Source organism: Microtus oregoni, unplaced genomic scaffold (assembly GCF_018167655.1).
Source record: "Microtus oregoni isolate MIOR12 unplaced genomic scaffold, Mior012 000029F_ref0000214, whole genome shotgun sequence".
In the NCBI taxonomy this organism is placed as follows: domain Eukaryota; kingdom Metazoa; phylum Chordata; class Mammalia; order Rodentia; family Cricetidae; genus Microtus; species Microtus oregoni.
Window position 1 is genome coordinate 25,430,315 of NW_024543088.1, and position 70,701 is coordinate 25,501,015.

Below are 70,701 nucleotides of genomic sequence, written 5' to 3' on the forward strand. Positions count from 1 at the left end.
GTAAAGCCACCAGTTGCCAATCCCGAAGATCAGGCTTGATCCCCAGGACCCACATGGTAGAAGCAGAGAAACAATTCTCGTATACTGTCCCCTGACTGACACACAAGTTGCTATAGTACTTGTACACCCAAATACGTAAACACCCAAAGTAAATACGCACAAAATAAACTGGAGGCTGGAGCCCTGACTCAGCAGGGAAGAGAGCTTACTACTCTTGCAGAGGATGGCTTTGGGGTTCCCAGCACCCACAGGATGGCTTACAATTCCAGCTCCAAGGAGTCTGATGCCTCACTGGCCTCTGCAAGAACCTACGTGCATACACTGCCTCCCCCACATATCATTAAAATAAGTCTTAAAGGAGACTAATAAATCAAATGTAATTCATAATAGCCAATCAATCAGTACAGTTTCTGAAGATGCCAGTTACGGCAGGCCACACTGTGTATCAGCATTCAAGAGGCGGAGGCAGAAGGATCTTAGTCCAAAGCAAGGATGCTCTGAATAATGGCACCCTCTTTCAAACAAACACACAAGAAAAAAAACCCTGAAAACCATGAGGAAGAATATAAATTCCCCAACCAAAGTGAGTTGGTATCCCAATGAGGTCGACAGTGCTCGGCATCTAGCTATCGGTGGAGACTGGCTGGCTTGTGTGCCTGGGACTGGATTAGAAAGGTTGCTGCTGCAGCTGCTCTGCTCTGTGAGCTAGACTAGGAAACCAGGGAGTTCCTAACGATCTTTAAAGATTTAGTATTTTATTTATTTCATGTGCATGCGTGTGTGCCTGCATGTATCTTTACCATGTGCATGCCCGACGCCTGCAGAAGTCAGGAGAGAGTGCCAGAGCTCCCAAAACTAGTTACAGATGGTTGTGAGCCTTCTGTCGGCTGGGAGCCAAGCCCTGGTCCTCTGGAAGAGCAACCGGTGCTCTTAATAAATGAACTTGTGAGACCAAAACAAGAAAAATACACCATTCAGGATAAGGGTTCTGTTGGCAACTAAGACTATTAAGAATGGGTCCTTGCTTGTCCTGTGTGGATTAAGCTTTCTGTTTGCAGTTAAAGAATAGGCTTCTGTTTGTCCCACGTTAAGACCTTGCAAGTTAAGGTTGCCTTTTGCAGTTAATAATAAGTTCCTATTTCTTTTTTAAAAAATATTTATTTATTTATTATGTGTACAATATTCTGTCTGTGTGTATGTCTGCAGGCCAGAAGAGGGCACCAGACCCCATTACAGATGGTTGTGAGCCACCATGTGGTTGCTGGGAATTGAACTCATGACCTTTGGAAGAGCAGGCAATGCTCTTAACCTCTGAGCCATCTCTCCAGCCCAAGTTCTTATTTCTTACATCTAATGTATGTAAACCGCAAACATATTTTTCAACCTGCAATAAACTCACAACCCAATTCTGTAGATCCTTACCCTTATTCATTATATTTTTCTAACAATGTGTGATGGCCACACACATACATACACACACACACACACACACACAGTGAAAGGATTATCACTCCTATAAGAAGGTTGGCTGGTGCTGCTCTCTCAAATCCTGACTTAGGGTAAGACAGCTGGCTGGCCAGCGCTGAGTGCACCCCCAAATAGCTGACTCAACTAGACAGTTGTGGACATGGTCTTTACACCTTGCAATTCTGAGGTTTAACATTCTCCAGGTATAAAACCTCCCTCCCTCACCTCCCCCCCCCTCTCTCTCTCTCTCTCTCTCTCTCTCTCTCTCTCTCTCGTGCGCGCGCACACGCGCGCACGTGCACACCTAGACTGACCTTGAACTCACAGATCCACCTACCTACCTGAGTGTTGCGAGTAAAGGTTTGCACCTCAGCCGGGCGGTGGTGGCGCACGCCTTTAATCCCAGCACTCTGGGAGGCAGAGGTAGGCGGATCTCTGGGAGTTCGAGGCCAGCCTGGTCTACAGAGCTAGTTCCAGGACAGGCTCCAAAGCCACAGAGAAACCCTGTCTCGAAAAACCAAAAAAAAAAAAAAAAAAAAAAAAAAAGGTTTGCACCTCTACCAGGCTCCTAAAACCTTTTCAATGTGTACCTCCCCCAATCAGCAGGAGTGGCATTATAAGATTATAAGAAAGATGTTGGAAATGCAAGATGGCTCAGCGGTTAAGAGCACTGTCTACTCTTTTTTTTTTTTTCCGAGACAGGGTTTCTCTGTTGGTTTTTTTTTGGAGCCTGTCCTGGAACTAGCTCTTGTAGACCAGGCTGGTCTCGAACTCACAGAGATCTGCCTGCCTCTGCCTCCCAAGTGCTGGGATTAAAGGCATGCGCCACCACCGCCCGGCTGTCTACTCTCTCCAAGGTCCTGAGTTCAACTCTCAGCAACCACATGGCAGCTCACAACTGTCTAACTCCAGCTCCAGGATATCTGACCCTCTCATACAGACCTACACGTAGGCAAAACACCAATGCACATAAAATAAAAAATTAATCATTTAAATAAAGAAATCCAAATTCCCCTGAAATCCATGTTCGTCAGAATTTGGGGGCAGGGTGAAGGTTAAAAATCTTTTAAATTGCCAGTGTGGTGCCATATTAGGTGAGCCTGGTTTACAAGACACGTTCCTGGAGAGGAGAGGCACAGGCTACAATATAATGAATATATAGGGATTCTGTCTCAAAATATGAACACAAAAAGAAGGGAAGGAAGGAAGGAAGGAAGGAAGGAAGGAAGGAAGGAAGTTGATGAGAAATAAGAGAAGGATTGAAGGAGAAAGACTGGGTGTAGCTGAGAGGCAGAGAGCTGGCCTCTGGGCCATAGTGCTTCCCCTCCTCCCCTGGGAACCAAGGACCTAACAGCTACACTCGCACGTACTCAGTTCCTGAACAATTACCCATATACGTATGTTTTGGTTCGGTCCCCTGGGAAACGGGGTCAAAATGACCTCTTACCTCATCTGATCTGGCAACAGCTCTCCAGTCAATTATTGGTAATAGCCCTTTCTTTTTTTTTATTTAAATGCAAAGAGCCTTTATTGTTACACAAGTTTGCAAACTTGGTCACCCTGTGTCCAAGGTATTGGAGTGATCTGAGAGCCCAGAGTTCAGTTGGGGTTGGGTTTTTGTAGTACCAAAGGTGGGGGTGAGGGATTTCTAAGGTTCAGGAGCCATGATTGGCTGACATTTGTCTAGGAGTGTCCTGTTGAAAAGCCATGGGTGTGTGCTAGCAGGTGATCCTATCTGTAATGATTAGAATGTTAAGAATTTCCTTTGGATGGTCTGTTCCTGGGTGGTGCCTGTGTAGTCTCAGTTTGTGGTCTTTCTTGGAACCAGGGTAAACTACTGAGACTCCGCCTCTAGTGAGCATGTCATGTCCTACCTAAGCAAACAGGTAATAGCCCTTTCGAATAAGCCAATCAGAATAGTCAAAGAACAACCCCCCCTTGCTTCTGTGGCCCCTTTAAAAGTAGACTGTACCAGCTATTCCACGTCTCCTGGCTTCCCAAATGCTGGGGGACCCTGTCATGACAGAATTAATAAAATTCTCATGCTTTTGCATCGGCTGTGGTGTGTGAGGTGGTCTCTAGGGGAGACTCCTTCTCGGTATTTGGACGCTAGAGTCCAACATCTGCAAGAGAAGGGAAAATAGGAGGAAACAGGGACTAGAGAGAGCATAGTGAGAAGAGCAGGGGCAGCGGAAACCCTGTGCTTATAAAGAGAACAAATGGATATCTGGGAGGAGGGAAGCCTAGGGAGGGTAGTATGGACTTTAGAAAGTATAACAAGTACTTGTGAATAGGAACTGAGGGAGCTTGGTGGCCTGCATGGGCCATAGGGGTATTATCAATGAAGCTATATATCCCTTTCGCCAAAGTGATGGGGAAAGCCTTGTTAACCAACAATCTTTAAGAGGTGGAACCTACTGTAGGCATGGCTTTCTGGGATAGGGAGATAAAAACCTATGCACCACCGAGGTGCGCTCTCTGTGTAGCTTCCCCTGTGGTCGAGCGGAGCTTGGATCTTCTGTTCCTGTGGCCTGAGTTTTCCCCTTATAATAAATAAAATATATTTTCTATCTTTAAACTAGCCTGGTTATTTCTATATCTAGATAAATTCAACACCAAGGTAAGGAAATGACTCTTTGTCAAATAACTGGTTTCACAAGTTCCTGAGCAACTTTTATCTAACTTCCACAAATCCTTCTACAGTTGAAATGGGTTCAGACTCAATTGTGTACTTAGACAGCGAGTCTTGCATTTTGGGGAGTGAGGAATGGCCTTTTGACCTGGCAGTGAGCAACTATAGTCTATAATTTTAGCTATAGACTTAGTTGAGGTAGGAGGATCACTTGAGTTCAGGAGTTCAGTAGAGGACTTAGGTAATTGTCTTGAAACAGAGAAAAAGTAACTGCTCTGGACATATTCAGGGTTTTCCTGATATATATATGCCTGTAGTTTTCTTTCGTTGAGACAGGGTTTCTCTGTGTAGCCCTGGCTCTTCTGGAACTCACTCTGTAGACGAGGCTGGCCTTGACTCACAGAGATCTGCCTGTCACTATCTGTAGTAATAAGAGCGGCCGGGCTGCGTCCCTGGCACCTGGCCGCCCCCACAGCTAGCTTTACCCAAAATAATTACACGGAAACTGTATTCTTTTAAACACTGCTTGGCCCTTTAGCTCTAGCCCTTACTGGCTAATTCTGATATCCCGATCAACCCATCTCTAATAATCTGTGAGAACCGGACTTACCGGGAAGATTCTAGCCTAGTCCATCCTGGGTGGGAGCTTCATGGCATGTGTCTGCCAGGGAGCGGGGCATGGCATCTCTCTGAGGCATCTGCTCCCGAGAGGAGAGCTGTGGAGTCTGTGCTCACTTCCTCTTCCTCCCAGCGTTCTGTTCTGTTTACTCCTCCCACCTATCTTCTAACCAATAAAATGGGCCAAGGCAGTTCCTTTATTAGCCAATGACCTTCCTCCATCAACTATCTGAGTGCTAGTGTAAGACTTTAAGACAATCCTGAAGCCATTTTTGACAATTCTGAATCCTCTCAGCCTCTGTGCCATAGTGCTTCTCCTCCTCCCCTGGGAACCAAGGACCTAACAGCTACACTCGCACATACTCAGTTCCTGAACAATTACCCATATACGTATGTTTTGGTTCGGTCCCCTGGAAAACGGGGTCAAAATGACCTCTTACCTCATCTGATCTGGCAACAGCTCTCCAGTCAATTATTGGTAATAGCCCTTTTGAATAAGCCAATCAGAATAGTCAAAGAACAACCCTCCTTGCTTCTGTGGCCCTTTTAAAAGTTGACTGTACCAGCTATTCAAGGTCCCTCGGCTTCTCGAATGCTGGGGGACCCTGTCATGACAGATTAATAAAATCCTCATGCTTTTACATCGGCTGTGTGTATGAGATGGTCTCTGGGGGCGACTCCTTCTCCGTGTTTGGACGCTAGAGTCCAACACTAGGATTAAAGGCCTTATCATACAACAAAAGTATATGCTCTACTATGTTCATAGCAACATTGTTTGTAATAGCCAGAACCTGGAAACAACCTAGATGCCCTTCAATGGAAGAATGGATGAAGAAAGTATGGAATATATACATATTAGAGTACTACTCAGCAGGAAAAAACAAGGACTTGTTGAATTTTGCATGCAAATGGATGGAAATAGAAAACACTATCCTGAGTGAGGTAAGCCAGACCCAAAAAGAGGAGCATGGGATGTACTCACTCATATTTGGTTTCTAGCCATAAACAAAGGACATTGAGCCTATAATTAGTGATCCTAGAGAAGCTAAATAAGGAGAACCAAAAAAAAACCATATAGGCATCCTCCTGAATATTAACCTTCATCAGGCGATGAAAGGAGACAGAGACAGAGACCCACATTGGAGCACCGGACAGAAATCTCAAGGTCCAAATCAGGAGCAGAAGGAGAGAGATCATGAGCAAGGAACTCAGGACCGCAAGGGGTGCACCCACACACTGAGACAATGGGGATGTTCTATTGGGAACTCACCAAGGCCAGCTGGCCTGGGTCTGAAAAAGCCTGGGATAAAACCGGACTCGCTGAACATAGCAGACAATGAGGACTACTGAGAACTCAAGAACAATGGCAATGGGTTTCTGATCCTACTGCACGTACTGGCTTTGTGGGAGCCTAGGCAGTTTGGATGCGCACCTTATTAGACCTGGATGGAGGTGGGGGTTCCTTGGACTTCCCACAGGGCAGGGAATCCTGATTGCTCTTTGGGCTGATGAGGGAGGGGGACTTGATTAGGGGAGGGGGAAGGAAATGGGAGGCGGGAGCGGGGAAGAGACAGAAATCTTTAACACATACATAAATTTATAAAAAAAAAAATAAAGGCAAGCACCAGCACTGCATAGCTTGGTTCTTCTTAATTAAGCTACAAAAGGATTGTGCTAACAAGTCTTATGTCAATTTGACATACAAACTAGAGCTATCTGAAAAGTGGGAACTTTAATTGAGAAAATGCCCCCATAAGAATAAGGTATTTTGCTAGGCGGTGGTGGCGCACGCCTTTAATCCCAGCACTAGGGAGGCAGAAGCAGGCTGATCTCTGTGAGTTCAAGGCCAGCCTGGTCTACAAGAGCTAGTTCCAGGACAGGAACCAAAAGCTACAGAGAAACCCTGTCTCTAAAATCCAAAAAAAAAAGAATAAGGTATTTCCACCAGGTGGTGGTGGCATACACCTTTAATCCCAACACTTGGGAGGCAAAGGCAGGCGAATCTCTGTGAGTTTGAGGCCAGTCCGGTCTACAAGAGCTAGTTCCAGGACAGGCTTCAAAGCTACAGAAAAGCCCTGTCTCAAGAAACCAAAAAAAGAAAAAGAAAAAAAAAAGAAAAGAAAGAAAGAAAAGCAAACAAAAAAAAAAGAGTAAGGTATTTCCTAAATCAGTGATTGATGGTAGAACACCCAGCCTATGGGTACGTGGTGCCATCCCTGGGCTGGTGGTCCTGGATTCTATAAGAAAGCAGGTCAAGGGGCTGAAGAGATGGTCAGTGGTTAAGAGCACTAACTACTCTTCCAGAGGACCCAGGTTCAGTTCCCAGTACCCACATGGCAGCTCACAACTGTCTGTAACTACAGGGGACCCAGAACCCATGGCAAAACACTAATGCACATAAAATTTTAAAAAAATCTTTAAAAAAAAAAGAAAGCAGGTCAAGTTGGGCAGTGGTGGCACATACCTTTAATCCCAGCACTCAGGAAGCAGAGGCAGGTGAATCTCTATGAGTTCAAGGCCAGCCTGGTCTACAAGAGCTAGTTCCAGGACAGGCTCCAAAACTACAGAGAAATCCTGTCTTGAAAAACCAAAAAGAAAAAAAAGAACAAGAAGAAAAAAGCAAGCAGGTCAGGAGGCTGGAGAGATGGTTTAAAGGCTGAGAACATTGGCTGCTCTTCTAGAGGTCCTGAGATCAATTTCCAGCAACCACATGGTGATTCATAACCATCTGTAATAAGATCTGGATCCTCTTCTGGCCTGCAGGAATACATGCAGATGGAACACTCTATACAAAATAAATAATCTTTTAAAAAAATAAGAAAGTAGGTCGAGCAAGACAGTAAGCAGCATGACCTCTGCATCAGCTCCTGCCTGCATGTTCCTGGCCTGCCTGAATTCCTGTCCTGGCTTCTAATGATAGACTATGATCTGAAAATGCAAGCCAAATAAACCCTTTCCTCTCCAACTTGCTTTTAGTCGTGGTGTTTCGTCACAGCAATAGAAACCTTAACTAAGACAGGGACTTTGCCCTTCTCACACATTCATAGAAATGTAAAAAGAAAAATCAAACAAAAAAGAAGAGGGAAACAGGTGGCGAGGCACTCTCCCCACCCACCTGACTTCCGCATTCTTCTTTGGGGCAGAGTATCTTAGCATGTCGTTCTTTTCTTAGGGTTCCAATTCTTTTATGCTTTTGTTATTGTGAAATTTACTCCTTTGTTGTTTCTTGTAGACTCTTCTATTTTCTGAAGTTTATAGACATCAAATCCTATTGTTCCAGGACTTCCTTTGTCCTGATAGAATCCGCTATATCTTGGGTGGAAATTTAGAAAAAAGATCCTAGCAGATGTATCATCTGCTAAAAGTCGGGATAGCACTGTGCTTAGACATATCCATATGTGTGTATGTGTGTGTGTGGGGGGGGGGAGAGACAAAGAACACCACATCGTGTGTGTGGAGATCAGAGGACAATGGTCAGGCATTGATCCTACTTTCTGACTTGGTGAGCCTGACGTCTCTAGTCTGTAGCCATGCTGTACTTTAGAGCAACTGGACTGAGAGCTTCCAGCATCCCCCATATGGGTGCTGAGATTTCACGTTTCCATCTCCTGTAGGGAGTTCACCTACTGAGTTTGTCACAACACTGCCTTGTCCACAGCCCAGTGGATGAGAAAATGAAAAAGAAACTCGTTCTTGGCAACCAGGTCTGCCAGATATACTTAAGGACACTGTTTTGTGGTCTGCTTTTCTTAAAGATAAATCAATACACTTTATTGTTATTGTATACGTGAGTGTGAGTCTTCGTGTGCCATGAAATATGTGTGGAGATCAGAGAATAAGTTTGTGCATTTGGCTCTCTCCTTGGAACATGATGTGGGCTCTTGGATAGAACACAGGCCTGACAAGTGCTTTTATCTGTTGAGCTGTCTCCCACCCCCACACATCCCTCTACCCTCACAGGATGTGATGGTTTCTTGTTATCTTTCTTCTCCTTTTCCATAACAACCCAATGAACACAGTGCCTAGAAGCTGCGTATGTGAAGGGCTTCATAGACCCTTGAAAATGTGTCTCAAATTCTAGTCCAGCCGCCAGGATGGAGAAGAACAAAAATTGAAGGAGGGGAGCATGAAAGAGAAGGGAGAGGCTCCTTACTTCCACATCTAGTTGAAGTTACTTACCTGCTGTGGTATAATCCTTTTGTACACTGTGAAGATGCATTGTTCTCATTGGTTTAATAAAGAGCCAACTGGCCAAAAGGTAGGCAAAAAGAGCTTAGGTGAAAGAGCTTGACTGAGAACTCTGGGAAGAAATGGGGTGGAGTCACTCACCAGCCAGATATAGAGGAAGCAGAAGATGAACATGCCATGCTGAAAAAAGAAACCATCACATGGTAGAGCATAGATAAGAAATATGGGTTAATTTAAGTTGAAAAGCTAGTTATAACAAGCCTAATCTATCAGCTGAGCATTTGTAATTAACCATAAGTCTGCATGTGATTTACTGAGGAGCTGGTGATCCTAAAGAACAACTCTGCTACACTTACCAGCATCATAGCAAATTTTCCAGCACAATTGGGAAGTTTCTGTCCTAATGAGGGTTCCTATTGCTGTGAAGAACACATGACCATAGCAACTCTTAGAAAGGAAAACATTTAATTGGTTCAGAGGTTCAGTCCATTATCATCATGGCAGGACAAGGTGGGATACAGGCAGACATGGTGCTAGAGAAGGGGCTGAGAGTCCTGTATCTTGATCCAGAGGCAGCAAAAGGAGACTGTGGGCCACACTGGGCATAGCTTAAGCATAGGAGACCTTGAAGCCCACTGCCATAGTGACACACTTCCTCTAATATGGCCACGCGTACTCCAGCAAGGCCATACCACTTCTATGGGCCAAGCATTCAAACATAGGAGTCTATGGGGGCCATACCTATTTAAACACCGCATTGTCCAATGTCAGGGGGTGTCCCCAGGCCTCAGTGCATTTGATCAGCACTAATTGGCCTGAGAAAAAGACATGAAGGTGGGAGATGGAAGTGTTGGTGGGGGGCTATCTTGGGGAAGGTGGTGGGGAGCATTTAATCAAGTACATACACGAACAGAGCTTTCAATAGCAAAACAAGCAAAAGATATCACAAAGGAAGGGAGGGAGAGGAGAAAGGAAGGAGAATTCCAGAAGTTACCAACTGCTTGAGGTCTTCTCCCCTTCCAGTCACGAACCTGACACACTTGGGAACCACACACACACACACACACACACACACACACACACATACATACGTACAATAAAAATAAATAAATAATAAAAGTTGGGAAACAGGGCAGTGGTGATGCACACCTTTAATCCTAGCACTTGGGAGGCAGAGGCAGGCGGATCTCTGTGAGTTTGGGGTCAGCCTGGTCTACAGAGTACAGCCAGAACTATACAAGGAAATGCTGTGTTGAAAAATAGCAGCAATAAAGTGCCGTGAATCAAGAGTTAGGTTTTGTTTTGTTTTCGTGGGTGGGTTTTGTTTTGATTTTTTTGCTTCTTTTTTTGGGTTTATTTGTTTTGTTTTTTCGAGACAGGGTTTGCTTTGAAGCTTTGTAGCTTGTCCTATAACTAGCTCTTGTAGACCAGGCTGGCCTCAAACTCACAAAGATCTGCCCGCCTCAGCCTCCCCAGTGTTGGGATTAAAGACCCGTGTCACCTCTGGCTTTGGTTTTGATTTTCAAGAAAGGGTTTCTCTGAGTAGCCCTGGGTCTCCTGTAACTTGTTCTTTACACAAAGAGATCCACCTTCTCTGCCTCCTGAGTCCTAGGATTAAAAGCATACACCACCATGCCCAGCTGAGCTAGGTCATTTTAAATCAAATCTATAGAAGTTTATCTAGAGGGCAGGAGAGCTGACTCAGTGTTTAAGACCATTGTCTGTTCTTCCAAAGGACCCAGACTTGATTCTGAGTTCCCATGGAACAGTTCACAACTGTATCTCCAGATAGCCATGCAAAACACCCGTATTCATAATAAAAATAAAACTTTAAAGTTTAGAATTTAAGTGATTGAATCCATTTCTTATTGCATATATGGTTGTAGATGAGAGAAACCGTGCAGTTGGCTGTGGTGGGCATCTCACATCCCTCCCCGTTCCTCAGGGCAGTACAGATCTGTGCACACGGAGACAGAGAACAACTTGCAGGAGTCAGTTCTTTCCTACCATGTGTGCCCTGGACATTGGGCTCAGGTATCAGGAACCGGCCTTAACTTGGTTTGTTTCTTGTCAGCTTTTCTTAACGTAAATTACCATCTCTGGACTTTTTCCTTTTCTTACATATATATATATGTAAGAAAAGGAAAAAAAAAATATATATATATATATTTGGTTTTTCAAGACAGGGTTTCTCCACTAGCTCTTGTAGCCCAGGCTGGCCCTGAACTCACAGAGATCTGCCTGCCTCTGCCTCTCAAATGCTGGGATTAAAGGTGTGCACCATCACTGCCGGGCTTACTTCTGTATATCTTACTTTCACTTTCACTCCGCGGCTGGCCCTAGAGTCTTCCTCTTGTCTAGCTCCTCTTCCTCTCCTCAGTTTGCCTTGGTTCGCCTTCTATTTATACTCCCTGCCTGCCAACCCATGTCTATCCTTGCTCCTTCCTCCTAGCCAGTCAACTCTTTATTAGGACCATCAGGTGTGTTGTAGTCAGGCAAAGAATGACAGCGTCTCAAAGTTAAACAAAAGCAGCATAAACAAAAGTCACATACCTTAAAATAATAGTCCCCAACAGACCCTAAAGTGCCATTTTCCAACTATGGGTGGAAGTAGTAACAATTGGATGATCTCTAAAACTAAATGAAGAGTTTTGACACTCTAGATTGCTGGAGGAAACAGACTCTGGCCATGTATTTTGCTGCCCTCCTTGTCGTTCCTACTCAGTTGTAAAGCTTTCCTGAAGTGATTGTGTACAAAGTACTGGAGAGCTGACAAAGAATCTGTTGGTCCATTTGACCTAGGAATAAAAGATGCAAAATGTCGTTTCTAAACTTTTGGATCACGTCTCACAGTTCCAAAAACCCTTAGCATCGCTGCTTTTGTCTACTTTTCACGTTAACGGCCTTTGCTCGTGTTTTTATTTTATTTTTTTATTTTATTTATGTAAACTGCTTTTGGGTGGGCTACTCAGTCTAGGGGTTGTAACCCACCCTGCAGTTCAGTTATTCCAGGGTCCCGGAGAGGCACTATCTGTAAGATATGGGCTGAGAGAGAGGAAGGAGGCCATGCTAGGTTTGTCAGAGCGTCCGTTTATTAGAGATGGGGTACAGCTTATATAGGGTAAGGAGTTGGGGGGTGGGCACAGGGGCCTGGGCTCTTGCCGCGTGGTTCACGTTGGTCACGTGGTCCAGGAGGTTACCTTTGGTCAGGTCACGTAGGCCAGGAAGTCACAACTAGGAGTTGACACACCTAGTTCTCTAGATAGTTTGGAATGTGGGGCCGGTTCCGCTAACAGATAGCTCTCCATTAACAGCCAATTTGGGTGTGGGGTAGGCTCTGTCAATAGAACGGTTCCTAACACGATTATGGGTGTGGGGTTCTCTGCAGACTCCCCAGGGTGATGGTTCCTATAATGATTTTAGGAGGACGCGGCTCCTGACATATTTATTTATTTTGGTTTTGTCGAGACAGGGTTTCTCTGTGGCTTTGGAGCCTGTCCTGGAACTAGCTCTGTAGACCAGGCTGGTCTCGCTCGAACTTACAGAGATCCGCCTGCCTCTGCCTCCCGAGTGCAGGATTAAAGGCATGCACCACCATCGCCCGGCTGCTCGTGTTTTTAGAATTCCTTTGAAAGACCCCCACAGTATAGACAAACAGCTAAGCAGCAGCAATGCCAGGCTTAAACTTTGGAGCAACGCAAGTAATTAGAGCAGGGAAGTTCGACTTGAGAACAAGGGCGGAGAAGCCAGGCGAGATATCTGCGGTCAGCCGGTCAGCCATCTGGCCCCAAGCGATAAGGAACCCGCAGCTGGCCTGCTCTAATGAGAACCTCCCGTTTGCTTAAGGAAACAGGATGCCTATAGTCAGCACATGTGCCCAACTTAGAATATCAGTAATTCACAGAAGAGACAACTCCCCCTATGAAAGATCCCAGCTTGGCTGCTGTAACGTCATTTCACAAAGCTTTTGATGAACGACTGTAAGTGCAGAGTAAGGTCAGGGTCCCTGGCTGCAAAACAGGATATTTATATCCATAGATTCGGGCAGGACATCAATTAACAGGATATCTGTTCCCATACATCTGTGCTGGGAGGGGAAAAACCACCTGTGCCCCTTGCCCCATTCCAACTGACCATTAACGATGCATTTGCTTCTGTAATCTGCTCTGCTGCCCTCTTTCCTATAAAAAGACCTTCCCCCAGTCTGCAGGCGCGCTTTGTCTTTCGAGAGACTAAGTCGCCCCAGGTACCTGTGTACTGAATAAAGCCTCTTGCTGTTTGCATCCGAAGAGTGATCTCGCTGTTCCTTGGGAGGGTCTCCTTAGCCTGAAAGACTGCCCACCACTGGGGTCTTTCACCTTTTCTATTGATTTATTCAGGGCTCTCTATGTATTTTAGATACTAGTACAGCTGGTTTGCAAATCTTTACTCCTGTGTAGTTTGTCTTTCTAGATTTACTTTACCAGAATCTTTCAAAGGCAAGGCGTCTCCACACCCGCGGCTGCGCTGCAGCAGTACACTGGGCTGCGGATCTTTGCAGGCTCTAGGGAGGGTCGTGCTTGCTTAGCAGCCACGTGCCGGTGGGGGGGGGGGGGGGGGCTGGGGAGCATTGGTGGAAGGAAGGGCTGACGGAAGCAGGAGGTGGATCCAATGGTAGAGGAAGAACAGAAAAAAAGGCGGCGGGAGGGAAGTTACGACCAGAGGACGCCAGGGGCAAATTCTGAAGCTGAGCTGCTTCCCCCCCCCCCCCCCCCCCCCCCCCCCCCCCCCCCGCAGCTAAGAAAGTGAAGCTTGCTGCAGGCGGCTTCTAGGGGAGCCCACCTCTGTACCCCAGGAGCGCGGGAGGCACCAGCCCAGGGCACTCTGAACTGGTGACCTAGCCACACAGATGTTCCCACCCCAAGACTTCTTCATTGGCTTTCTTTGTAGGGAGCAGTGCGCCCTGTGGGGATCCTGGTGCTGCTTAGACCCCCATCTTGCTGTGGGCCATGTGGCCAGCCTCTAATCCGAGTCAAAGTTCATAGCAGTTGAGTGTGTCTCTGCTGGCTACAGCATAATACTCTCCTTTGGGCCCCTTTCCAGCAAGACGGACCCTTCTAGCCTGGGTGTGCCCCACCTTTGAAAGATAGATGGGAGATAGGAAACAGAAAGCTGCCTTCTTGGGTGTTTTCGGGCCCCAGGCTCAGTTCCCAGTCCCGCTAGCCCCAACTCTTTGCCTTCTTCCAGCTTCCACGCAAACGCAAAGGGCAGGAGAGTTGGAGCACTGGACACATCGGGAAGCATAGCCCCTAGCGCTGCTTTATCTGCCCGGACCAGCACCTTGGGACCATCAGCTATTCTCAGTCTCATTCCTCCACAGCACGTACCACAGTTGTGAGTTCTACTCTGTGTGACCCGAGTTGTACAGTCTTCCTACCTTTGGGGGGGAGGGGGAGGGGAAGAGGGGAGCGAGACAAGCGAAGTTTTAACTTTGAGGATCTGCCCAGGTTATCCCCCCCCCCAACCAACAAACATACAGGCCAATACACACACCCATACACACACCCATCGCCAACACACACACACACACACACACACACACACACTAGCTCAAACTGGTTTTGAATCCTTAGTCCTCCTGCCTCTGTTTCTCTAGGGCTGGGATTACAGGAGACTGACTCAGAACTACATATCAAGTGGAAACTTTGCTCTAATACATAAGAAACTCAGAAAAGGGGGCTGGAGAGATGGCTCAGAGGTTAAGAGCACTGACTGCTCTTCCAGAGGTCCTGAGTTCAATTCCCAGCAACCACATGGTGGCTTACAGCCACCTATAATGAGACCTGGCGCCCCCTTCTGGCTTGCAGGCACACGTGGAAGGAATGCTATACACATAATATAATAAATAAATAAATATTTAAAAAAAAGAAACTCAGAAAAACAAAACAAAAAACCAAAAACATTTTCTTTTCATTATTACTATTTTTTTTTTTTTAGTAGACAAAAATCTCTTCATGTATAACAGTTTGAGGCTATTCCAACTCACTGCGAGTCTGGCCCCTTAAGCAGATGGGAGATCTACACAGCATACGGAATATATTGTCAGAATCATTTAAAATACACCAGGGTTTTTGTTTGTTTTGTTTTGTTTTGTTTTGTTTTGTTTTTCTCTGTGTAGCCCTACCGTCCTGGAACTCGCTTTGTAGACCAGACTGGCCTCGAACTCAGTGATAACAGCTACCTTTGGCTCTGTAGTGCTGGGATTAAAGGGGTGGACCACTAACGCCCAGCTTAGTTTTCTTTCTTTTTCTTTTTGTTTTTAAAGATTTATTTAGGGAGGGAAATGGGAGGAGGGAAGGAGGTGGAAATTTTTAATAAAAGAAAAAGATTTCTTTATTTACTATGTATACAGTGTTCTGTCTGCACGTGTGCCTGCAGGCCAGAAGAGGGCACCAGATCTCATTATGGATGGTTGTGAGCCACCATGTGGTTGCTGGGAATTGAACTCAGGACCTCTGGAGGAGCAGCCAGTGCTCTTAACCACTGAATCATCTCTCCAGCCCTTGTTTTTTTTTTTTTTTTTAAATAGTTGTTGCTGGGGTCACCTTACACACCTGGCTGGCAGAATTGCATTTTCCTTATAGGAGAGACTTGATGATGGTTGCAACCCTGCTTTGCTGCCCTTGAGTTGGTGGTTTGTCTTTAGTATGCAAACCAGGGCTACGATTTTTTTTTTTTTTTTTGGTTTTTCGAGACAGGGTTTCTCTGTAGCTTTGGAGCCTGTCCTGGAACTCCCTTTGTAGACCAGGCTGGCCTCGAACTCCCAGAGATCCACCTGCCTCTGCCTCCCAAGTGCTGGGATTACAGGTGTGTGTCACCACCGCGCGGCAAGGGCTACGTATTTTTTTGTCAAGGGAATGGAATCGAAAGGCTGGTCAACCTTGGTGAAGGGACATTTACACCCTAGCATCTAAATTTCCTTTATCTTTAGCAGGTCTGGTTGGCATACTACTTACCTTGGGGTGTTTCCGAGGCTTTGTCCCTTTACCTAAATCCCACCTGTGTAACTTGCTGATACCTAACCAAATCTAGTAATAAGTTCTATCATATTACTCTTGTTACTTTTGAGTTTTTCTATATCAACATGGTCTATGTAGCCTAGACTAGCCTTGAACATCAGGCCCTCCTGCCTTAGCCTCCTGGCCCCGGAATTCTAGGTGTGTGTCCTTGACTTCTGTGTGATACTTGATTGAATCCCAGTTTCAAAAATGGAGACTGTAGGGCTGGAGAGATGGCTCAGTGGTTAAGAGCATTGCCTGCTCTTCCAAAGGTCCTGAGTTCAATTCCCAGCAACCACATGGTGGCTCACAACCATCTGTAATGAGGTCTGGTGCCCTCTTCTGGCCTGCAGGCATACGTGTAGACAGACTATTGTATACATAATAAATAAATAAAATATTAAAAAAAAATGGAGACTGTATAAAAAAGAATCTATTTTCAATAAAAAGGAAAAACACCTGAACTCAGATTCAAGGTTAATGTGCACCATGAAGTGCCGTGTTTTACTGTTCTTATAGAGAGATAATGGTTTAATCAAGAAAAGTAGTGGTTTGTTTTTGTTTGGTTTTATCTCTCTCTCTCTCTCTCTCTCTCTCTCTTCTTTATTTTTTTCAAGACAGGGTTTCATTATGTAGCCTTGGCTGTTCTGGAACTCACTCTGTCTCACTCTGTATATCAGGCTGTCCTCAAATGCATTGAGATCCACCTTCCTCTGCCTCCTGAGTAAGGGGATTAAAACTGCGCACCAGTCAGGCAGTGGTGGTACAGGTCATTCACCTCACCACTTGGGAGGCAGAGGCTGGCAGATCTTTTTGAGTTCAAGGCCAGCTGGTCTATAGGTGGAGTTCTGGACAGCCAAGGTCACACAGAGAAGCCCTATCTCGAAAAACAAACAACAACAGCAGCAACAACAACAAATGTGTGTTACCATGGCCCAGCATGAAAAAGGCTTCTAATATTTTCCTACCATCATGTTTCAACATGGAAATAACAAACTAATTTCTTTGTCATATTGTGTTAAAGTTCTTGACTTTAAAAATTGCTGGTTGAGGCCGGGCGGTGGTGGCGCACGCCTTTAATCCCAGCACTCGGGAGGCAGAGGCAGGCAGATCTCTGTGAGTTCGAGGCCAGACTGGTCTACAAGAGCTAGTTCCAGGACAGGAACCAAAAGCTACAGAGAAACCCTGTCTCGAAAATCAAAAATAAATAAATAAATAAATAAATAAATAAAAAATTACTGGTTGAGTTCCTAACTCAAGTTTCTTAATACTCATGCAATGGATTTTGCCTTAGTTTTAGAAAAGAATTTCTAACAGTTTCTTAAATGACCCTAAAGATATTCCTGTCATTTTATACTATATATTTATACAAAACAAACTATCAGAAATGATTCTATGGGCTGGAGAGATGGTTCAGTGCTTAAGAGCACTGACTGCTCTTCCAGATGGAACCGGGTTCAATTCCCAGCACCCACATGGCAGCTCACAACAGTCTGAAGATCCAGTTGCAGGGGATCTGACACCATCACACCAATGCACATAAAATAAAGTTAAATAAACCATAAAAAATTTAGAAAAAATGATTCTAAAATCAAATACTGATTAACTATGAAATTTCTGTTAAGCTGTGTCCTGTAATATCAAAAATTCAGTCAAGATTTCTATATGTAAAAAAAAAATAAGTCCATCCATTTTTTATTTTATTAATTCGTTTGTTTATTTCAAGTCAAAGTTTCTCTGTGTAGCTCTGGCTGTTCTAGAACTTGTTCTCTAGACCAGACTGACCTCAAACACAGAGACCCACCTGCTTGTGACTCTAGAGTGCAGGGATGAAAGGCATGCAATGCCACCACCTGACTTTAACTATCTTTATCTTTGACAAAGAAATAAACAAAATTCTTGGTTTGTCGTTTCCGCTTCAGTTAATTTCAAGTGCTATTTTTTGCTTTTTTGAAAGATCGCAAACACTATAAATAGAAGCGAAACAAAATCTTTCCCCAAAATTTAGCCATAATGTTTTTTCTTCTCCCTTTTTGTTTTTATTTCTTTCCTCTTTTTTCCTTTCCTTCCTTCTTTTTTAAGCCAGGGTCTCACTTTGTAGCTAGCCTGGAACTGGCTGTGTAGACCAGACTGATTTTGAAAACAGAGATCTTTATATCTTCATTTCCTGAGCGCTGGGTTAAAGACGGGCACCCACCACCACACCTGGTTTTGCTTTCTTTCTATGTAACATTTTAGATAGTCAATTAAGGGATAGAAGGCCATGCAGGTGAAGATTCCTGGAGTCAAACCTGCGGACCTGAGTTCAATACCCAGAATCCATGTGGAAGGAAGAGAGCACCAACTCCTATAAGTTTTCCTCTGACCTCTACATGTGGGTGTGATGTGACCTGTGGTCTCTTCCTCCTCCTTCATATAGATAAATGTTAAAAATGTAATCTGTTTTATCTACTTAGTTAAAACACTTTAAAATGTTCGTGTGTGTGTGTGTGTGTGTGTGTGTGTGGTGTGCTGTGTGTGGTGTGCTGTGTTGGGGTGCAATGTGTGTGGTGTGTGGTGTGGGATGTAGCGTGTGTGGTGTATGTATGTGGGGTGTGTGGAGTGTGTGTGGTATGTTGTGTTGGGGTACAGTGTGTGTGTGTGGTGTGTGTGGTGTGCTATGTGTGACGTGTATGTTTGTAGTATAGTGTATGTGTGGTGTGTGTGTGGTGTGGTGTGTATAGCGTGTGTGTCATATGGGGGTGTAACATGTGGGGTGTATGTATGTGGGGTGTGTGGAGTGTGTGTGGTATGTATGTTTGTGGTATGTATATGTGTGGTGTGAGTGTGGGGTGTGTGGTGTGTGTTGGTGTAGAGTGTGTATGGTGTATGTATGTGTGGTCTGTCTGTGGCATGTGTGTAGTGTGTGTGTGAAGATGGGCATGGGTGTGGAGGCCAGAGAGAGCTTTCAGGAGACTGTCTGTGCCTTCCACCTTGCTGTGGCCAGGTTTCCTTGTTTCTGCCTGGCTGTGCACTCCAGCAGAGCTGGCTGGTGGGTTGTTTCTGACAATTCTCCTGTCTCAGGAAGTAGAACTGCTGGGATTACAGATGCAAATCACCACATCCAATTTTTAAAGTGGCTTCTGGCAATCAGAACTCAGGTCACCAGGCTTGTGCTGCCAGCTGAGCCAGCTGGGCCCCAGTAGCTTCATCATTAACAATAACACTGAATTGCTGGTAGGTCAGTCTCTTCGATCCTCCTGAGACCTAAAATTCTAACTATGTGAGAAAAGCATCTTATCTCCCAACGTTTACAACTGTTATGTGATTTAGCTACATTGGTAAAGCAGCTGTGGTAGTTTGAATGTAATTGGCCACCATAAGCCCACAGGAAATGGCACTGCAGAAGTGTGGCCTTGTTGGAGTAGTGAGGCCTTGTTGGAGGATATGTGCCACTGTGGGGGTGGGCCTTGAAGTTTCCTATGCTCAAGACACTGCCCAGTGTCTTGGACCACTTCTTGTGGCCTGAAAGAGGTAGGACTCTCAGCTCCTTCTCCAGCACCATGTCTGCCTGCATGCCTCCACATCCTACCATGATGATGACGGACTAAATCTCTGAACTATAAGCCAACCCCAATTGAATATTTTCCTTTGTAAGAGTTGCTGTGATCATGGTGTTTCTTTGGACAATAGAAACTCTAAGAGAGCAGTTATAAACATGAAATTCGAAAGGTGGTTAGTTATTTTAGGGGTGGGCAGTAAGAGAATGGAGAATAACAAATGAGTAATAATTTTTTTTTACCGTTAAAAAAGGGGAGGGGATAATTACAGCTTCAACCTCTGAAATACATCTGTCCTATGCACGGCTCACACGCAATATCATTGTTTTAAGGATGTATGGGTTATAATGGTAAAAAACCTGCAATCCTGATACACAGGAGGCTGATCACTAGTTCAGGTTCACCCTGGGCTGCATGGGGAGATGAAATTCAGGTCATCAGGTTTGGCACAAGCCCCTTTACCCATTGGGCCATTTAGTTGTCACACTATGCTTAGAAGCTATTGCGAAGAACAGGCCAGTGGAGGCTCCCTTCTAAATGACTCTGGGAAACATTGCCTACATGCAAGCAGAATCTGTCCTCTAATCTACTCCAGCAACTGAATGATTAAAAGCAGTAGGTAGGCAGTAGCAGCCGCCATTCTCGTCCAGCATGGGTCTTCCCAGACAAATTACAGATTAAGACAGCTGCAGGTACTGGGCTGTCAGCATACTGAACAGTAAATTTTCGTTAAGTAGTAACTAGGTCTTCAAATATGCATGAATACTATTTTGTGAATCAATTGATTACCAAAATGCTGTTTTATTTTTGCTTGCTTTTTATTTTATGTGTGTGGCTGGCCTGGCACTTGCTATTGTAGGCCAGGCTGGCTTCCAGCTCACAGAGATCTACATGCCTCTGCCTCCTGAGTGCTGGGATTAAGGGTATATGCTATGCAGGGCTCTATTAAATGATGCTTGTTTTCTTTTTAAACAGTGTTTTATTTAGCTCAGGGTGGCCCTGACTCACATTCTAGACCAGGTGGACCTTAAACTTGTGATTCTCCTGGCACAGCCCCCTGAATGAGTGAGATCATGGGCCTGCGGCCTGGGTAACAATCTGTTGTTGTTTTTTTCTGGGATACCTGCTGTGTGAAAAAAAAAATCTGTTTTTTGTTTTGTTTTGTTTTTTGTTTGTTTCTTGAGTCAGACAGGGTTTCTCTGTGTATCTCTGGCTATCCTGAAACTCAGTCTGTAGACCAGGCTGACCTTGAACTCAGAGATTTGCCTGCCTTGGCCTCTCTGGGTGCTGGGAATAAAGGCAGGCACCACCACCACCCAGCTGTTTCTTTTCTTTTTTCTTTTTTAATCATTTGTAGTATTAGTGGTTTCACAAACTCCAAGATTGCTAAGGAGCATTTATAACCAATTTTGAGAAGGCTAATTTTAGACTGTAAGTAGAGACACCTTAAACTGAAAAGGTAAGCATCTTTAATGCAGATTTGCAAAACATTAAAACATATACGTTATTTTCAGCTCACATGTTACTTGATACTATTTATATGGTGAGAATAGAACAAAGCACAGTATTTATTGGAAATACATTACAAGATAGTGATACTTTTATTATCCGTTTATTATTTATATCATTTTATTTAATTAATTAATTAATTTATTTATTTATTTATGGAGACAGGGTTTCTCTGTAGCTTTGGAGCCTGCCCAGGAACTCTCACTTGGTAGATCAGGCTGGTCTTGAACTCATGGAGATCCACCTGTCTCTGCCTGCTGAGTGCTGGAATTAAAGGTGTGTGCCACCACCACCGGTCTGTTTATTTGTATTTTTGAGATTGTGTCTCACTCTTTAGTTTTGGCTGTCCTGGAACTCATTACACAGACCAGGCTGGCCTCAAATTCATTGCGATCCACCTGCCTCTGCCTCCCAAGTGCTGGAATTAAAGGCATGGACCACACCTGATTATGCTTTTTAAATACGAAATTCCTTCCACAGTTGTGTTCTAAAGGCTAACCCCAAGGAAAACATTCAACAGGAAGGTGTGTCGACCTATCCCATCCTCAGTGAAAGTGAGCCTAGACAGTAAGCAATCACATTTCTGATTTAGTGCTTTGAGTTTCTGAGATCAGGCAATTTCCTCCCCCAGCCCGAACTTTCTTTGACTGAGATCATCTACAAGAAGGCCAGTCCATTTCGTCTCTCCCACATACCTCTTCCCTTGAGGCTAGGTCCCTTTATGTGCAGCCCTTGCTGGCCGGGAACCTCCAAGTAACACTTGGAGGGATCCACAAGCCTCTGCGTCCCTAGTCCTGGGTTAAAGGCCTGAGCCACCACACCCGGCCTCTATTTTGTCATCTTGATTGTGTTACAGCTTCTGACTCAATACTTCCACATAAGTAAGCAATTTGTTTTTGAATAAGGAGAGTATCTAGGGCTGGCAAGGTGGATCTGTGGGTAAAGGTACTGGCCTTAGGGCCTGATGACCTGGATTCCATCACCCACTTGTGGGATCCACGTGGTAGAAGAACCAACTCACAAGGGATGTCCTCTGACTTTCACAGGCGCTGAGGTGCATGCAATAAGTAAATAAACAAATGCAATGTAATCATTAAAAAGAATGGTTTTTAGAACCAAATATCTGTAAAGTAGAAAACTGAGCTTCTCCCCACCCCTGTACCTCTGGTAAATCAGCATTTGGTGTTGGTCTTCTGAATTAATGATAAAAAAATTTGAGCTTTCACAATACCGTCTTGAATAGAGAACAGAGCTGTGTTTTAAAACTCAATGATTAAATATCTTCCTATATATATATATTTTTTTTTAGCAAGGGGTGGGAGCTGGAAACCTCTTGGCTTAAGGAGCCACGCAAGTTTATTACGGGCAAAAAGAACTGCATTGCTCTCCATTTCCGTAAAGCGACGTTAGGCGATTAAAATCGGTTTTTGTTTTGTTTTACCAGTAGGAAGGGAATTAACTTTTTAAGTGCTAGGGCTGAACCTGCCGGAAGCACCCTACGTTTCAGTACAAAGAATGACAGGTCCTTTGCAAAAGTTGGTGATGATTTCATCAAACGTTTCTCACATCTGTTAGGTTTAAATTATTAGCATTATTATTATTTTTTTTAACTGAAGCTAAAGGCAACCAGAAGGACCTGAAAATAGAACCGCCACCCAACGGACATCAGTTAAATGACATTACAGGTCTAACTGCGAACTGGATTTCCTAGGACGTGCTGGGCGGCCGACATTTTCCGGGGCAGATCTGGGTGGCTAGGAAAAGGCTGGGCGGAATGCCAGGTAGCCCTTTACCGACCCATTAAACGGCAGTGAGCACGGGCGGAGTAACCGGCATCCGCTCCGGCGCGGAACGTGGCGTCCCGGCCCAGCGGCACGCTGACGCGCAGGCAGCCCGGAGCTGCGTCCTGGAGACGCCGCCCGCCAGCGAACAGCGCCACCGGCTTCCGCCCGGGGCGTCCCCAGCTCCGCCGGTCTCTGCGGCAGGGCCGCGGAAACCCCGTAGGAGCAGGGCGGCCGAGGAGCGCGGCGCGCGGTGGCACTGCTGCAATATTCTTCCGCCGATCGCAAAGAGTCCCAGCCCCGCTCCTGATTCATGGATCTCCGGGAACGCTGTAATACCAAGTAATAATGAAATGTGGATTTTGTCATCGACTCCCTTAGGATTTCAACTGCGGGAAGAAAGCCGAGGACAATTTTTGCAGCTTCTGAAGACAGCTAAGAAAATTCCTCCGCGAGAAAACGGGTTCCGGCCGCGAGCCTATAAAAAACGGGCGGCACCGCGCGGCTGTCTTTTTAGTCGGGCGCTGAGTGGGTTTTCGGATCATGTCTGGTGGCTCCGCGGATTACAACAGGTACGGTGCTCCCGGGGCGGCCGGTGGCCGGTAGTGAAGGTCACTAGCACCCGCAGTTGACGTGGGTGTCTGGTGGCCACACTGCAGCCATGCGGGCTTTTTCTGAGGGACACACACAGTCCCCTGTGTCCTTCGAGAAGCTTCCATCATGGTAGGGTTTCAGATGGTGGGGAGACAGGACGGGTGGGAGAACGGTGTGTTACGGATGCCTTTTCTTAGGAGACATTGTGACATGTTGGCCGGCGCTGCCCCTCCCTATGCGGGACATGGCAAGCGGAGCCGTGGCGCAGTCAGCTGAGGACAGGGTGACCGTGTCCCGGCTTTATTTGCGGCCGGTGGCGCGAGCCGGGGGTTCCAAGGGTTCTGTCAAGGTGGGAGATGGGACGGCTAGAGGACGATGACACCGGGCCGTAAACGGGGTGCCGACGAGCCGTTGGCATGGTCCTGGCTGGGCCTTCACGGCGTCAATCACGCCGGCTTGCGCAGAGTTAGGGGCGGAGCTCGGCGCGCGCAGCACTCGCGAGAGCTGCTTTTCCCAAACGGGAGGGCCTGGTCCTAGGGCAGTAGTGAAGGGGCTTTTTACACATTTTACTAACATTCCCAGCCAGTGGGGAAAGAGAATGGTGCTTAGCCGCAGTGTCACCTTGCTTGGGCATTTTCAGAGTACGCATGCGTGGAGGGTACTGAGGCACAGGGTGGAAATGGAAAGGGCCTTCCGTCTAGATGTCCGTTCGTGGCTTGGAAGGGGTGAGTTGTCTAACTGCAGTGTTCTTGTCAGCAGAGAACATGGCGGCCCAGAGGGAATGGACCCCGATGGTGTCATCGAGGTAAGAAATGGGTGTTGGATGCTAAAGGTTTGAGATGGTAAACTTTTTACATCTTACTCATAGTTTAATCATTAACTTACAGAGCAACTGGAATGAAATCGTTGATAACTTTGATGATATGAACTTAAAGGAGTCGCTTCTACGAGGCATCTATGCTTATGGTTTTGAGAAGCCTTCAGCTATTCAGCAGAGAGCTATAATTCCTTGTATTAAAGGTAAAACTCACTGACACACTAAAAGTTGCTGCATATATATGGACCATAAGTGGGAAAGTAACTTTTGGGGGAAATAACTAGCACCTGTCTGTATTCCTTAAAGTGAAATGATGGCAATCATCTTTCGGGACTGACCTGAAATGAAGAGATTCTCTTGCTGATCACTTTCTTGGGCATAATTTATGTTCCAACTGGAATACATGGTGTTTAGTAGACATGACGATTTGATGTGGGATCGGTAAATGTGTATCCTACTTTTTTTAGGCTATGATGTGATTGCTCAAGCTCAGTCAGGTACTGGCAAGACAGCCACATTTGCTATTTCCATCCTGCAACAGTTGGAGATTGAGTTCAAGGAGACCCAAGCACTAGTATTGGCCCCCACCAGAGAACTGGCTCAACAGGTATTGATAGTGTAGTTCAAAAAACTGCTTGCGTGTTGCATAGGTTTCAGGTTTCACAACTGTGAAGAATTTAAAATTAAAACGTATGGATCGTCCTAGTAATGGCAGCCCCCATTTTAATTATACATGCATGCAGGAAGTTTTTGTTGAAAGCTAAGAAGGAACTGGGTATTGTAGGTTTGTAGGATTGTACCTCAACAGTTGAACCTATAGGTTTACTCAAAGGGTGGAGATTGTATCTGTACCCATTTGAAAACTTGGAATCCAGTTGTGCAACATGAAAACTGCAGTGACATGTTAAACATTTGACTGTCTCAGTAGTTTGTGATGCATCTGTTGCATGCCCTGTTTCAAAGCACTGCTATATTGGCTTTGAAGTAATGCTAATAAAGCTGGAAGTTTTATCCAGGCCAAGGTTGTAAGGCACAGTACACTGGGAGAAAAATGACCAACATTTGCCCTTACAGAATATATTTCACTCTGACCCTACACAGTGGAGAAAGTGCAAATTTTTTTCCTTAGTCCCCAGTTGGTGTTTGAGGTGACAGGATCCCCAGTTTTAACAAGAGGAGGGAACAATAAGTAAAGAGAATTGTAAGCTTGGAATTATAAGTTTTGTGCTATGCATGCATAAAGGCTATTGGCAGAAAAAAATAGTGCGATTATGCCTTGGAGCTTAAGTCTTAAAACTTAACGTTTTCATAGAATGATAATTAAGCTTTTTGGCTTTTAGATCCAAAAGGTAATTTTGGCTCTTGGGGATTATATGGGAGCAACTTGTCATGCCTGCATTGGAGGAACGAATGTCCGAAATGAAATGCAGAAGTTGCAGGCTGAAGCCCCTCATATTGTTGTTGGTACACCAGGGAGAGTGTTTGATATGCTCAACAGAAGATACCTTTGTAAGTATTCTATAGGTTTTTTTTTATTACTAAAAATGGCTAAAGGAATCTTGAAATACAGTATGACTTTTTTGATTAACAGCTCCAAAATGGATCAAAATGTTTGTTTTGGATGAAGCAGATGAAATGTTGAGTCGAGGGTTTAAGGATCAAATCTATGAGATTTTCCAGAAATTAAATACAAGCATTCAGGTAAGGTTTATTTTGTACTCCTACTGGTTTGGGTTTGGTTTCATGCAGGAAAAGTTACAATATAACTGAAGTGTTTTATTGTCGTTCCCCCTGCTGAAAGTATTTGATACTTTACTATCTCTGCTTAGCTCTACCATAGTCAGGCAGAGATGCTTGGTTTCAAACATTTCTTTCCTGTATTATTAACTGAAAGTTCAACAAATACACAGGTAAAACAACCGCTTTCTCTCTTACAGGTTGTGTTGCTTTCTGCCACAATGCCAACTGATGTGTTAGAAGTGACCAAAAAATTCATGAGAGATCCAATTCGAATTCTGGTGAAGAAGGAAGAATTGACCCTTGAAGGAATCAAACAGTTTTATATTAATGTTGAAAGAGAGGTAATTTGTCTCATTTTGAGTATAAAAGTTTTTCCTCACCTTCTTGTATAAGCACTGTGCTAAAATTGCAGAAACTAGGATTGTATCTTAGTTTTTGTAATGATGCTAGCAGAGTACACACAAGAAGAAAAGTAACTGACTGCACTGGATCCCACAGACAGGGGTGGACCTCTTTCTTAATGTCCAGTGTCCTTTGTCTTAAGATTTGGTGCAATAAGTCTATAGAAACAGCAGTTTTCAACATGTTGTTTGCATAAGATTACATCAGAATGCTACGTGCCATACATATATCTTATGATTCATAAGAGCAGCAAATAGGGAATTGCTGGATTCTGGATGCACTTTTTCGTTATTTTTTGGGTGGAATTTTTGGACAGGAAGAGAAAACTAATGTAAATTGGTATTTTATTTAATGATTGTTAAATTGAAGAACAGCTTCTATAAAGTAGCTGGGTTTTTTATTTTTTACTTGATTTGCGCTTCCATTTTTGACAACACTTCAATTTTGGCTTTTTGTTTTAGAAATAAATTTCAAGGAGCATTGTATCTGTTTTAAGCTGCATTTATTTTCTTAAAAGAAAAACAGCAAAATAAAGTAGCAACAATATGGTTGGGTAAGCTCTCAACATGAGCTGTCTTACAGAATCACAGCCTTAAGAAAGTTGAGTACCACTGAACAACAGTCTTCTTAAAATGGAAAATTTAATTGACATAACTTTGTTTAACCTACATTAGGAGTGGAAGTTGGACACTCTTTGTGACTTGTATGAGACATTGACCATCACACAAGCGGTTATTTTTCTCAATACAAGGCGCAAGGTGGACTGGCTCACAGAGAAAATGCATGCCAGGGACTTCACCGTTTCTGCTCTGGTAAGAGTTGGATTTAGTAATGCTAATCAAATTACATTCATTAAGCAGGATTTAACTACAATATGGCTGTTGAGTGCTATGTTGTCGTTCCCCCTGCTCAAAACAATATTGTTTCTTAACTATACCTGTCTGCTATACACTCAGTAGCAGCCAGGGACGCTTGGTCTCATACATGAAATTAAATGTGTACCTTACTAGAGATACTTGATTAAAAGGTTGTTAACATTTGCAGCATGGTGACATGGACCAGAAGGAAAGAGATGTCATCATGAGGGAGTTCCGATCAGGGTCAAGTCGTGTTCTGATCACTACTGACTTGTTGGTAAGTGTGCCCCCTTTTTTAAAAAGTACCAAAAAGCTAGATTTGTGGGGAAGGTATTTTAAATAACCTTAACCAACTTAAGCTATTTGGCAGAATAAGTTAGACCACACTCCACAGTGGACTATACCATTTAGTATGGTTCATTACTATCTTGTGGCCTACAATAATCATAGGAATGTCTAGTTTGTTGAATTTTTAGGATATTGAAAAGCCTTGTTTCTATTTCAGGCTCGTGGGATTGATGTGCAACAAGTGTCCTTGGTTATAAACTATGATCTACCTACCAATCGTGAAAACTATATTCACAGGTGAGGAGAAAGCATCTTCTCCACTTGTATTGGAGAAGGAATTTCGAACGTTTTCCTACAATGTTTTATACACAAGGTAATGGCAATTCAGGGAATAGATTCCAGTAAATAGGCATAATTTACCAAGGTCTAAGTAAAATTGGATTTGGGAATATTGATCAGAACAAAGTGGGAAAACTTGTAAATGTGGCCAAGGTTGTGTACATACATGCAGATTAGGTTGCTTTAGTTTTTTTTGGTCTTAGCTTATGTTTGAGCCTTACTAGTGATTTTTCTTGAGTTCATGTGCTTTCTTGGTGATTGATTCTATATAGTTGGGATTTTCTTGGTGTTGCTGGTAGCATTTTGAGTTGATTCCCTGGTTTAGTTATAGTGGCTTTTATCCCTAAATAAATTGAATTGTACTTTGTTATATGATGTAAAAAAAGACTTTTTAAAAAATACAGGAGTCGATAGCGGCAGTTGATGACGAGATGGCGCTCAGAAACGGCGTTGACGTAATTTAGGACGTGGAATCATAAGCGAAACAGCACACTGTTTGAATAAAGAGCGAGTCGGTATTTATATTTGATTTTCTTTTGTCATGATTATTTGATATTTTAAGTTGTTCCAGCCAAAGGCATTTTGTTATGTTAGCATTTATGATAGGGAGCGTTAGGTGGTCTGTACTGTCTGGTACTTGGTAGGAAGGTAGAGCTGTTTTGGAGGTAACACGTTTGAGTAATCTTGAGTATAACGTGTGAAAAGCTGAGCAAAAAGCAGTGATAAGTTTGGGTTACCATACCAAATATTTGTTTTCCCACTGGAAAAAAAAGTAAGTTTTAGGAAATAGTTAACCTTGCAGCATTTGTATTTACAGTTTACAGTTCCAGAAGTGCGTCGAAATGGATTTTATAACTGTTTTCTTTTATCCCTGGTGTTTACATCTGTCCCAGGCTGACATCTGCTCCTGGCTGGCCCACTTTGGTATGGGCTTTAATTCACCCCAAACACAATACTGTCATCTGCTTTTATTATAATGCTCAAGGCGCCTATCTCATTTTGCAGCCAGACAAGCCTTGAAATCTTTTGGCACTAACTGCAGAGGAAGATGGTTCCTCCCACCTCTGGATATATTGGTTTTTAGCGGCTAGTGCTCCACTTAGAAGCACGAACTATAACCATAAGTAAACAGCAGCTGATGGTTAACAAGTGGATCGTCATATTCAGTAGTATGAAGTAATACTAAAGCAACATCCTGACTGCTGGTTTCTTTTTTCTTACACAGAATTGGCAGAGGGGGTCGATTTGGGAGGAAAGGTGTGGCTATAAACTTTGTTACTGAAGAAGACAAGAGGATTCTTCGTGACATTGAGACTTTCTACAATACTACAGTGGAGGAAATGCCCATGAATGTGGCTGACCTTATTTAATTCCTGGGATGAGATAGTTTGAATGCAGTGCTCGCTGTTGCTGAATAGGCGATCACAACGTGCATTGTGCTTCTTTGAGAATATTTGAATCTTGTCTCAATGCTCATAACGGATCACAAATACAGATTCTGATAGCAAAGCGACTTTAGTCCTGAGCTCTTGTGAGGAAAGGCATTGGCTTTATCCTCTTTAGAGTTAGACTGTTGGGGTGGGTATAAAAAGATGGGGTCTGTAAAATCTTTTTTTCTTAGAAATTCATTTACTAGTTATGTAGAAATGGTTGTATTAGATGTTCTCTATCATTTAATAATATACTTGTGGACTAAAAGATATAAGTGCTGTATAAAATCAGCCAATTATGTTAAACTAGCATATCTGCCTTTATTGTATTTGTCATTAGCCTGATTAGAAAAGGCCTTTAAAAGTGATTTTTCTTTTTTTAGAAAACATTTGAATGCATTTTGTTTGGTATTGTATTTATTCAATAAAGTATTTAATTAGTGCTAAGCGTGAACTGGACCCTGTTGCTAAGCCTCAGCAAGCAATCATCCTAGGTAGGGTTAAACCCACAGTAAAATTGCCATATTGCACATGTCTTAATGAAGTTTGAATGTTAAATAAATTGTATATTCACTTTATAGGGTTTTTGTCGTTTATTTATTAGCTAAAAAGATCATCACACAAGTTGGTCTTCAGAAGTTCTGAGTTAGTTGCTGCATCACAGTTGCACAGAGGCTCATTAACTGCAGGTGTTCATCTGCACCATCCGCCAGACATTTATCCACTTCCTGCAAAGGGAATAAGCAAAGTTTAAGTCAGGCACCCAGGGGGCAGAGAGACATACAGTTCTGCACAGCCTCAATACTTACAGCAAGTTTTTCTGTAATAATGGACTTCTGCTTATCAGAAAGCTCTTCATCTTCTACAACTGCATCATGAAGTTGATTAACAAGCTGAATAGCTGCATGTCCTTCATCAATTAGGTCCTGCAACAGAAATAGTTTATTTTATCAAATAATAAAAGAACTGCTTTGAAAATCTTATTTTTAACTAATAATTACCTTTACCACAGCTTCTAGTTTGTCAAAAGAGCCACTGTGACATGCAGTGAATACTCCACTAATGGTTGTAGCTGGTATTACCTGAAAGAATAGACATTTAAAAGTCAGGGCAAGGTCTCCAACTTGAGTACTGGAATAATAAAAAGAGCTAGGAGTTGCCAAGTGCTCACGCCAGCAATGTCTGTGATGATATCTTCCATGACTTCCTTTCCGCCTGTTAGTCGAGTAGCACTTTGAAGAAATGTAATGGCTTTCCGTAGATCTCCTTCTGATATTTTAACAAGATAAGCTATTCCCTGAAAAAGAGTTAGGAAAATTGGTCTGGCCAGATGCTTACCAGGTGCTTGCCACACAAAGACAACTAAATTCCCATAATGCTGGAGAGAATCCTGTTTAGAGTCTTAGTTTTTAGACAGGGTTTCTCAGTCTTGCAGGTGGGTTGAGATAGCATCTGTGCAAAGGCAGACCTTTGCTTTAGAAAGGAATCAAATGTGAAGAGGCCATTTAAAAAGTGGTAGGGCATGCCTTTAATCCCAGTACTGGGGGAAGCAGAGGTTTCTATAGAGTACACAGAAACCGTCTCAGGAAAAAAAAAAAGTATATGTGGAATCATGAGTTTCAATTGTGCTCAATTATAACTTTCAGGACCTCTTTAAGATGTACATTCATAAAAAGAATTAATATATAATCTTAATTAGTATTTACCTCATTGCTGATTTTAACATTTTCCTTCTCAGCAATATCCAGTAATCGCTCCTGCTGAATTTTATCTGACAGAGGCTTGAAGCGGAACTTTGAACATCTAGAAGTGAGGGGTTCAATTATTCTGGAAAAGATTGAAAACCAACCATGATGGTGCACTTCAAATTAACATAGAATAAGGAATGTTGTCACTACAAATCCAAAGTGAAAGATGAATCAGTTACTTTGATCCAACTGTTACACATGTATGAATGTATAGACACGTCACCTGGCATACCAATGTTAGCTTTAAAAAGGCGGTTTAGCATGTTGCTTCAGGGTGTATACATACCGACTGACATAGTTACAGATGAGGCAGAATCTGGTTGTTTTAGACTCTTTTTCCATGGTACGTCTTAAAGCTGCTTGAGCAGCTGAGGTCATAGAATCTGCTTCATCCAGAATTATAATCTTAAAGGGAGGACATGGCTTCCCACTAAATCAGAAACACAGGAGTTAAAAACCGGTAAGTATCTTTGCTGAGATAAAATACACAGTTCACCCACTTGTATCTTAGTATGTGGTAACCTATAACTTGTAAATAACTCAGCTTATTAGGGTGTGTGTATAATGTGTATGGGTAGGTGCATGCTTCCCATAGTACTCCTGTAAGAAAATAGGGTACCTGGAGTGGGTTCTTTCCACCTTAACAAGGGTTCTGGAGAACAAACTCAGGTTTTCAGGCTTGCATGGTAAATACTTTTTTCCCTCTGAATCATCTCAACCTATATTGTTTACAAAATGATACAGATAAAGGAAATTCAACATATTACTGTTCTTTGTGCTATAGGGTAATTTTAACCTCCTTTCATACTCCAGCAATAGTTCAGAGTGGGCATCCCAGACAAACTTATGTCCCAGACTGGTCAAAATGACACTGTCTCTAAGCTACTCAGAATGGTGGGTGTGCAATTTAAACCAACTATTTCTGAAGTTCTCCATTAGTTGTTTTCAGACCATAGTTAACCACAGGTAACTGACAGTATAGACAGTTTGGGGAACCTACAGTAAAGCCGTCAACAAATCTAACTTTAGACTTTTCCCTGAAAAAGCAGCTGTTGTCAAGACCCCAGCTCCACTTGTCTACTGCCTGTATGAAGGTATGATCTATAGCTCGGTTTTTTCACTTAACCATATGGTAGTGGGTGCCAATACTTAACTTCTTTATAACCAAATAGGCAGATGGGTATTTCACATTTTGTTTACCCACTAATCATTTGGATATTTTGGTGTTTTGTCTAATAGGAATAATTACATCTGTACACATTTTAGGCATTCATCAACTTTAATCTTCTATGCAAGAATACAAGGGATGGAATTTTTGGGTCATGTGGTTTAATTTTTTTCCTTTTAAAAATATAGTTTGTTTGTTCATTGATGTTTTGCCTGTGTGTTTGCGTATATAAGGGTGTTGGATCTTCCAGAACTGTAGACAGTTGTGAGCCACCATGTGGGTGCTGGGAATTGTGCCCGGGTCATCTGGAAGAGCCATCTTAACTTCTAAGCCATTGCTCCAGCACCCACGTGGTAATTCTTAATCTTAAAGAAAAGAAAAAAGAAAAAGAAAGAAAGTGTGGCCGGGCAGTGGTGGCGCACGTCTTTAATCCCAGCACTGGGGAGGCAGAGGCAGGTGGATCTCTGGGAGTTCGAGGCCAGCCTGGTCTACAAGAGCTAGTTCCGGGATGGGCACCAAAGCTACAGAGAAACCCTGTCTCGAAAAACCAAAAAAAAAAAAAAGTGTGTGTGTGTACAGCATTCAAGTGAGGTCAGAGGACAACCTTTTGGACAACCAGTCTTCTCCATTGCATGGATTCCAGGACTGGACTCAGGAGCTGGTCCTTCACTGTTGGCTATCTCACTCAAGCGCAATTCTACTTAATCGTTAGAGGAGCTGACAAACTATTTTCTAAGACACTGTACTACTTTATAATCCATCAATAGGTGAAATTTACAGTGTTTCTCCTTAACAAGTGCTGGTTGTTTTCTGTGTTTTTTTTTTTTTTTTAATTTCAGCCATGGTATTGGTTGAGAAATGTCTATGATCTTTGCCCATTTTGTAGTTGTATTTTTAATTGAATTCTTTATATATTCTGGATATAAGTCCTTTTCTAGATATGACTTGTAAACATTTCCATTTTGTGGGTTATTTTCTGTACACTGATTTCGCTTCATTTTTATTTTCTATAGCATTTTTATTTAATGAAGATGAATCTTGTTTTTGGCTTTTACTGTTCATTTAGTTGGCCCAGGATAGTTTTATGATATTCAGGAAACTACTAGAAGCATTCTAAGGCTTTTTAGCCTTCATGTTGCCAGGCTATTAGTGACTGACACCAATGCCTTTCATGTAACAACAGAGGGAGGGAGGAGGCATGCCCCTGCTACCCACCCCAGGGAGGAGAGACAGAACAGCTGCAGAATTAGGACAGTGTAGGCTCTCATAGCAAGACCACATGCTGAGGGAGAACCAGACGCAATAGCAACAGGACCTTGCAGGGCCTGGCTGCATCAAGAGCAGGAACCTAAGTTGCTGCCTATTCGTCGACTTCTCACTCTCTGTCCACTCTAGGTGTAAGCACTTTCCACTGTGAACTCAGATTGATTTTAGGCTAGTCTGTGTTGTTATAACATGGTATCTGAGACTGAGCGGCTGGGACAGTTTATCTGTTGAGGATTTCTTTTTTTTTTTTTTTTTTGTTAAAACTATTGAATAATTGTGCTAAACAGGGTCTACCATTTTCTTATAAAGACACGAGGGGACTTAGTTTCATAACTACCAATTATCTCACCCAAATGCTACACTGGAGGCCAAATTTAAACCACAGTCTACATTTAAAGCAAATAGAAGGAGCTGTATTACAGAGAGGGGAGGCAAGTTACTTACTCCGAACGACTTCCTGACACAGTTAACTGAGCAAAATTCTTCACTTTCTCACGGACTACTTGTATTCCACGTTCATCAGATGCATTTAGCTCAAGAACCCTTTGTCGAAAGAGTTCAGGCCTATTTCAAAATGAAAAGCATTATGAAACATAACAGCACTAAGTAACCCAGGTGCTGATGCTGTTTTAACTCGGGAGTTAGAACACACCTGGTGAGCAAAACCAAAAGGCGGCACAATTACACACATGGTCTTTCTTTGTGGAGCTATGCATCTAACATTTTGGCTAAAACCTAGAGCCCAGGCACGGTGGCCAACTTTAATCTCAGCACTTGGGAGGCAGAGGCAATCAGATCTGGGGATCTCTGAGTTTAAGGCCAGCCTCGTTTACATACAGTGAGACCACGTCTTCAAATAAATATTTAATTTCTCAGTTTTGTGTAATAAGCATCCACTTTCTACTAAAACCAGTAACATTCATTCCATTGTTAGATATCTATTGGGTTTTAAATGTTATAATTTAGCACATTGAATTATTCCCATAAAATAACTTGCTAAAAGGTAAATTTCTGGATTAAAACATGAATGAGTAAGGTTGTATGTGGCAAGGGTCAGACTCAGGGCATATACCTCAAGCCTAAATAGAACTTAATTTTTTGTTAAAGATTTTATTATGTATACAGTATTCTGCTTGCACATATGCCTGCAGGCCAGAAGAAAGCACCAGATCTCATTACAGATAGCTGTGAGCCCCATGTGGTTGCTGGGAATTGAACTCAGGTTCTCTGGAAGAGCAGCCAGTGAGTGCTCTTAACCTCTGAGCCATCTCTCTCCAGCCCCCAAATATGAACGTTTTAAAAGATGTTTTCTCCAACATAATATTTCTATTGATTATTTGGAAATTTCACACAATGTACCCCATCACACTTGCTTCCCAGTCTTTCCAGGTCCCCCCACAACCCCCACAAAGAGAAAAATACACCAGGTATAATTTGTGCTGTTCATATACTCACTGGAACATGATAAAAATGAGCGAGCCCTCCCCCACTAGAAGCCATCAACTGTGAAAAACTGTCTTCAGTATCTTCCTGTCTAGACTGCTGGAGTGAGCACTGGGAGAGAGGCTCTTACAGAAGCCTTCAGGGTCTCTCACTGACTGAGACTGCAGTCATTGATACCGCTGCAAAATAAGCTTTCCTGTCCATAAGAGATGGATGCTCATAGCCAGGCTACATTAGAGCTATGTAACTCAGGGTGGCTCAGCTTTCAGTTCTATTTCCACTTTTCAGTATAGGATTTATAGGCATGTACCATCGCACCTGGCATATAAACCTTTTGTTGTCACTGTTGTTTTTGGAGGCAGGATTTCTCTGTTTTATCTCTGGCTATCCTAGAATCATAGACAGGCTGGCCTTGAACTCACAGAGATCCCTCTGCCTCCTGAGTGCTAGATCAAAGGCGTGCATCACCACTCCTAACTGGTATAGAAACATTTTTTACTTAAAGTAGTATATGCTACTATAGAGATCTGAGAAATAAAATAAAATTATCCCCTAGAAAACCACTGTTTTCCAAATTCTCTACACAGACAAAATGTGCACATATACTTTTTCTTTTTGGAAACAGGGTTCTGCTGTGAAGCCCAAACTGGCCTCAAATTTGAGATTATTTCACTAGGATTATAGGCGTGTTGTATCATGTCTAGCGCATGTGTGTGTGTGTCTGTGCCCAGCGGCTAGAGGGTGTATTAGATCCCTTAGAGCTGATATAAGCTACCTGATCTGAACTCTGGTTCTTTGCTACCTTTGATAAAGCTAAACCATCTCTCTAAGCCAAGTGGTTTAGGTTATTCTTCATTTTTCCAAATTAGTATGAGATCCTAAATATTCTAAGGCATAAACATTTAGAGAACTCAGTGCATGTACTTTGAAAAGTCACATGTACAACTAAGTATGGCATTTACAAGTACATTCTTTAAGACAATTATAAACATTATTTTGGAAACTGTTCTTGTCATGTAGCCTTAGACTCATGAGGCCCCTGCCTTAGCCTCTTAAGTGTTACAAGTATGCACAATGAGTGACTATGAACATCCCCCCCCCCCCCCCAGATGGGGCTTTTCTATGTAGTCCTGGTTGTCTATCTGTACTGGAACTCACTCTGTAGACCAGGCTGTTCTCAAACCCAGAGATCTGCCTGCCCTTGCCTCCCAAGTGTTAGGATTAAAGATGTGCTGCCCCACCACCCACAGCTGTCTGGAGATGTCAGGGAATGATCCTTAAGTCTTTTAAAAATATTTTTAATTATATGTGCTTTGTGTGTGTGTCCAGAATGCAGGTGCCCATGGAGGAAACAGGTATAGGATGAGCCAGACTTAAAGCATGGTTGGTCAGCATGGGTGCTGGGAGGGAACTTAGGTTCTCTGAAGATCAGAAAAACCGAAGTCATCTCTTCAATTCATAGTGAATAGTCTTAACCACTGAGTCACCTCTCAAAACCTTTTCTTTTTTACTTAAGATTTTTACTTAGCATGTTTCTATGTGAGTAAATGCCATGTGTGTTTGGATACCTGAAAACAAAAAGGTGTCTGTTCCCCCGGAGCTGGAGTTAACAGGCATTTGTGACTCACCAGATGTGGATGCTAGGAACCAAATTCTGGTTCTATGGGAAGATCAGAAAGTTCTCCAAACACTTAAGCCATCTCTTTAGTCCCTGGTGTATAGTCTTTAAAAAGAAACTGACCAGCTGTGGTGGTTTGGATATGAATGACCCCAAAGCCTCATTTATTTGAAAGTATAGCCATCAAAACGTGGCACTATTAGAGAAGAATTTGTGGCCTTGTTGGAGCATGTGTGCCATTAGGGTGGGCTCTGAGGTTCCAAAAGCCCATGCCAGACCTAGGCTCTCTCTGTCACCGCCTGTAGATCAGGATGTAGTTCTCAGCTCCTTCTTCAGCATCATGCCTGCCTGTGAGCCACCACGCTCCCTACCATGACCATAATGGACTAAACCTCTGAAAACCAGTGCGCAAACCCCAATTCAATGCTTTCTTTTATATTTGTCATCTTGGTCATGGTGTCTCTTAACATCAATAGAAAAGTGACTAAGACATCAACCAATGTCAACTTACCCAAAGAGTTCTCTAGCTGCTGCCAAAATTGTGGATGTTTTGCCAGTTCCGGGTGGCCCATAGAATAAGAGATTAGGAAGCTGCAAAAATTAAATTTTAATTTTTGTAGATTATATTCTGTCACAAATAGATGAAACCGACAAAACCCAACGGTCTGTGAAATGGTATGATGACTTTCCTGATGGACTACATTTAAATGCTGTCGCAGTGTTTAAAGTTCTAAATATGCCTTTGACCTTGCTATGTAATTATAGATGACCTTGAACTCCTGACCCTCCTGCCTCCACTTAGAATTCCAGTCTACTATACCTTGATAATGCATTAAGCTCTAACTCAGGTAGAATTCTGAAGATAAGTAGGTAGTAGTTTGACTTTTACCAGATGTTGCCCCTCTTGTCCATTCATGCTTTACCCAAACACCCAGGTACTGCCCTGAGTGCCACTTAAAAGCCTTCGTCGGCTTCCTACTCCACTCAGAAAACAGCAACAAAACCTCAAGCACTTATAATGACTTGCAGTAAGAAAGAACTTTCTCCTCTGAATGTATGTAATTCTCAATCTGGACTCTGACACCATTCTGCTTGCCATGTCAAGGCTATGCACTTCAAGTTGGATTCTATATTTGCTGCACTTTTTAAAATCTGCATTTATTAATTGTTTAACAGTTGAATTTAATTATAAAATACCCGCCAACCTCACTAGATAGCTCACTTAAAAAGGTGAAAAACTTTTACTGCTGGGTGTAGTGGTGCATGCCTTTAATCCTAATACTCAGGAGGCAGAATCCAGCAGATCTCTGAGTTTGAGGCCAGCCTAGTCCATAGAGTGAGTTCCAGGACAGCCAGGGCTACACAGAGAAATCCTACCCTAAAATAGAAAAAAGAGAAAGAGGGGGCTGGGGAGATGGTTCAGTGGTTAAGAGCATTGCCTGCTCTTCCAAAGGTTCTGAGTTCAATTCCCAGCAACCACATGGTGGCTCACAACCATCTGTAATGAGGTCTGGTGCCCTCTTCTGGCCTGCAGACATACATGCAGACAGAATATTGTATACATAATAAATAAATAAATAAATAAGAAAAAGAAAAAAAAAAGAGAAAGAAAAAAATTGGGGCTGGAGAGATGGTTCAGCAGTTAAGAGCACTGACTGCTCTTCCACAGGACCCAGGTTCAATTCCCAACAACCACATGGCAGCTCACAACTGTCATTAACTCCAAGACCTGACACCTTACAGACAGACATGTAGGCAAAACACCAATGCACATAAAATTATTTTAAAAGAAGACTACCACATTAACAACACATAGTTTAGATAAAGCTATGAGACCCTATTTTTCAAAAAAAAAAAGTCAAAATATCCTATATGATGATTTATATTAACAGATCCTGGGTTCACAAACCCTTGGGTATGTCCTTGAGAAATATCTCTAGGAATATTCTAGGGTCAGCCCAGAAGCCACACAGGTCTATGAAACAGTAGTTCAGACAGACCAAGCTACATGTTGAACTGGAAGCAGAACTCAGTACCCTCACCTACATGGCACTAGTTTTACAGATATGAACAATTTAAGAATACAGTCATAGGCCGGGCGGTGGTGGCGCACGCCTTTAATCCCAGCACTCGGGAGGCAGAGGCAGGCGGATCTCTGTGAGTTCGAGACCAGCCTGGTCTACAAGAGCTAGTTCCAGGACAGGCTCCAAAACCACAGAGAAACCCTGTCTCGAAAAAAAAACAAAAACAAAAACAAAAACAAAAAAAAAAAAAAAAAAAAAAGAATACAGTCATAGTGGAGAGAGGCCGCTGAGGTTACTGTGAGAGTGAGGCAGAAGTTGCACTGGAGACCCCGGGATGTGGAGACGTAAGATAGTGGGATGTCTACTGAGGAGCTGGTCCAAGATAGAAATCATGTGTGCTGGAGGTGGCCAAGCTGGAGGGATGAGGCTACCTAAGTCCTTTGTTCTAGAACCTCATGTTTGTCCAGCTGGTTTAAGATATGCTTTGATCTATTCTTCCCTTGCTATGTGCCCTTCCTCCCTTTTGGGATAGGGATGTTCACTTTGCAATTGTATATTAAAATTATGTAACTTGGCTTGGATTGTAAGGGACTCACAGCTTACAGAGGGAGTCTCAGAAGTCTCTGCTCTTTAAGACAGAGAATTTTTGAAATTGTGTTGAATACATTTTGTATTATGAGCCAGCCATCAGCCTATGGGGATGAGGGTCAGAACAGCATAGCTTAAAAGTTGTATGTTTGGAGCCATTTCATGGTGGTGGCACATGTCTTTAATCCCAGCCCTCGGGAGGAAGAGACAAGTGGATCCCTGTGAGTTTGAGGCCAGCCTGTTCTATAAAGTGAGTTCCTGGACAGGCTCTAAAGCTACAGAGAAACCCTGACTCGAAAAACCAAAAGACCAAAACAAAAAAAGTCGTGTGTTTGGATGTCAAGTTGACAAGAGACTTGGGATGTAGGACTGATTGTAAACGTGACATGTTCTAGAGTCACTGAGGAAATAAGCCTCAGAGCATCAAAAGGAGTCAGGGAGTCAGGACTAGCGTTCATCTCTATGCTTCTTGGTCATAAATGCAGTATGACCAGCCAACAAAAGTCCCATGCCTTCCCTGCGCTGAGAGACTGCCTAAATCCTAAGCTGTTTGTGTCAGGGATGGTATCACTGCAATGTGCAAATGAATTAGCATACCCTCTCAGGTTCATATTTTTTAAGGTGATAATTACTTTGATATGTATATGGCTCTATTTGTAATGATTAATCAAGGTAACTAAAACACACCTCAGTTCTTTAAGCCAAGAGTAAAATTATTATTTTGGTTTTTTGAGACAGGGTTTTTCTGTGTATCTCCAGCTGTCCTGGAACTCACTCTGTAGCCCAGGCTGGTCTTGAACTCATGAGATCCTCCTGCCTCTGCCTCCCTGAGTGCTGGGATTAAAGGCATGTACCAACATTGCACAGTTGAGTAAAATTATTTTAAAATGTCTTTAGTTAACATTTATTAGTTATACATTAAATAATTGTGTGTGTGTGTATCATGTTTTTACCCCCATTACCCTTTCTCTCTTTTTCGTTTTTCCAGACAGGGTTTCTCTGTGTTAGTCCTGGCTGTCCTGGAACTCACTCTGCAGACCAGGTTAGTCTCAAACTCAGAGATCTGTTTGCCTCCCAAGTGCTAGGATTAAGGCGTGTATCGCCACTGCCTGGCTACCTTCTCTTAAGAATATTAATTTTTATACTATATAAACTGATCTCAGAAAAAAAAAAACTATTGTAGTTCAATTTTAAAATATTTGAAAGAAAGGACTTTTAACTCTTTAAAGTAAAACAAAAATCACTTTATTAATTTCTTCAGAAATGAAGTGTAAAATATTAAATAAGACCTCCTTTTCTGTACCACTGGAGATCAAACATATTATTTAAAAATTTACCAGTAAACATCCCCACCCTTTTTTTGACTTTATATTTTGAGGCAGGATTGGCTAACTTGGCCTGACTGGCCTTGAGTTTACAGTCTTCGGGCCTCAATCCCTGAGTAGCTAAGAGTATACCTGCACTTGCAGGCCCAGATAAAAAAGAGGTTAACCAATGTTATATTAGGTGACAGTCTTACATTTGTCTAGAAATGTTAATAATTACTTTGTAATCTGTTAGTAGCCAATGAACATTGTATACTATTATAGCATTAAAAGACAAATGGTATTTGGATCAAATCAAAATGAATACTGGAAAGGATTTTAAAATTTAACTAGGTGTTTTCTCATTGTGTAGTATAACACAGGCTGAGAATCCCTCATTGGAATCCCAAATCCAGACTGTTTTAAATATTAGTGTGCTGCCACACACATGGTTCCTCTGAAGACATTTTTTTTTTTTCATCGTACTACAAGGGAACGTTTGATGTACCACTAAAAGTACTAATTCACTGATATGTGAATGTAGAAAACAGTAACTTATTGTTCCAGGACAGTCAGAGCTACAAAGAGAAACTGTCAGAAAAAGGCAAATAAACAAAAGAAGTGGGAAAAAAAGTCAGCAATGATGTGATACCAATCCACAACTGCCTACATGGGTGGGTAAGATATTTACAGCTTTGTTTTTGATTGTATGAAAACCTCAATTCACAAAATGCCACTGTATAAAATTCAGGGCATGGGTATGAAACATTAATGAATTCTGTGTTGACTTGCGGGTCTCATCTCAAATACATTTAATTTGGATTTATGTAAGTGTTAATGCTTAGGTTTTAAGTGTTTCCAAAAGGCCCATAGGCAGAGGCAGGAGGATCTCTGTGAGTTCGAGACCAGCCTGGTCTACAAGAGCTAGTTCCAGGACAGGCTCCAAAACCACAGAGAAACCCTGTCTCGAAAAAAACCAAAAAAAAAAAGGCCCATATGCTAAGGCTTTGTCATCAGCCTGTAGTGCAAAACGTAATGAAACTTCTGAACTGTAAGCCAAAACAAACTTCCCTTTTAAGTTGTTTATATCAGATATTTTGTTAAAAAGATGCAAAGTTGCCTAACCCACAAACATTCCAAAATCTAATAAAAAACAAAACAAAACAAAACAAACACAATCAAAAATCCAAAACATATTTGGTTCCAATCACTCTGGAAAAGTGACACTCCTTAACCTGTGCCGTAACTTCAGAAATGAATAATGGAAGGGCAAACCAAGTCTCTAAAGGCAGTCAGGTTTAGGAGACAGAACTTAAGAATAAAGCAAAAACTACGTCCTATGCTCACCTCTGATTCCCTTTCTGTACTGAGCTCATAAGACATGGGGACACCTCTTCATATATAATTTAAAACTGCTTACTCAGCCAGGTGTCCTAGTATACACCTGCAATGACATCATTTGGGAAGTAGAACCAGGAGGTTCTAAAATATGAGATTATCTTCAGCTACACTGGGAATTCAAGGCTAGTTTAGAGTACCTAAAACCCAGTCTCAAAAACTAAACCAAACAAACCTGCTAACTCTTCAAATGGGCTTATGTTGACTATAATAATTTAAAAGCAAGTTATCAAGGATATTTTGTCCTATCCATGACAGGAAATGCAGTGTTCTAAGAATTAAATGCTCTATTTTTTAATAAAACTAGGTTAAAAAAATATGTACCTACACATACACATGTTTCAGACAGGGTCTCACTGTGACTGTTCTGGAATTTACTATGTACAACAGAGCAGCCTATTCTTCTGAAGTGTTAGAATTAAAGGCACATGCCACGACACCCAGCCAACTATATCTATTTTAAAATCGGCTCTTTTCTGTAACAAGTATTTGTAATTACTTGTAACATGCTTATATCTAACTTGATTTACTTCTTTATTCTCTTTCCTCTCCAAAATATAAGCTCATGGAGAAAGGGTCCCAATGTATCTTACTCACCGTACTTTGTCGTTGCTTTTCCAGATAGAGCTTCTCTTGTAGCTCTGGCTTTCCTGGAACTCATTCTATGCCAGGCTGGCCTGAAACTCAGAGATCCACCTGCCTCTGCCTCCTGAGTGCTGGGATTAAAAGCATGCACTACCACCACCACCAGGCTGTATTCAGTGATCTTGAACACCACATAAGAATGCCACACAGAAGATGATAATTGTAGCATCAAAGACTTATAGCATATATTTAAGGTTATATTTATGGATAAAAGGTTAAAATAAAGGAAGAGGTGAATAAATGCTAACTTCCCAATGCCCATCAAACACCATCTACTTACATCAGCTCCTTCTAAAGACTTTTTAAGTACCGCAACCACTTCTTCCTGGAAAGCAACTTCATCCACACACTTTGGACGACTGAAGGATGGAGGGAAGGGAGGTTATTTTAGCATATGTGGTAGCCACAGAAGTTTCAAGTGTTCCTTCTGCTAAAATACCAATCAATGATAGCTTCTCAGTTATAAAATTGAAAGTAGGCAGTCTTCATTTGTATTTACCATAAGAAAATACACAGTAGTGGAATGAAATGATTTTTGTTTCTACCTATACTGCACACATAAATTATTAAGCAGAGGAATTTAATTTACAGTGAACTGGGTATGGAGGCCCACCTCTTTAATCCTAGCAAGGATCTCTGAGTTTGAAGCCAACTTGGTCTACATAGTGTATTCCAGGACAGTCAGGATCCTGTCTTTAAAAAAAAAAAAAAAAAAAGGGAAGGAAGGAAGAAAAAGAGAGAGGAGAAAAAAGAGAGAAAGAAAGAAAAAAGAGAAAAAGGAAAAGAAAAGAAAGAAAAGAAAAATGCGAACACCTGTCTGGTCTGTAAAATAATATATCTAACGTCTGCGTAAACACACACACACTTTCTGTCTCTACTAATACATTATATGGTTAGTACCATTTTTTCTAACAACTAACTACGCCAAAATAAAGGAGACCTTTTTTGTTTTGTTTGAGACGGTTTTTATCTGGTTAGTTCTGGCTGTCCTGGAACTCATTCTGTAGATCAGGGTAGCCTTGACCTCAGAAATCTGCCTGCCTCTGCCACCTGAGTGCTTGGATTAAAGGCGTGCATCACCACACCCAGATAATAACTTTTATTGTAAGTAATTTATTAGTAATTTTTATACTTTGAGACAAAGTCTCACTATGTAGCTCTGGCTAGCTTAGAACTTGCTACCTGGACCACAGAGATCCGCCTGCTTCTGCCTTTCCAGTGCTGTGACTAAAGGTGTGAGCACCACCTCCAGCCATTAGTCAGTAATTACTATGACAAAGTTGCTCTCCCAGGTTGTACAACTCAAGTTTCTGCTTAATAAACTAACAAAACATCCTTTTATTTTAAGAAAGTTATGGGGGCTACAGAGATGTCTCAGTGCTTAAGATCAACTGTTGCTCTTCCACAGGGCCCGGGTTCAATTCCCAGTGCCCATATGGCAGCTCACAACCATCTAGAACTATAGCCCTATGGGCTCTGATACCCTTTTCTGGCCTCTATGGGCACATGGTACACAGGCATACATGCAGGCCAAACACTCACACATGTAAACTAAAATAAACACAATTCAAAACTTTTTAGTGTTATGTGTGTGTGTGTACACACTTTCAGGAGTCACTTCTCTCCTTCCACTGTGGTGTTCAGGGATCACACTTATGTTGTCAGGTTTACACAGCCAAGGGTCTTTCCCACTGAGCCTTTTCACCGGCCCCAAAATTCTCTGACTCACACTTTTATAATTAATCAGGTTAATACTGGGCAAGAATCATTGTGTGCTGTAAGTCAAACTCTCATCCAAATACCTGCAAGGATTAGACAGATATCAATGAAAACGATGAACAGCAGCTATATGGTGATGTAAAGCCTCTCCAAAGGAGAAGCAGCATACAGTCTGATGTCATGCAAGAACGTATCCAGACTGATTGGGGAAGCTGAAAATCTAGATTTCTCCCTTCCCCACATATTTTTTTAAATTTATTATGTGTGTATGTGTGTGTGTGTGTGTGTGTGTGTGTGTGTGTGCATGTGTATATATAGTGTTCTAGGCACCAGATCTCATTATAGATGGGTATGAGCGATCATGTGGTTGCTGGGAATTGAACTCAGGACCTCTGGAACAGCAGTCAGTTCTTTTAACCTCTGAGCCATCTCTCCAGCCCCCCCCCATATTTTTTTTTTAATTCAAAAAATAATCTAGTTTTGGAGCCGGTAAGATAAGAGGCAAAAGCACTTAACTCCTGCAAGTTGTCCTGTCTTCCACGTGAGTCAAGGCATGCTTTCTAAGGCATGCACCCTCCTTCCCCAGCAATAAAACTTAGAAATGCAAAGAAACATAGAATTCTGAGCTCGAGTACAGTTCATTGGTAGAGTGCTTACCTACCATGTAGAAAAGCCAGTGAATTAATGCAAAGTAAATTAAAAATCTAGATTAGAGTCAGGAAGATGGCGCAACAGGTGAGTGCTAGCCTTTACAGCCTGAGGCTCTGAATCAGATCCACGGAACCTGGGTAGACACGTTAGCTGTATTAATACCAGCACTCCTACAGGGAGACTAGAGGCAGAACTGCCTGGGAGCTCAGGAGCCAGCTAGCCTGGAGAAGGCCGCACAGTAGGAGAAACAAGAGATCCTGCTTCAGCGGGGTGGAAGCTGAGAACTGATTACCACAAGTTGTCCTTGGACCGCCATGCACAGGCTGTGGCACACAGGCACCTTTACTCTCCAGAATACACAATAAATAAAATTAAAACAACAACAAAATCTAGATTGCTATAAGCACTGACTTTGGGGACACGAACATGCAATGAATTGGGGGTAGAGAGGGGTGGGAATGATGTGCATGTACTTATTTCTCAAAAATGATTAAAACAACAAAAATAACATAAAGGCCTTGTTTAGTTTGTAAATAACCTGAAAATCCTTGGTAACGACAGAGGCTAGTTAATGATTATACCGAGTATCACCTAGCTGATGACAACTTAGTGCTACTTCAAACCTTTTTTCTTATGCTAAAAAACAAAACCCCCAAAATTTCCAGCATATTATAATAAATGGGGACAGAATTGAGATTTCAGTAGAACTACTATTTATAGCCAGCTCACAGAGAGGTTGTTTATTTCTGTACCTAAGACTCTAAAACTGTACCCTTTATAAAAATTTTAGCTCACTTATAAAATAAAATTACAGAATTAAACTCAGCACTATATCAGTCCAAGGACTTATACTTATATAACTGGGTGATTTCCTTCCCACAAAGTTAGCATCTATATACGGCAAATCCCCTGTAGTGATATTGTGCGTTTTAACAAATAAAGCTTGCCTGAAGATCAGAGTGCAGAGCTAAGCCACTAGAGGCCAGGCATTGATGGCACACACCTTTAATCCCAGGATTCAGAAGACAGAGGCAGGTGACCTGTTAGTTTAAGGCTACCCCGAGCTACACAAAATTGATATAGTCTAAAAGAGAGAGCTCACACAAAGGTGACCCTAGCCCTTGGGATCTCAGGCCTTTAATCCCAGCCCCTGGGAAGAGACAGGAGTGATGTGGCTGGGAGGAGATAGGAGCTCATTGCAGTCTGAGGGTTCATAGGGACAGGATTGTTCCTTCAACTGGAGGATTCAGTAGAGGTGAAAGGTCTCTCTAGTGGCTCTGTGGCTCTGCTTCTCTGATCCTTCAGCTTTCACCCCTAATACCTCACTCCAGGTTTTTATTAATAACAATAAGAATTTGTGCTACATCTGATGTCCAAGCATATCCACCTTACATTAAAAAAAAATGGACTAGAACTGATGAAAGAGGAAACTTATTAGTTATTCCAACAACAAAAGAATGATTAATTCTTACTATTTTTCCACCCAAGGAACTGGTTTGACTTTCTTGGTTTCTCCACTGCTTCCTGCAGTGGCAGACACTGCCCGGTCCTTGGTGAACTGTGGTTTAGTACCGGCAGATGTGCCTTTTAGAAATGCCTGCATGGTTTCCTTTCCTGGGTATAAGGCAAAAGAAAAAGAAAGAAAGCATTAGGGGCAAGTTCCCTGTGAAAGGACGCCTAACCTTGTGCAAAGACATTCAGCAATTACTTAATAAGTACTGACTTAGAATGTTCTGAATGCACTCAGGGTCACAGGGTCATAAGAGGGAACAAAGTCCTTACAATTGAACAATATCATCTCTCCTTTGGGCCTTGAGAGCAGCTTTTCTAGCAAAGCCAATGCTGGCCTTCAAAGACTTGGGGGCGGGGAGGGGAGGGTGGAATCTTGCTCTAAGGGCAGGAGTTACTGTGATAGACTCAAAATAAGAAATCAAAATGAGAAAAGTGTTAAGATTTATACCAAACCCAACTACTAATACATAAGCACATTTACAGGCTATTTTCAGGGGCTCCAAAACCACCACCCCTCCGCTATCCCCGGCTTCTCTGGTAACTCCCAGCATCGATGGCAATGTGTTTTGTTTTTGTTTTCTTTTCCCCACTGCTACAGTCGGTGCTTAAACGTGACTAGCTTCATGACATTTGGAGAAGCTTTGCCAAAGGAAATGTGAAAACGGGGCTAACGACGACTCAAAAGTAAACGACAGCAAGCCGGGCGGTGGTGGCGCACGCCTTTAATCCCAGCACTCGGGAGGCAGAGGCAGGCGGATCTCTGGGAGTTCGAGGCCAGCCTAGTCTACAAGAGCCAGTTCCAGGACAGGCTCCAAAGCTACAGAGAAACCCTGTCTCAGAAACCAAAAAAAAAAAAAGAAAAGAAAAGAAAAGAAAAAAAGTCAACAACTGCAAAAACGGAGCTGAGCTTGGCCCACGAGTTAATTAATGCTCGACAAAACACAGTACGCGGTCACTGTCTGGTCTAAGGCCTGCCACCTCGCGGGGCTGCTGCCTCCTGCCGCCCGAGCCGCGGTAGGCAGTGACCACCGCAGAGGTGGAGGACTCAGCCCTGTCCCCGCCAGCCCGGACCCAGGCCGAGAATACGCAGTACTGACACTTACAGTCGCCACCGTCCCTCTTGAGCCGCGGTTCCCGCCACAGGACAGCGGCGAAAGGCACGGCGGGAGTGCGCGTTATGCTAACGTCACTTCCGGCGCGCGGGTCTGGGTGGCGCGCGAATGTTTGACTAGGTTTGGAGAGGTGCAGGTATCGGCTCCGGCTGCCGGGTTCCGCCGAGGTAATTCTGTGAGGACCCCGCGGACAGACTCGGGGACGTTCCGGTCACTGTGGAGTGCAGCGGGGATGAAGCGGACCCGGCATGCTCCTCCGGGAAGGCCCCGGCCTAGCTGAGGTCCGCCCGCCCTAGGAGCCGCTTTTTAAAAAAAATATTTATTTATTTATTAATTATGTATACAATATTCTGTGTGTATGCCTGAAGGCCAGAAGAGGGCGCCAGACCTCTTTACAGATGTTTGTGAGCCACCATGTGGTTGCTGGGAATTGAACTCAGGACCTTTGGAGGAGCAGGGAATGCTCTTAACCACTGAGCCATCTCTCCAGCCCCCTAGGAGCCGCTTTAAGCAAGTTTGCTGCCACCGTCACCCCAAAGGTCGGCCGGGACGCTCTCTCTCGGCCTTTCCCCGGAAGGGGGCACCCGGCGGAGTCCTGCCCTCATCCCCGATCCTGAGTGGCCACAGGGCAAACTGCGTTCACAAATGCGGCGTCTGAAGCTAGAGCGATGGTTCTGCAGTTAATAGCATTGGCTGCCCTCGCGGGGAGGACCATGGCTCATCTGGCGGCTCACAACTGCTAACAGCAGTTTAGGGGCTCTAACGCCCCCTTCGGGTCCCAGCAGTTTCTATATGTATGTGGTGTACATACATGCACTCGGGCAGACTCACACACACACACACACCCACAGGCAGTCACGGCTAGAGAGATGGCTCAGAGAGTATATACAAGCAAAATACCAGTGCACATGAAATAAATGAACCTTTGCCACTCGGTGAAAGGAATGTCATTGTTTCTACCAGAAATGTGTCTAGGTTTGGCGAAGCGTGCTCATTTTTCTGGAGCCAGAGTTCTCAAAGGCTCCTGGGGTTGCACCAGAAGCACTCGAGGGGTTTGTAAGAAGTACTTTTCCAGTCCTTACACAGACCCACAGGGCCAGAATCTCTGTGGTGTCTTGGAATATGTATTTGTCGTGTAAGGTTCTTGGTTAGTATCTCCTCTAAAACTTAGGTGGAAAACCCCAATGTAATCAACCCCCTAGTGTCGTCCTCTGTAATCCCAGGATTCCTGACGAAATAAAAGACTTTGTTTTCCCCCTTGAGATGACTCACCAGATAGCGGCACCGTAAGCTTAAATTTCCCAGGTTCCAGAACTAAGTGTCCATTCCTTATAAATTACTCAGCACAGGACGGGCTAGGTTTCTTTTCACTACACTGTGGATATCCTAACTAATTTCTTGCAGAAAATAGCCCAGTTGCTGTGCATGGGGATGAGAATACAAACTATACAGGAATATCCAAACTGCAAAAACTCTTTGTTTATTGCTCTAAAGTCGGTGGAACCTGGGAGAATGAGGCCTCAAAATGAGGCGGACTAGAGTCTCAAGTAACAACCAGCTTTATCCAAAGCCTCAGACAGTGTGTACTCTGAGAACAGTCACGTGAGTGAAGTGTAGCCTCACAAGGACAAGCCACGCGTGGCATATAAACAAACTCCCTCCCTGTAATCTGAAGCAAACTCCCTCCTCCCTCTACGCCCGGGAGGGGCACCGAAGCACATTCCAAGAGCAATTCTGTGTTTTGAAGAAACTGAGGTTACAAAATTTGTCTTGGGAGTTTTCTCACAAACATTCATTTATTCTAGGACCGTTTTCTGACACCATGTCAGCAGGAAAAACCCACTACTTGGGAACAAACACATGTACAAGGGACCCATGTCAGCCTGGCCTTATGCACTAGGAGAGTAGTTCTCAACCTTCCAAATGCTGCGACCCTTTAACACAGTTCTTCATGTTGTGATCCCAACCACAAAATTATTTCATTGCTACTTCATAACTGTAATCTTGCTATTGTTATGAATCACAGTGTAAATACCTGATATCCGGGATATGTGACTCTCAAGGGGTTCGAGACCCACAGGATGTAAACCATCACTCTAGTCTCTGATGGAAATGAGAATCATGAAGGTTAGCTGTAAGGGAAGACATACATTTATAAAATGTTAGAACCAAAGGGATGTGCCAGCCCCTTCCTTTTGCAGATCTTCCTGTCTGCCTATCTATGCAGGGGTCATTTCCACACTTGGCAGCTCCATCCAGTTGGGAAACATCACCAGGAGCAATGCAAACAGGACAGTTAGAATCTGGAGAGGGTCACATGATGAATGGCAGTAGCCAAGTCTGGCCCCTGTGATGAGATGAGACTCATGGGGGAGAACGTGGACTCCATGGCATCCAGGGAACAGAGAGATGGTGATTCCCAAGGTGTTGTCATCAAGAATATCAGGAATAGCAACGCCCTAAATCTCTCTAGCACTTTATGAAGCTCTAATACACTGGCATCCCTCAGTTCATTCTTAGACCACCTTGACTGCTTTCCAGCTGCAGGGATTGTTGGCGTAATTACTCTATACTGGGTATGTCCTATATAAAGTCCTCAGGCTCATAGGTAAGAAGGACAGTAGAAAGGACCAGTGAGATGGCAGGTGAGTTCAATCTCTGGTACCCATGTGAAGGTGGAAGAAGGAACCTTACTCAATAAAGTTGTTCTCTAAAGTCCATGTGTGCACCATGGCACATGCATCCTCTCCAACATCAAATACGTGCATGTGTGCACACAAAAACACAAACTCTGTCTATCTATCTATCTATCTATCTATCTATCTATCTATATTAATTAATTAAGTTTAAAAAGGAACAGAGCCTCCAAGAAACAGCCCAGGAGAAGAAAGCATTGTACTCAGAGATAGGCTGCTGGGATTTGGGCACAGGGGAACTGACGGTAGGGATACAGTGTGCAAGAGTCGAGGAGGATGGTGGGCACTGTAGTTTAGGACAGACTCTTCATTCACGACATGATCATGTACCAATTGCATGGATAATCAGACGGTTCCAGGAACCTGGAGATCACCGAGCTGCCTTCAGGTAAGCACAAGTGATAACTATGAAGCTGCCTTGAACCAGCTCTACAGACCACAGGATATATGTGATGGCGTTGCAGCAACATCCTGACTGACAGTACTAAAGTAAACACAGAGATGGGGCCTCTCCAATCAGGAAAAACGTAATACCTTTTATTTCATTTTATCGTTCTTTATTTCTGTTAATTTTTTTTAACTTTTTTATTTTAAAGTAGCTTACAAAGTAACAGGGTTCCGTATGGGTTTTTTGAATATTTTAAATTTATTCTTTGACAATTTCATACATGTTTACCAAGTATCTCTATCATATCTAACTCAAATCCCCCCTTACACCCCAGACCCTTCCAATCCTTGCTCCTCCCACTTCCATTGTCTCCTTTTTTTTTTTTTATAAGTCATCCAGTCTAATTAGTGCTACTTACATACGCGTGGGTGTGGGGTCATCCCCTGATCATGGGCAACCTATGAACATACGGTGACCTTTAGGACCACACTGAAACAAGATGAATTCCCCATCAACAGCACTTTGTGAACTTCCTTTCAATGCTGGAATGCCGGCTGGTTTGACCTTGTTCAGGTCTTCTGCAGGCAACCCCAGCTGCTATGAATTCCTGAGTGCAATGACGTGTCATATCCCGAAGGCATTTCACAGTACTCTTCCTCCCCACCTATTTTATGCTTTCTGTTTCCTCTTCTACAATATTCCCTGAACTTAGGTCTGTGTGGGGTTTTGCTCTGTTGTTCCATTTAGGGCTGAACACTCAGCAGTTACTTATTCTCAGTATTTTGACCAATTCCAAGTCTGCAAAAAAAGGCTTCTCTGACCAAGGTTGAGAGTAGCACTGGTCTATGGATATTCACTATCTGGAAGAAAGTTTGAAAACACGATCATTTAGCAGCAGCAGCAACAACAAAACAGTAGTAGGTTCCCATGTAGGGCCTATAAACTCCTGAACCACGTGCTTTGTACTGTGTTTACAATACTGGGCATGTATTTCCTCCTCTGGATCCCGCCTCAAATCCAAGCAGAAAGTGACTAGCTATCTCCGGGACAGTCATGCCATAATTGCATGAGCAAGTATATCTTATCTGGCAGGTTAGCATTCATAGTCTGCTGCTGGGTGAATTCATTGATTATGTGAAAGCTAGTCATCAGGAAGGAAGAAGTTTCCATGTCACCTCCTGATTGCTTTCTCTATGACCTGCACCCAATGTGTGTTGTGTCTTCAGCAATAAGGTCTTAACATGTAGCTATGTTGGGCAGCCAAGAGCAATGACAATAGTTTGTGTTGTTTGGGGGAACCTCCACAAACTTCCTAGTCAATAACTCACAGAGGGGTAGTTTTTGCCAGGCTCTGGGATTTTCATTTAATAATTCACTTTTTCTGGGGAAAGTATTGCCTGCCCATTAAGGGAATCTGTGTTCAAACTCCTTATTTTTTAATTACATTTTAGAAATATTTTCTTTTAATAAAGATTTATTTATTGCCGGGCGGTGGTGGCGCACGCCTTTAATCCCAGCACTCGGGAGGCAGAGGTAGGCGGATCTCTGTGAGTTCGAGACCAGCCTGGTCTACAGAGCTAGTTCCAGGAGAGGCTCCAAAGCCACAGAGAAACCCTGTCTCGAAAAAACAAAACAAAAAAAAAGATTTATTTATTATGTATAGTATTCTGTGATAGTATATAGTATTCTGTGCATTATGTCTGCAATCCAGAAGAGGGCATTATATCCCATTACAGATGGTTGTGAGTCACCATGTAGTTATTGGGAATTGAACTCAAGACCTCTAGAAGAATAGACAGTGCTCTTAACCACTGAACCATCGCTCCAGCCTCCTGAAATTATTTTCTGTTCATTTAAAACAAGATTTTTCTTTTTATATGCCTATAACTTGTAGGTTTGGTTTCATAAGAGTGTCATGTGTAGCTTAGAACTCCTGCTGGTATCTTCTTAATGTTCTATCCTTGTCCTTGCTTGACTACTCCAGTTGCTTTTCCTCATCTTCAAGCTAGAAAGTCCCTCTTCCTGACACAGTCTGTTGGTGAAATGTCCCACAGAGGGTTTTTATTTGACATATTGAGGATTTTTTTAGTCTTGCTTTTCTTCAGTATTTCTATATCTTGTTGAATTTCTTTCACTTATTATGTGATCTTCATTCTTTCATTCAGCTGCTTATGTGTTCTTCATCGAGAGCTTATTTCCTTCTTTCATTCTTTGAACATTACTTATAGTCATTCTTTGAATTCTCTGTCTGGGATTTCATTTTACTCCCTCTCTCGATGCCATTATTATAGTCTTAGTAATTCTTGGAGGAGTTACGTTTTCTTGTCTTTTGTATTACTGAACTTACTGCATTGGGACTTATTATACAACTAGGATTATTTCTTTCCTTGAGATTTCAAAAACCAGTTATATTTGTAATGTCCAATTGGAGTTGGATGAGGTGAAGTTGAGGTGTATAGTTCAGAAAATAGTTCTTTAACCTAGTAGTTAAGGGCGCTTGGTGTGGGATCTATACTTCCTGAGTAGAGTACTAACTTTGAGAACAACTGTAATTTCTGGATATCACCCTAATTCTAGTGTTATGCTAGGCATGTGGCAGGATGAGAGGATAGATGGTAGAGTGGGTGTGTGAGTCAGGAACTTCTAAATAGGAGACAGAAAAAAGGGGATCAGAGAGAGAACTCAAATATATACCTTTAATTACATGGCTATAGTATTTCATCTGTGTGGTGACCAGGTTCATTTAATACTGTTGATGTGTATATATGTGTAAAATAAATTAAAATTGGCTTCAAAGATGAAAGATGCCTCTTCATTTCTATGTAAAATAAACTGTATGAAACATGCAAAATTGCTGACTTGATTAAACATTATTGTTTTATCTAAATGAAATAGCAAAATATTTACTTTGTTTTATTATTTTGCCTGCACATATGTGTATGCATCATTTGTGTGCCTGTTGCCTGTGGAGGCCAGGAGAGGGCTTTGAATCCCCTGGCACTAGAGTTACAGACAGCTGTGAGCTGCCATGTAGGTCCAGGGAATCAAACCCAAGTCCTCTAGGAGAGAAGTCAGTGTTCTTAACCTCTGAGCTCTCACTCCAGCAAATGCCTTAAATATTCATGTCAATAACTGATTTTTTTCCCCCTGGGTGGCTTCAAGCCACCAGGACACAGACCCCTCCCAGACCTTTCATTGCTTCTTCAGTTTTTCCGCTGAAGAATTTGGCCTTCAAGAGGCTGCTTAGGGAGCTTCCCATCTCCAGAACTTTGTAGCACCCCAATCTCACATCAATGACGGGAACATCTCCAGTGTTCTTTCTTCTGTAGCACTGACCCGTGTCTGCTCACTGACCAGTGCCCACAGTTTATCCATGTTGCCAGCCTGGCAGGAGCTTTGGTTCCCATTTGAGTGGTAATGCTCATACCAGCTCTCCCATAGTCACTTGGGTGACATTTGTCAGTGTAGATCCTGTGGTGATGCTTGACTCCAGCGTTCCCAGGGCTTCCTGGATACTTCTGGTGTTTACCAATGCTGTCATGGCTCACGTGGCCCTGGAGTTTCTGGGTCTTCCTCAGTCTGGATGGCATGGTGGTGACAGAAAGGAAAGAGGGAGGCACCTCCAAGTTTCAGAGGTAGCAGGCTGATAATTGATTTTCTTATCTCATTATACAGTTATTTCTTTTTCTCTTTATTTACTTATTTTTTTGAGACAAGGTCTCTTTATGAAACCCTGGCTGTCCTGGAGCTCACTATCTAGATAGGCTAGCCTTGAATCCACAGAGATCCTCCTGCCTCTGCCTCTTGAGTACTGGAATGAAAGGCAAGTGCTACCATGCCTGGCTACAAAATATTTTTAATTTTTATGATAAGTATACCAAACTCCTCCTAGTGACTATTTGTAACTAGGTGTAGTAATTAGGGGCAGCGGGGCTGCGTCCCTGGCACCCCAGCCGCCTGCTCGGCTAGCTTATGTCCCGAAATAATTACACGGACACTGTATTCTTTTAAACACTGCTTGGCCCTTTAGCTCTAGCCCTTACTGGCTAATTCTGATATCCCGATCAACCCATTTCTAATAAACTGTAGCACCGGTCTTACCGGGAAGATTCTAGCCTATGTCCATCCTGGGTCGGATGGTGTGCGTCTGCCAGGGAGCAGGGCATGGCATCTCTCTGAGGCGTCTGCTCCCGAGAGGAGAGCTGTGGAGTCTGTGCTCACTTCCTCTTCCTCCCAGCGTCCTGTTCTGCCTACTCCTCCCACCTATCTTCCAACCAATAAAATGGGCCAAGGCAGTTCCTTTATTAGCCAATGACCTTCCTCCATCAACTAGGATTTACATACTTCAAAATATGTGCAGGTTTAAAGTTTTGGCTCACAAACAAAACTTTGAAAATATAAGGTTTCTAGTTTAGGAATGTAGATTATTCCAAGGTTCCTAGGCCAAAAGTGGGAGATGGAGAAAGTAGTAGCAGCATCAATAAAGAGAAAGCAGGCAAGGTCTTGCACCTCTGGGTTCAACTCAGATCTCTTTTTGGGTAAGCTATTTTAATGCACTGTGCTTTAAACTAGCCCTCTTCCCCTTCTCCTCCTTCCCTTCTCCTCTCTGTCCTCCTCTTCTCCCTCTTTCTTTGTGTGTGGGAGACTTAATCAGGGCCTCATACATACTAAGTACCTGCTCATCACTGTTCTATATCCTAAGCCCTGAGTTCTAAATTTGTAATTGCCTTAGAACACGAAGGCAAAAGTATGTGATCTCCGTGTAGAGATGAAGTGGCCGGAGCTGTGAGCATAGCACCTTACTCAAAGGGAGTTTCACCTGAGTGGGGTCGTATGATAGCTCCATCAATTTGCCAACAAAAGCTAAAGCCTGTACTGAAGCTGCAGATAGGACTGGGAAGGTGGTGGGGTCTTTTTAGACATGGTCTGTCTATGCATTTGAAGCTGCTTAGGCCAGGCTAGTGTTGTGATATTCATCCTCCTTCCTCAGACTCCTAAAAGCTGTGGTTATAGGTGCATGCTACCATGAGAAGGGTCTTTAAGGCAGCTCCAGTATTCCAGTCAATACGTCTCATTTATATACTAGAAAACTGTATTTGTATGTACGACCTTTACTTTTCTTTCCCCCTAGATAAAAGGAACCAAACAAAAATATAGTTTGACATGTTAAAACTTGGGAGACTATTGTGGCTTAATTCTGCCATCTAGTGGGCAAGACAAAAAAATAAAAGAAAAAAGAAAAACCAGACCAAAGCAAAAATTATTTTATTATGATTTTGCTGTCATTGTCATTTACCAAGTGTTTTCTGATTAGCATAGCATGATGGCTATTCTTGGTTGTCACCTTGACTATATCTGGAATAAATTCCAATCCAGAAATGGAGGCCGTGATTGTGATCAGGATCGTGAGGCAGGAAGACAACATGCCTTTGATCTGGACCTTAAGTCTGGGAGGCACAGGCTTTTGATCTGGATCTTGAAGCTGGAAGGCGCACCTTTAAGCTGGGCCACACCTCCTTCTGGAAACCTATATAAGGACAGTGGAAGAAGGAAGGTGTTGATGGAGGCTGCTCATTGGTTCCTGGCCGCTCAGGCCCGAAATAATCACACAGAAACTGTATTATTCGCAACACTGTTTGGCCAATAGCTTAAGCATATTTCTAGCTAGCTATTATATCCTAAACTAACCCATCTCCATTAATCTGTGCATCACCACAAGGTCATAGCCTCCCCACAAAGGTCCAGCAGGCTCGGGTGGGGGCATCTGTCTCCTGTGGAGGTGGTGGCTACATGGTTTCTCATTGACTCCACCTACTCTCTCCTCTTCTATCTGTTTGGAACTCCCTCCTTGCCCTATTTTGCTAAGCCACTGGCCAAAACAGCTTTATTCATTAACCAATAGAGGCAACAGATAGACAGAAGGTCTTCTCACACCAGGAAGGGATTGTTCATTACTCGCCTGCTTCCCCTCGTCTTAGCACATCCATTCCTTCACTGGTGTTGGAGCCTATGTCTTTGGGGTTCCAGCATATACAGAAGACCAGTTGGGACACCCCACCTGGTGGACATTCCATCATTCACAGCTAGCCATTGTTGGGCTGTAACTCAGTCCAATAAAGTCACATATATATATTCATTCTGTAAGTTCTATGACTCTAGAGAACCCTAATACATGTAGTTTAAACCTTTACCAAGACTACTGATGAGCTGACTAGCTGAAATATATAGAGAAGAACAATTCAATATTCTAAACCCTAGGCTCCCAAGCCAAGTTTTCCAAGATGTTTGTACTTAGGAGCTACAAAGATAAAGACTGAAGAGGAAGCGATTCCAGTTCTCATCACCTGCACCCTCCTGAGGTGTCTTCTTCTACCTGGTCTTCCCCCTTCCTTCAAATGTGAAGGTCTCATGGCGGGGGAGTCACAGTGGCAGGAGTGTAAGGCAGATTGGTCAGATTGTATCCATAGTTGTGAGAAACGGAGAGAGAGGGGACACTCTAGTGAACCTCTTCCCTCGACATTCTTCACAGTTACATTAGTACCAAGACTAGAAATAGTCTGAATCTCTCGAGGATCATGTCTTCCCCAATACACAGAGCAAAACCATAAAGAAAACTATTCCACTTAAAAAATTACAAACCCTTAAAATGTTGGTGTTTGCATGTGGCTCATGTTTTGATTTCTAAGAGCGTTCCCTTAGTGTCAGTGAGAATGTCTGTGCTTCCGAGGATGGAGACAGTGGTAGCCAAGTCTCCTTCTAACGGCAGGAGAAGCAGCATACTTAGTGTCTAGTGATGCCTGGGGGATGACTCAGGCTCTTACTATTGTTAACAACACTGGCAAGTGCTCACCTCCCCCAGCTTCTGTGATGTGTCAGACACTGTCGCATGCGCTTTGCGATCTTCCAACTGTCCAAACAGAGTTGTTTTCACCTTTTGGGTAAGGTCTCTGTCGTGCGCATGCCTGCATGGTGAACTTCACTCGTTGGCGGCTGCATTCTCCGGAGTCAGATTCCTTTCCTGTCAAATAGTTTTCCACCATTTTGTGGACACCGGGAAAGAGAGAGCATCTGTGGAAGCCAAGATTGGGGAAGTTGGGGTGGGGGGAGAAGAGCTGGTGGGCCTGTTGGGACCTTAGGATTTGAGCTTCGGCTCTTTGAACCCAGGATCTTGAAATGCGTCGTGATTCCTATCCAATGGACTGTAAGGTTTTATGAGGACTAGCTTTGAACTGCATAGAAACTCTGTGCAGGCTGACTTGAGGTAGCACTCTTGCTGACAGGCTTGGCAGGTCAGGTAAGGAGGAGGCAAACCTTCTCTATCGGTAAAATGCCCTGCCAATAGTCAGTCCTTGAGTGCACAGATGTGCACTGTAGTTTAAAGGCTACGATTAGGTTGTGGTTTATCTCCTCCTGAGGAAGTGTTTCTACATATTATATAATGGCAAAAGTTATTCCCATAACAATAGGCTCCTTGTTTAGATTAAAGAAGGCACAAAGCCCTTGAAATAATTTGTAACAAAGTTGTTAGTTTCTGTAACTATTTCCAAATATTATGAGAACCTAGCTTGGATTGTGATTTGAGTATTATAAAAGAGCACTGGCTATGCAATAAAGTATGCAGTTGTATCTCCTACTCTGCATCCCCTGTGTCCTGATTTCTGTGGCACTACCGAGGGTCATCCATCCATAACTGAGGTAGTTGGGGAAGGGTCCCCAACATAGTTTATGTAGCTAATCTTGAAAACAATGGGAACAAGACTGCGTTGGAATGGGCTTTTGGCTTTTATGGACCACTCCGAAGTGTGTGGATTGCTCGAAACCTTCCTGGCTTTGCTTTCCTTGAGTTTGAGGATCCCCGAGATGCTGCTGATGCTGTCTGCAAGCTAGATGGAAGAACACTACGTGGAACTGTCCAGTGATTGAAAAGAGATGTCAAAATCGTGGCCTGCCTCCCTCTTGGGTCGTCCCCCTTGAGATGACTACCTAGGAGGAGTCTGCCAGCTCGGCGCAATTCTCCATGGAGAAGCGTTTCTGGAAGCCCGAGCAGTTCAGTTTCTAGAGACAGGAGAAGAGAAAGCTCTCTGTCTCTTGAGAGAACTCACAAGCCATCTCTATCCTTCTCTAGGTCTCAGAGACCATCTAGGTTAAAAGAAAAGAAGAAGAAGACCAGTTGGTTAAAGACGTGGTGTACAGGAAACAGTTTTATTTGACAGGAGTATGTACAGGAAATTAAAGTTTCGTGTGAGACTTTTCCCACGAGCTTGGTGCATTTTAAAAGATGTCTTAGCTGTTTCAGATTTGTTTTGTCTCTTGGGACAGTGACACACATAACGATGTGCTTTCCCATGCTCTCAAATGGATCGGATGAGGCGTGTAATATCAAGAATTGTTACTTTACAATGTGCCCTTAAGCAAGATCGAATTTGCTTTGAACTTTAGTTTTCTCATAGACTTAAACAAACCTAGATCCTGCCCAGTCGAAGTATGACGTGCTGATGATATAGAAAGAGCTGGCAGACATAGAATAAAGCCGTGGATTATCCAGTAGGTAGGATATGGTATGGAGTTGTGGGCCAAATGCTAAATATGATCCCAGTAGCATAGATGATGCGAGAAACAATTAATAAATGGGATCTCCTGAAACTGAAAACCTTCTGTAAAGCAAAGGACATGGTCAACAAGACAAAACGACAGTCCACAGAATTGGAAAATACTTCACTAACCCCATATCAGACAGAGGTCTCATCTCCAAAATATACAAAGAACTCAAGAAATTGGTCACTAAAAGAACACATAATCCAATAAAAAAATGGAGTACATACCTAAACAGAGAACTCTCAACAGAGGAATCTAAAATGGCTAAAAGACACTTCAGGAAATGTTCAACATCCTTGGTCAGTCATCAGAGAAATGCAAATCAAAACAACTCTGAAATTCCATTCTTACACTTGTAAGAATGGCCAAGATCAAAAACACTCATGACAACTTATGCTGGAGAGGTTGTGGGGAAAAGGGAACACTCCTGCATTGCTGCTGGGAATGCAAACTGTTACAGACCCTTTTGATGTCAGTGTGGCTATTTCTCAGAAAATTAGGAAACAACCTTCCTCAAGACTCAATAATACCACTTTTGGGTATATATCCAAAGGATGCTCAATCGTGCCACATGGACATGTGCTCAACTATGTTCATAGCAGCTATGTTAGTCATAGCCAGAACCTGGAAACAGCCCCTCGGCTGAAGAATGGATAAGGAAAATGTGGTACATTTACACAATGGAGTACTACACAGCAGAAAAAAAAATAACGACAGCTTGAATTTTGCAGGAAAATAGATGGAGCTAGAAAACATCATTTTGAGTGAGGTAACCCAGACACAGAAAGACAATTATCACATGTATTCACTCATAGGTGATTTTTAAACATGAAGCAAAGAAAACAAGCCTACAAACCACAGTCCCAGAGAAGTTAGACAACAATGAGGACACTTAGAGAGACTTATATGGATCTAATCTACATGGGAAGTAGAAAAAGGCAAGATCTCCTGAGTAAATTGGGAGCATGGGGACCTTGGGGGAGGGTTGAAGGAGGGAAGGGAGAGGTAGAGAGGGGAGCAGAGAAAAATGTAGAGCTCAATAATTTTTTTTTAAAAAAAAACTATTAATGAAGGTATATTTACCCTAAAGATTTAAAGTAGGACTTATTGATTCTCTTTCAGATATAAAAATTTAGGTTTGTGGTTTCCTTAAGATTCCTTATAAGATTATCTTTCAAGGTAAGTAATAAAGTAATTGGTCCTTTCTTTCTACTTTTTTTTTATTTTTCAAACTTATTTTATTCATTTATTTATTTTTTTAATTTTTTTTTAATGCGAAAAGAAGAAAAAAAAACATAAACAAAAAAACAAGTTTCCACCTCCTCCCAGCCTCCCATTTCCCTTCCCCTCCTCCCACCCTTCTCCCCCTCCTCCCACCCTTCTCCCCCTCCCCCCACTCCTCTCCCCCCCTCCCTCTCCAGTCCACAGAACAGTCCAGGTTCCCTGCCCTGTGGTAAGTCCTAGGTCCTCTCCCCTCCGTCCATATCTAGGAAGGTGAACATCCAAACTGGCTAGGCTCCCACAAAGCCAGCACATTAAGTAGGATCAAAACCCCCTGCCATTGTCCTTGGTGTCTCATCAGCCCTCATTGTTCGCCATGTTCAGAGAGTCCGGTTTTATCCCATGCTTTTTCGGTCACAGTCCAGCTGGCCTTGGTGAGCTCCCCGTAGATCAGCTCCTCTGTCTCAGTGGGTGGATGCACGCCTCGTGGTCCCGAATTCTTTGCTCATGTTCTCCCTCCTTCTGCTCCTCCTTGGGACCTTGGGAGCTCAGTCCAGTGCTCCTGTGTGGGTCTCTGTCTCTATCTCTATCCATCACCAGATGAAGATTCTATGATGATATGCAAGATATTCGTCAGTATTGCTCTAGGATAGGGTCATTTCAGGTTCCCAATCCTCAGCTGCCCAAGGAACTAACTGGGAACCTCATCTTGGGCACTAGGGAGCCCCTCTAGGGTCAAGTCTCTTGCCCACCCTAAACTGGCTCCCTTAACTAAGAATTGTGGTTCCGTGCTCCCCTATCCACCTTTCCTTTATCCCAATTCTCCTGTTTCCCAAGTCCCCCCTCCTTCCCTTCTACCTTTTCTCTCCCCATCTCCCTTTACCCCCATCCCACCCCATCCCCAAGATCCCATTTTCTCCCCAGAAATTTGGTCTACTTCCCTTAGCCAAGAGGACAACTATATGTTTTTCCTTGGGTTCACCTTCTTACTTAGCTTCTTTAGGTTCACCTCTTGTAGACTCCGTGGTCCTTATTTATGGCTAGAAACCAATTATGAGTGAGTACATCCCATGTTCATCTTTTTGGGTCTGGGACACCTCACTCAGGATAGTGTTTTCTATTTCCATCCATTTGCATGCAAAATTCGAGAAGTCATTGTTTTTTACCGCAGCGTAGTACTCTAGCGTGTATATATTCCATACTTTCTTCATCCATTCTTCCATTGAAGGGCATCTAGGTTGTTTCCAGGTTCTGGCTATTACAAATAATACTGCTATGAACATAGTTGAACAAATGCTTTTGTCATTTGATAAAGCATCTCTTGGGTATATTCCCAAGAGTGGTATTGCTGGGTCCAGGGGTAAGTTGATCCCGAATTTCCTGAGAAACCGAAACACTGACTTCCACAGTGGTTGCACAAGATTGCATTCCCACCAGCAATGGATGAGGGTACCCGTTCCTCCACAGCCTCTCCAGCAAAGGTTATCCTTGGTGTTTTTGACTTTAGCCATTCTGACAGGTGTAAGATGATATCTCAAAGTTGTTTTGATTTGCATTTCCCTGATTGCTAAGGAAGTTGAACACGACCTTAAGTGTCTTTTGGCCATTTGAACTTCTTCTGTTGAGAATTCTCTGTTCAGTTCAGTGCCCCATTTTTTAATTGGGTTACTTAGCATTTTAAAGTCTAGTTTCTTGAGTTCTCTATATATTTTGGAGATCAGACCTTTGTCTGTTGTGGGGTTGGTGAAAATCTTCTCCCAGTCAGTAGGTTGCCTTTGTGTCTTAGTGACCATGTCCTTTGCTTTACAGAAGCTTCTCAGTTTAAGTAGGTCCCATTTATTCAATGTTGCCCTTAATGTCTGTGCTTCTGGGGTTATACATAGGAAGCGATCTCCTGTGCCCATCTGTTGTAGGGTATTTCCCACTTTCTCTTCTATCAGGTTCAGTGTGTTCGGGCTGATATTGAGGTCTTTAATCCATTTGGACTTGAGTTTTGTGCACGGTGAGAGATATGGGTCTATTTTCATTCTTCTACAGGTTGACATCCAGTTGTGTCAGCACCATTTGTTGAAGACGCTTTCTTTCTTCCATTGTATACTTTTAGCTCCTTTATCGAAAATGAGGTGTTCATAGGTTTGTGGGATAAAATCCGGGTCTTCTATACGATTCCATTGTTCGACTTCTCTGTTTTTATGCCAGTACCACACTGTTTTCATTACTGTAGCTCTGTAATAGAGTTTGAAGTCAGGGATGGTAATGCCTCCAGAAGATCCTTTATTGTATAGGATTGTTTTGGCTATCCTGGGTTTTTTGTTTTTCCATATAAAGTTGATTATTGTCTTCTCCAGATCTGTGAAGAATTTTGATGGGATCTTGATGGGGATTGCATTGAATCTATAAATTGCCTTAGGTAGAATTGCCATTTTTACTATGTTGATCCTCCCAATCCAAGAGCAAGGGAGGTCCATCCATTTTTTGGTATCCTCTTCAATTTCTTTCTTCAATGCCTTAAAGTTCTTGTCAAATAAATCTTTCACTTCCTTGGTTAGATTTACCCCAAGATATTTTATGCTGTTTGTGGCTATCGTGAATGGTGAAGCTTCTCTGATTTCCCTCTCTGCTTCCATATCCTTTGTGTATAAGAGGGCGACTGATTTTTTGGAGTTGATCTTGTATCCTGCCACATTACTAAAGCTGTTTATCAGCTGTATAAGTTCTTTGGTGGAGTTTTGGGGGTCGCTTATGTACACTATCATATCATCTGCAAATAACGAAAGTTTAACTTCTTCCTTTCCAATTCGAATCCCCTTGATCCCATTATGTTGTCTTATTGCTATTGCTAGAACTTCAAGCACTATATTGAAGAGGTATGGCGAGAGTGGACAGCCTTGCCGTGTTCCTGAGTTAAGTGGGATGGCTTTGAGTTTCTCTCCGTTTAATTTGATGTTAGCTGTCGGCTTGCTGTATATAGCTTTTATTATATTTAGGTATGACCCTTGTATCCCTAATCTCTCCAAGACTTTTAACATAAATGGATGTTGAATTTTGTCAAATGCTTTTTCAGCATCTAATGAAATGATCATATGGTTTTTTTCTTTCAGTTTATTTATATGCTGGATTACATTGATAGATTTTCGTATGTTGAACCAGCCCTGCATCTGAGGAATGAAGCCTACTTGATCATAATGGATAATTTTTCGGATGTATTCTTGGATTCGATTTGCCAGTATTTTGTTGAGGATTTTTGCGTCGATATTCATGAGTGAGATTGGCCTGTAGTTCTCTTTCCTGGTTGAGTCTTTGAGTGGTTTTGGTATCAGAGTAATTGTGGCTTCATAAAAGGAATTTGGTAATGACCCTTCTGTTTCTATATTGTGGAATACATTAAGGAGTATAGGTATTAGGTCTTCTTGGAAGTTCTGGTAGAATTCTGCATTGAAACCATCTGGTCCTGGGCTTTTTTTGGTAGGGAGGTTTTTGATAACAGCTTCTAATTCTTCGCGACTTACAGGTCTGTTTAGATTGTTCACCTGGTCCTGGTTTAGTTTTGGTAGATGGTATTTGTCTAAAAAAGCGTCCATTTCTTTTACATTTTCCAGTTTTGTGGCATACAGGCTTTTGTAGTAAGATCTAATGACTCTCTGAATTTCCTCTGTGTCTGTGGTTATGTCCCCCTTTTCATTTCTGATCTTATTAATTTGCAAATTCTCTCTCTGTCGTTTGATTAGTTTGGATAGGGCTTTATCAATCTTGTTGATTTTCTCCAGGAACCAGCTTTTTGTTTCATTGATTCTTTGGATTGTTTTCTGTGTTTCTATTTTGTTGATTTCAGCCCTCAATTTGATTATTTCCAGTCTTCTACTCCTCCTAGGTGAGTCTGCTTCTTTTTTTTCTAGAGCTTTCAAGTGGGCTGTTAAGTCTCCAGTATGTGCTTTCTCTGTTTTCTTTAGGTGGGCACTTAGTGCTATGAACTTTCCCTCAGGACTGCTTTCATAGTGTCCCATAAGTTCGAGTATGTTGTTTCTTTATTTTCATTGAATTCAAGGAAGACTTTAATTTCTTTCTTTATTTCTTCCTTAATCCAGGTATGGTTCAGTAGTTGACTGTTCAGTTTCCATGAGTTTGTAGGCTTTCTGGGGGTAGCATTGTTGTTGAATTCTAACTTTAATCCATGGTGATCTGATAAGACACAGGTGGTTACTAATATTTTTTTGTAATTGTGTAAGTTAGCTTTGTTACCAAGTATATGGTCAATTTTCGAGAAGGTTCCATGAGCTGCAGAGAAGAAGGTATATTCTTTCCTCTTTGGGTGAAATAATCTATAGATGTCTGTTAAGTCCATTTGCTTCATTACCTCCATTAATTCTCTAATTTCTCTGTTAGGTTTCTGTCTGATTGACCTGTCCATTGGTGAGAGAGGAGTGTTGAAGTCTCCTACTATTAGTGTGTGCGATTTGATGTCTGCCTTGAGTTTTAGTAATGTTTCTTTTACGTACGTGGGTGCTTTTATATTAGGGGCATAGATATTCAGGATTGAGACTTCTTCCTGATGAATTGTTCCTGTTATGAGTATAAAATGTCCCTCTCCATCTCTTCTGATTGATTTAAGTTTGAAGTCAACTTTGTTAGAAATTAGTATGGCCACACCTGCTTGTTTCTTAGGTCCATTTGCTTGATAAGCCTTTTCCCAGCCCTTTACTCTGAGTAGGTGCCTGTCTTTGTGGTTGAGGTGTGTTTCTTGTAGACAGCAGAATGTTGGATCCTGTTTTCTTATCCAATCTCTTAGCCTGTGCCTTTTTTTGGAGAGTTGAGCCCATTGATATTAAGTGATATTAATGACCAGTGGTTGTTAACTCTGGTCACTTTTTTAGTAGTAGGGTTTGTGTGTTTTCCTTCTTTGATTTGCACTGGTGAAGAGTCTCTAGATGTCTGAGTTATTGTGGTCATTGTTGGACTCCTTGGTTAGTGATTTTCCTTCTATTATTTTCTGTAAGGCTGGATTTGTGGCTACGTATTGTTTAAATTTGTTTTTATCCTGGAAAATTTTGTTTTCTCCATTTATAGTGAATGAAAGTTTGGCTGGATATAGTAATCTGGGCTTGCATCCGTGGTCTCTTAGTTTTTGGAGAACATCTATCCAGGACCTTCTGGCTTTCATGGTTTCCATAGAGAAGTCAGGTTTAAGTCTGATAGGTTTACCTTTATAAGTAACTTGGCCTTTTTCCTTTGCGGCTCTTAATATTCTTTCTTTATTCTGTATATTTTGTTTTGATTATTATATGGCGAGGGGATGTTTTCTTTTGATCCAGCCTATTTGGTGTTCTGTATGCTTCTTGAACCTTCATAGGTACATCTGTCTTCAGTTTGGGAAAGTTTTCTTCTATAATTTTATTAAGTATATTTTCTGTACCGTTGAGCTGCACTTCTTCTCCTTCTTCTACTCCAATTATTCTTAGGTTTGGTCTTTTTATTGTGTCCCATATTTCCTGAATGTTTTGTGATGAGAGTTTGTTGGACTTGCTGTTTTCTTTGATCAGAGTGTTTATTTTCTCTATGTTATCCTCAGAATCTGAGATTCTTTCTTCTATCTCTTGTATTCTGCTGGTTATACTTGATTCTGTAGTCTCTATTCGTTTACCTAGATTTTCCATGTCCAGCCGGCCCTCTGTTTGTGTTTTCTTCTTTGCCTCCATTTCAGTTTTCAAGTCATGAACTGTTTCCTTTATCTGCTTGATTGTTTTTCCTTGGTTTCCTAGGGTATCATTCACTGATTTACTCAATTCCTCGAACTTTCTATTATACTTCTCATCCATTTCCATAAGGGCGTTTTTTATATGCTGTTTAAGGGTGTCAATCACTTTCATGAAGTCAGTTTTTTCTACTTCTTCTTGATTAAGGTGTTCATGTCCTCCTGTTGTGGGGTCACTGGCTTTTGGTGGTTTCGTGTTGTTTTTCAGATTGTTGGGAGAATTCCTGCATTGGCGTCTGCCCATCTCTTCCTCCCAATACTCCCTTTTGGATCTTCTTTTACAGGATCAGGTCTTCTTGCCCACTGATGTACCTTCCCAGTGATGTCACTCCCCAGATATGTTTCTCCACAATGATGTTTCACTCGGTGCTCAGATCGAAACTCCACGCTGCTTGGTTAGCTCGCTAACAAAGGGCCCACCCTGCTCGCTGCGGGCAGGCTATGGGAACAAAGGAGCTACCGGCCACCCCTTTGTCCTCCCGGTTCGGTCCCAGCGCCCTAGCAGGCTGGGCAGGGAGGCGCTATGCCCCAAAGGAGGGAGAGAGGGAGGGAGACAGGGGGTGTGGGGATCTGGATGTAAGCTGAATGGGATAGAAATAGAGAGGCGGTTTGGGCAGTATAGCCCCTGTAGGATGGCCTGGAAGTGTGGGCGGGCTGAGGTATGTTCCCAGCTGCCGCAGCACTCACTCACCACAATGATGTTTCACTCAGTGCCCAGATCGAAACTCCGCGCTGCCTGGTTAGCTCGCGAACAAAGGGCCCACCCCGCTCGCTGCCGGCAGGCTATGGGAACAAAGGAGCTACTGGCCACCCCTTTGTCCTCCCGGTTCGGTCCGGTCCTTTCTTTCTAACTGCAAAATGCAACCTGCCAGTAAAAGACCTGAGAAGTACCCCCTTGCTCGCCACACGGTTAATTCCTTCCAGCTTTTTCCTTCTTTTACCTGCAGGTCCACTTGCCCTCTTCATCTTTTCATCCCTGTTTATCACACATCCGTAGAATGTAGACAGAGGAAGGCTGAGAGCAGTCTCCTGGGAGGTAAATACCAACTGACAGGCCCACAGAGGGGGGAGGGGCGGCTCGAGTTGCTCTGAGGACCTATGGGATGTGTGGAATGCTGACCTGAACCACACATGAGCTCCTCGAGCTCCATTAAGGAAATTTTGAAGGCCTGAGGTGTGGGGGTGTGCCATCCTCGAAAAGAATTCATCTGAATCAGAAGGGTAAAAGACTTAAAAGAGCCCCCTTTTCCTTCCTGGTGTACACCTCCCTTTATACGCTCATAGCCTCTGCTTCAACAGAGAGACTGTGGCATTTCAGCTCTGATTAAAAGAACAGTTCTATTTCCAGAGGTGCTGTCTTTCCTTTATTTCCATCTCACCTCCATCAATCCCAATCTAACCGGATCCAACCCAGCCTGAGAATTCAACAGCTTAGGAAAACAGGCAGAGTGCTTTGGTGTGTTAACACAGACAAGTCTGTCAAGTCAGAAGAGTGTAGTCCACACAATTGATGAGGTCATATTTTCACACTTTTAATAACATATACTCATACTATCTGTCTTAATTGTGTGTATGCCTGTGTGCGTGTGTCTGAGAGGGGGGGAGAGGAGAAAGAGAGGAGACAGGGGGATAGAGAAGGAGAGAGAGAGGGATAGAGAGAGAGGGAGGGAAGGAGAGAGAGAGAGAGGAGGAGGAGATTGCCCACTGAGTACATTAAGATTTTTGCAGCATGCTTTGGCTTTGTTATGCCCTGAATGTCAGTAGTCCTCCAACATCCATAGGCTGAAGCTGTGACAGGTATGGTGGGCATTAGGATGGTGACAGTGCCCACGCAGATGGCCAAGAGACTCCTTTGCACCTTCCATTATGTGCGAATGCGTCAGGAAGTTGTCACTTACAATCTAGAAAGCAGTCCCTTGCTAGATCCATGACCTTTGACTGCCTAGTCCTCAGGACCATAATGCAATTTGGTGTTTTGCAAGCTACTCAGTTTACAGTGTTTTGTTGCAACAGCCTAAACAAGATAAGATGACCGTGTGCTTACCCTGTTGGCTATGATATAGCCATTTTTATGTGAATATGTCACAGCTTCAGCTGGCATATTATGGGTTAATAGAAAAAACCTTCAGAACTTTGAATACTTGCTTCAGGAAATGCTCCGTGGATCACTTGGTTCGATCACTGAATAAATCGTTTCTTACTACATGGTACAGAATATTCCAAACCTGAGCCTTTTCCTGGATCCATGAAAGTGTCTGTGTTTGATGATACTTGCAGAGGGCGTAGCGCCCGGACCAACCAAGAGGACCGTCTCTGATGATCACATGGCACAGGTGTGTGACCAGAGGAGCCTTCCCGCACCAGTCATTGAATGATGTTCCCAGGTATTTCATCAAGTGCTCCGGGACACACCCACGCTGGTCCATAGGACATTGTGTCTTCTCCAGGGTCTTGAGCATGGTAGCCATATAGAAAACAGCTGTCTGCTGGGCTGTTGCTGTGGTAACGTTATTAAAGCAGTTTGGAAGTAAGATGAAAAGATGACCCTCTGAGTAAAATGTTTGCCATGTTTTTCTGTTTGTTTAAATGAAAAGTAAGACAGGAAAGTGAGATGAAAGTCTCTTAAAACCTTTGAAAGAATTGTTCTGTGGTGGGTTAGCCACCAGAGAAGACTGCTCAGACTTGGGTTCAAGGCAATAGGAAGTCTTTATTAGCTGGCCAGTAGCTACACTGGGTGTTCATGAACCGAGTTCAGTTCTGAGCCTTTATCGGGGTGAGCTTTTAGCACAACAATCATGTCCTGGATTGACACACCTCGGTTAGCAAGAACAGTTAACAGAAGCAGAACGGGAGAAGCCAACAAGCAAGGTTAGTACATGTAGGAACTTTTTCAGAACTACGGATGTGATGGATTAGGTTTTGCTCTTGTTTTGGCAGGTGTTACTGTCTATCTGCTGGATTAAAGGCCTGAATGGTACTTCCGTCAGGGCGTCAGTTGTACTGTGGGCTTGTTACGATTCAGACCTGCTACGGCTTTTTAAATTTGCCTCCTTGTTCCCAATAGGAAGTAGAGAACATGAGTAAGGCCCCCAATTCTGTTCAGTTTGGTGCTCTGAATGTAAGTGCTGTGTTTTATGTGCTGTTTAAAGAAAAACCAATCAAATTAACATTTCTAGAACTTTTCAGGACTAGCCTGAAAACTCAAGAGGTTAGTGATTCTCCTATATTTTCCTAAGGAAAAGACACACCTTTCCACACTGACACCCACACATCACACCACACAAAACAACAACCAAACAAAAAACTATCCAGGCTCATAGAAATTTTCTACTCTTCTTTTCCCTCCCTCCCTCCCTCCCTCCCTCCCTCTCTCTCTCTCTTCTTTTCTTCCTTCTTTCCTTCCTTCCTTTTTCCTTCCTTCCTTTCTTCCTTCCTTACTTCCTTCCTTCCTTTCTTCCTTCCTTCTCTGCAGTTTTCTGTTTTTTTATCCTCTCCCCAGGTAAGGGTCTAGCTCAAGCCTTGCATATAGTAGGCAAGAGCTCAACCACTGAGTTCACCAGAACCCTTTCACCTTAAAAATTCCTATTATTTATCTAACTCTTGGAATGCAAAATTATTTCTTTTGTACAAAGTCATGTGCCATGTATTACTAGTCTGCTATAACAAAGAAAAAAATGATGGGATGACGATTGCTGGGATTAAAGGTGTGCACCATCACCACTCAGCTATCAGCCTCTTACACCGTCCTTGAGCACTTGTCTAGAGATAACTCCGCCCACATGGGCTAAGTGTTCCCGTCGCAATCATCAAGAAAAAAAAAAATGCCGCACAGGCTTGACTACAGTGCCATCTGGTGGGAGCATTTCCTCAGCTGAGGCGCTCTTCCCAAATCAGAAATGCAAATCAAAACCTTGTGATTCTTTGGGTTCACATTCTTATTTAGCTTCTTTAGGATATCAAATTATAGACTCACTGACCTTTATTTATGGCTAGAAACCAATTATGAGTGAGTACATCCCATGTTCATCTTTTTGGGTCTGGGTTACCTCACTCAAGATAGTATTTTCTATTTCCATCCATTTGCATACAAAATTTGAGAAGTCATTGTTTTTTACCGCTGAGTAGTACTCTAATGTGTATATATTCCACACTTTCTTCATCCATTCTTCCATTGAAGGACATCTAGGTTGTTTCCAGGTTCTGGCTATTACAAATAATCCTCCTGGGTAGGGGAAGTAGACAAGATTGCCAAGCAAAAAATCGGGATCTTAAGGGTGGAGTGGGAGGGGTGTAAGGGGAGATGGGGAGAGAAAAGTGAGAAGGGTAGGATGGGGAGAACTTGGGGCAACGGGATGATTGGGATAAAGGAAGGTTGGATAGGGGAGCAGGGAAGCACATATCTTAATTAAGGGAGCCATCTTAGGGTTGGGAAGAGACTTGGACCTAGAGGGGCTTCCAGGTGCCCAAGGCGAGGTCCCCAGTTAGTTCCTGGGGCAGCTGAAGATAGGGAACCTGAAATGATCCTATACTATAGCCATACTGATGAATATTTTGCATATCACCATAGAACCTGGCGATGGATGGAGATAGAGACAGAGACCCACACTGGAGCACTGGA

The 70,701-nt window shown here is 42.9% G+C and overlaps 2 protein-coding genes, 5 non-coding genes and 1 pseudogene across 10 annotated transcripts; 7 read left to right on the forward strand and 1 right to left on the reverse strand.

Moving 5' to 3' along the window:
• Positions 1-23,052: 23,052 nt before the first annotated feature.
• Eif4a2 (eukaryotic translation initiation factor 4A2) lies at positions 23,053-29,816 on the forward strand. Of its 4 annotated transcripts, none has more exons than XR_005976577.1 (12): positions 23,053-23,343; positions 24,122-24,170; positions 24,253-24,385; positions 24,650-24,789; positions 25,523-25,691; positions 25,774-25,883; positions 26,120-26,263; positions 26,999-27,136; positions 27,369-27,458; positions 27,687-27,766; positions 28,213-28,323; positions 29,034-29,112. XR_005976577.1 is itself a non-coding variant. In XM_041677978.1 (11 exons), the coding sequence occupies exons 1-11, from the start codon at positions 23,315-23,317 to the stop codon at positions 29,176-29,178; spliced, it is 1,227 nt and encodes a 408-aa protein (XP_041533912.1). In that variant the 5' UTR covers positions 23,064-23,314; the 3' UTR covers positions 29,179-29,816. The 4 variants fall into 4 exon arrangements, 2 of the variants coding, with proteins under 2 accessions (XP_041533912.1, XP_041533913.1); XR_005976578.1 differs by having other exon boundaries at positions 28,213-28,319; XM_041677978.1 differs by lacking the exon at positions 28,213-28,323 and having other exon boundaries at positions 23,064-23,343; positions 29,034-29,816.
• On the forward strand, positions 24,486-24,552 carry LOC121465225. Its single transcript, XR_005976649.1, has one exon. It is a non-coding gene; the product is annotated as a small nucleolar RNA SNORD2 (small nucleolar RNA).
• LOC121465212 lies at positions 25,926-26,050 on the forward strand. The gene has a single exon (XR_005976638.1). It is a non-coding gene; the product is annotated as a small nucleolar RNA SNORA63 (small nucleolar RNA).
• LOC121465224 lies at positions 26,301-26,482 on the forward strand. The gene has a single exon (XR_005976648.1). It is a non-coding gene; the product is annotated as a small nucleolar RNA SNORA81 (small nucleolar RNA).
• LOC121465211 lies at positions 27,179-27,310 on the forward strand. Its single transcript, XR_005976637.1, has one exon. It is a non-coding gene; the product is annotated as a small nucleolar RNA SNORA63 (small nucleolar RNA).
• Positions 27,484-27,623, forward strand: LOC121465216. Its single transcript, XR_005976641.1, has one exon. It is a non-coding gene; the product is annotated as a small nucleolar RNA SNORA4 (small nucleolar RNA).
• Positions 29,799-47,473, reverse strand: Rfc4 (replication factor C subunit 4). Its single transcript, XM_041677980.1, has 11 exons — positions 47,426-47,473; positions 46,283-46,424; positions 42,721-42,799; positions 36,993-37,072; positions 33,865-33,984; positions 31,273-31,416; positions 30,945-31,065; positions 30,410-30,535; positions 30,240-30,320; positions 30,048-30,164; positions 29,799-29,966 (listed from the first exon to the last, which is right to left on the reverse strand). Exons 2-11 carry the CDS (start codon positions 46,411-46,413, stop codon positions 29,871-29,873), a joined length of 1,095 nt encoding a protein of 364 aa, XP_041533914.1. The 5' UTR covers positions 46,414-46,424; positions 47,426-47,473; the 3' UTR covers positions 29,799-29,870.
• Positions 47,474-57,404: 9,931 nt separating this feature from the next.
• LOC121464830 lies at positions 57,405-58,728 on the forward strand (annotated as a pseudogene).
• The last annotated feature ends 11,973 nt before the right edge of the window (positions 58,729-70,701 follow it).

Coding starts and splice junctions, on each gene's coding strand:
- Eif4a2 (XM_041677978.1), top strand. CDS start 23,315: ATGTCTGGTGGCTCCGCGGATTACAACAG. Junction 24,790..25,522: donor CCAGAGAACTGGCTCAACAG/GTATTGATAGTG, acceptor TTTGGCTTTTAG/ATCCAAAAGGTAATTTTGGC. Junction 27,459..27,686: donor TGATCACTACTGACTTGTTG/GTAAGTGTGCCC, acceptor TTTCTATTTCAG/GCTCGTGGGATTGATGTGCA.
- Rfc4 (XM_041677980.1), bottom strand. CDS start 46,413: ATGCAGGCATTTCTAAAAGGCACATCTGCCGGTACTAAACCACAGTTC. Junction 31,417..33,864: donor GTGTCAGGAAGTCGTTCGGA/GTAAGTAACTTG, acceptor TTTCTGATTTAG/TGGGAAGCCATGTCCTCCCT. Junction 30,321..30,409: donor TCATCACAGACATTGCTGGC/GTGAGCACTTGG, acceptor CTATTCTTTCAG/GTAATACCAGCTACAACCAT.